Here is a 71,937-nt window from a genome sequence, read left to right on the forward strand (position 1 = left end):
TCAAACCTGCATTTGAAATGTTGTCTATCATAGCAGTGTACTATTGCAACATGGCATTTGGGTCTTCTAACTAAAATAAGAAAATAGAAACATAAATAGTGCCATCATTGCCAGGCCTGGCCCACATCTGGTTGGCATACACTTCGCCATGACACCAGTCAGTCAGAAGTGCCAGCTTGATGCCAGATCCGGGCCAGACCTGTTTTCTATGACCCTGGGCCACATAATCCAAACCAAAATCAAGCCAGATATGGCATGCCATCACATAGACAGTGCCATCTACACCAGGCCTGGCCCATATCTGGATGACATACGCCTTATCATGCCAGAAGTCAGCCAGCAGTGCCGGCTTGATACCAGACCCGGGCCAGACCAGCTTGCTATGTGGGCTATTGATTTTTGAGAAAATTAAAGGATTTTAAGTGCGCCTTATAGTGCGGAAAATACAGTATGTCAGGTAAAGGAAAAAAAGTCTTAATAACTACATGAGAAAGATGTAGCTATATTTGTAAGTAAAGTTCAATTAGTGAGAAATCATCTATATTGTTAAAGTCTGTTTCATGGCACAGTGTTGTTTAAATGACATTCATGAACTGCAGGACTGAGGAGAAGAGTTGTGTTAAATAACCCATTTCATTTAAAGAAAGAAATATTCAATCCAAACATCATCTTGCAGAACTATAATGACTCATCGCAATGCAATGTACTCATTTTGGTGTGAACATCCACATTTTTACCCAAGACTTCCAAATTCTGGGTTTCGAAAAAACAAAACAAAAGAAACAAGTACTTGAAAATTCAGCAGCTCTTGATGATTTTTTTGATTGTGGACAGAGGTCTTTTCCATAGACTCACATGTATTTGTGTGCATACACATGCGTATTTATATGTCCACATACAACAGGGGAGGAATGTAAGTTTTGTTTTTTATATAAAAATCTCTGTATTTGTAATCTTTGAACATTGTCGTAAGCAATTATGAAAAGTAAGTCTTGTAACTTACTTTCATTTACATCAAAGCTTCTTGTAAAACTTATCAACCTCCAGAAATGATCTGCTTTCACGTCACATTCTCGTTTTATGCTCTCTGTTCCAGCTCTCTCATTACAGACATGCACTCAGTACAATAAAAAAAGAAGGTGCTTGTAAAACTTGCTGACCCTCTCTGCTTGTATATGTCAGCCATCAGCACAGTGATGTGCACTGATGAAGAGGAACATATAGGATGGAGTCCACAGAGACCATTTGCAGGGATAAACTGGACTTAACTTCGATTGATACGAGATGTGGGTTTGTGTGCGTGCTGCCTGCCTGCCTCTGGTGCCCTAAGGGATAAAAGTGTGTGTGTGTGTGTGTGTGTGTGTGTGTGTGTGTGTGTGTGTGTGTGTGTGTGTGTGTGTGTGTGTGTGTCCGTCCCAGGGTTTGAGCACAAATGTTTAGGAGAGACAAACACATTAAAGCAGATTTAAAGCTGTCTAAGATGTGCCACAGGCAAAAGGGAGGAAAGGAAAGAAAATTAATTAAAAAAAAAAAAAAAATATATATATATATATATATATATATATATATATATATATATATAAAAATAAATAAAAAACAGACTTCGCTTTTCATATTCTTTGAAGTAATGCCATGTGTCAAACGAGAGCAGAGCAAAAACACAGCCATTAAAAATTACAGACAAACCAGACAAAGGCTATCAATCTCAGGATAAACAATGACCAGATACCATCAAGATTTCATGATAAGAGGGATGATATACTTACACATATACGTCATGTTTGAAAAAAAAACAAACAAAAACAAACCGTTATCAGTGCTGCAGTGTTTTTAAAGTAAAACCACAGTTCACATAAATCCTGCTCCTACCTTCTCCATTCCGATTTTATCAGTTGTCTCCTTGTGAGATGTATTCTGTCTGTTCACAGAAGATGTGAGAGTCTGCTAGTCTGTGGACACCACTGGTGTCGTGACCACAACCAACAGCCAACCAAACTTGATTTATCACTCAAGTGAAAAAGACACTTTCAAAATACTTTTTTCACACCAGTCAAAACAGGGATTGTAAAGAATATACATGGCATTAAACCTTAATTTTTTGCCACTTTATGTAAGAAATGTATAATATAATACAGTGTTTCCCAGCCACTGTGCCACATCACATAGGTGTGCCACGAGCAATGATCAGGTGTGCCGTGGAAGATTATCTCAACATAGAATATTCTCATATAAATCATGGATAATAGATGTAGCGTTGGCCTCTCTTCAAAGATAAAGGCCAAAGAGCAGGAATATGTAGCAGACAGTAAACAAGTAAAAAAAAAAAAAAGGTTAAAATGACAGAAATCTTGGGTCTTTATCAATATCTATCATCAAATCTAGCTCTAGAGGAGCTGTGTGTGTCTGGCTGTGTGCTCACGTTTGAAGTGAGGTCTACAATTGCAGTGGAAGCTCTGCTGATAACCTCCATTTATTGGCCAAAGAAATATACAACATGCTAGTTGTGTAATTTCAGTTAAAACGACATCAGCACTTACAACATCATCAACGGCTATATCAGTTACAGATTATCATTCCATAGAAAAAGATGAGCATGACATTTGTGAAATTCCATGATGGCCTAGTTCTGTGTAATTACTGCAACTTTATCCAGTCACAGATCTTAAGACGATAATCCAGTTTGCAGAGACAGGCAGCAAGCTGAGGCCGGTGCTGGATGGGGCCTGATTTCACTGTTGATATACTGAACCACACACACTCTCTGATCCCTGGATGTTGTAAAAGTAGGGAACAATTAACTCACCGTAAGGCAGGAGGCTGAAGATGATTTAATGTTGATCTAACACTATTCTTCTCTGTTGTTTCAATGCTTATCTGTGATCTTATGTCTGTGGACTTGTTGGTACAAGTCACTGGGAAAGAAAAGACAGATCCGACTGTGGAGAAGTCAAGTATTAAAATTTGTACAAATATGCAAAAACTGGCTGGAGTCCCCTGTCATAAAAAATATTCTGCAGTAACTGAAGAAAGAAAGAAAGTGAAAAAGGAGAAAGGCTGTGGCTGTAAATACCCATAAATGCTCAGTAGTGAGCAGTCAAGTTTTTGGACCTATGTGGAAAAATGCATGCCTTCAGAATCTAGACCGGCAGATGCTTAATGGAGTACACTGGATGCAGAGTCATTTTGGACACAACCTAAGAGTCTACAACAGTGTTGGCAGCTCTTTTAGGTTACTAAAAGAGAGTGATGACTTGAGGAAGAAATCCAATACTTCGATATCTTTTAAAATTGATTAAAAAAAAAAAAAAAAAAAAAAAAAAAAAAAAAAATCCATCCATCCATCTTCCTCCGCTTTATCCGAGGCCGGATCACGGGGCCTCCCTCTCCCCAGCCACCTCCTCCAGCTACACTTAATAATCAAAAATCAAAAATCAGTGACAACATGCTGAGCTATTCAGTTCAGGGCTCTGTACTATGAAGTAAATTCAACACACCCAGGTTATGTTTTTGTTGTCTGGATTCACCCCAACTGTGGCTACCACACAAAGCTGCTTGTCATCCCGCTAAGTTAACCCAGGGGATGTCTCCCTTTATAACATCCACAAACCTCCTTTGAGTTCATGCTTTTTTCCTGTCTGGCAGCTCCATCTTCAACATGCTTTGTTCAGTATTCATATGTCCAAACCATCTCAGCCTCACCTCTCTATGGCTGTGCCCCAATTCAGGGTCTGCACGCTTGAAGTACGCGTAGTAGGCGTACTACGCAAGGTGCGTATTATTCGTACAGGAAGTGCGGAAGTGAGAGGCTTGTGAAATGGGACGGTCTAGCCTTCGTCGCGCTGTTCAGGTTGCCTAGCAACCATGATACTAACCGCGAGAAACGTTTCATACAGCTTTGTGTGACAGAAATGAAGGAGAAAAAAATGTTTTGTTGGTCATTCATTTTTGTCATGACATCACTTTGATTAGTTGAGTATCTGAGGCTGAGACCACGGGACTGTAAAACATGATAGTTGGGCTTCATTTCTGTACTGAAGAGTCATTTCAAGATAATTTAGTAAATAACAATTAGCTAATGTTGTTCATGAGACAAAAAATCTCACTGTGGTAATGTAAATATAATATGGCCAATTTTTTAAATCTATCTCCATGTCCTGTGTGGATTTCATTGCATGTTTTTAACAGTTTCTGAGTTAACTGCAAACTGTGAACCAGTAAGATCACAAAACACACCTTTCTGATCACTGATCTCTTACTCCTCCCTCCATTACTCTTTAAAAACACTGGAAACACAGTAAAAATGATTATCACATTCAAGTGTTTGTTGGTAAAGTCAGTGGGTGCCACAGAAACTGCAAATTGCTGTTATAGCTACATTATATTGTAGGTAAACTGGTAAAACACTGAACTGTCACTCAGCCTGATGTCTGCTTTGATGACGTAATTTATATGAATTTAATTTAATTTAATTTAATATCTGATGTCAATAATGAATGAGAACCATAACATACAGCACACAATGTAATTACCATACAGCCTGGTAGGTGGCACAGGCTTAGTCAGTACCTTTGAACCGGTGTTTTTCTCTTCAGGACCACATGTTGAGTTTTATATGTTTTTGTTGTTGTTTTATCATAGTCCATGGAAGGTGTTTTACTAATGGTGTCCTATCTGTACAGACTGTACTGATCCTGCTGTGTCTCCAAAGAAAAACTGGTATCTTAAACTCATAGGCAAATTCATGTCAGCTGCTGGCTACACTCTTCACGGCACACATAATGAAGATCTGGGAATATCGAGTGGAAAATCAGTGTCTGAGTGTGTTTAGAGATCATGTGGATATTGCTTTACTGTTTGGGCTTTAATCTCTGTGCTTTGGTTCTTTCCTCCCCACAGTTACTTTGGATTTCTTCCTTTGGTTTTCTTCCATGCGCTTCTTGAGTTCAGCTCAGAGCTATCAGAGCACTCCTCCTATGATGGTGGAATAATAAACAGCTCTAACGGCAGCCTGGCTGTCTGGCTCTCCTCTCTTAAGCTGTTGTGACACATCAGTCAGATTTCCAACATGTAGGGTGTTTGGAAAAGCAAAGCAGCTAATTGCCATCACTGTTCTCACTGACAGAACCTGACTCGTACAGTTTATGTTCAGACTTAACTCTGTGCCCTGCCAGTTTCTCTGGTGAGGTCAGGGTGCATGGAATCTCAGCACGCAGGGAAACCCCCCCCCAAAAAAACAAAAACAAAACAAAACAAAAAAAAAAAAACCCCAACATGCAGCAGCCTGGAGAGCATGAGCTCATGCTTGCAGCGCCTGGCCTGGCTGACAATGGGGTACTATCAGCCAGCAGGTATGGATGCTTCCAGTTTTCATGTTGAAACATCACGGTTGCGCAAGAGAGAGTGAAATATGATTTGTATGACATGCCTCAAAACCTATGTTTAAGTTAGATCATAAAATGGGGATGTGTCACTGGATAGCTATGCAGTCAGTGTTATGAACATGTAGGAAGAAAATAGCTAGGATCAGCTCACAGGGGAACTCTTGGTTTTGTTTTTAGGAAAACTTTTTTAGATCTGTATAGTTAAAAAAAAAAAAAAAAAAAAAAACACACACACACACACAATGTTGTAACTGGGCAGCGATAAGAACTGACGACTTAATGGGAAGCAAAATGGGACGTGATTAAAAGAGAATCGGTCATCTTAATCACATTTGGCACTTTGTATTTTTAACTTCTCCATCTGTTTGTGTTTGCATGGAAACTGGAGGGGAAGAACTGTAAATGAGAGCGACCTTCAGTGATTAGTGTGTGACACTGTTTATGTTATCTGATCCCCATCTGCAACCTACTACATGAGTTTTAAATGTCTTCATTGTGTGCCATACCTGTGTAACACTTGCTTCCAGCTCTAGGGCCAAGAAGGTGTAGGGTAGGTCAGGGTTTCATGGAGCTGGGAAAAGTTTTGAGTCAGATGATAGAAAGAACCATGGTTACCACAGTCTGCTTTGTAAAGTGTTGTGTTTGTTGTGGTGTGTGGTCAGCACAGCAACAGGTTGGTACTCATTTTGGCCGTCATCCTTTGAAAGCTGAACTCCGAGCCTCACAGTTCCTTCTCTCTGGGGAGACATTCAATCTTTTTCATGCTTGGATGAAATTAGCATACATCTCCTCAAGAAGAAAATATATGTGCCCACAACTCTCGAGTAAGACACATTTTGCTAGTATTATGCCATATTCCTTGTACGTTTAAAAAAAAAAGAAAAGAAAAGCTTAAGGACAAAAGACAAAGCACAGACAAAATTGGATGACTCATTTCAATTTGACCTCTTGGGTTACCTTGTGCTGCTAGAGGTGTGCTCTGGTTGTGCCGGCTGGTGGCCTTCCTGGACTTTGGGTCCGTTTGATCTCCTTTTGTTTAATATGTGCATTGAAGGACAATATCCCTAACCAAAAAAAATTATTCCAGGATTCCTCAGTGTCATGGGAGGCCAAGGTAATGCTATCCAGAGTATCTGGTTAGATATAGTACCATATTTCTTAGAGCTGACTACAATAACCTAAGTTTTATCTGAATTTAGAAGCAGGAAGTTAGAGGTCATTCAGGTCTTTAAGACATTCCTGCTTTTTGGTGTGTCTCTTCTGGCTTCAAAAGAGAGAGAAAAAAAAAAAAGAAAAAGCTGGGTATCATCTGCATAACAGTGAGATTGTATGCTATCCCTTCTAATGATACTGCCTAGGGACCATTTATACCATTTGTTCTAACTGACAACATAATAATATAAAATAATTTTTAAGAAGCTAGATTAAGTTTCTGAACCATTTATGTTGAAGTGTTCACTGGGATTGTAATGCAAGGCCCTTAACATCATTATCTGACACAGGGATACTGCTTTAGCCTTGAGAATCTGCTTTAGGATGCATATAGGGTGGTGGATGGTAATCAAACAAGCTCCAACTCAAAGTGTAGTTTGACTCAAATCTGGTGCAGTTTCAGTTAAATTTCCCAAAGTCGGACCTATACTTTTAAAAGTTAAATTAAAGGTGTACTGCAGCCGTTACAATGTGAAGCCAAAGGTCTTGGCCAAGAGTCAGTTTGCAACAACTTGTGAGTCAGAATAAGTTGAAAACTGAAGCCACAGTACCAAAGGCTGCAGATACCCACTTGGTCTGGTTTTATAGGTCATCCAGTCCCCAAGTACTTGAAAAGCATTGTTGTTTTTTACCCCCCCCCCCCAAAAAAAAAGAAACCCAAAACAAAACATGAACATGTAGGAACAGTAGAAGTAATGAAATAATGAGTGAACCACACAATTCTCCATAGGCTGTGGCACTTGATGTTGTTCTTGAGGAAACTGAACCATTAATGTAAATGTACAGTTCATCATGCACTGTAATTAAGAGAAAACTACTGAATAGGATTAAAGAAAAACTAGTTTGAAGGTATTTTGTATGAAAACATAATTGCAGTTACACTAACATCCCCATTACTTCATTATTCATTGTGTGTCACCATCATCTCAAAATAAGTAGCTGTTTATAGATAAAATTTAATTTGTCCTCAGTTTAATGTTAAACTAACTACTATACTCATGAATTCAAGAATGGCAGATGTCATGGTTTTTAATGGGTCTAGTCAAAGGTATTTCCTGTCCAGCTGAAAACCTACCGTATCTCAGGTCTCCTCTAAAAAGTGGAATAATAAAAAATAAAAATTACTTCATCGCTTATCCAAGAGTAAGTCCTGTATTTGTATGTGAACAGCCAAGCTGAGACATGAGGATATCTACAACATAAAGTTTCCAGGACTTACTCTGTGTGGAAACCTCCTTAAACCCAGCATTTCTATGATTAGGTTATCAAAGAAGCTTTGTCAGCTGGAAAACTGACGCTCTAAAAAAGCCTCTTCGAGACAGGTTTGAAAGATGGTGTTCCCTTTTCCAAACTGCATCTCTCCACATGCTTTACACTAGAATTTAGAGGCAGGCTTCCGCAGCTGATTTTACGCGTAGGTGGTATTCAGTGCAGACCCATTCAGACAGATGAGTTAAAGACCTGAAGGCACAGAGGATCAGAGGGGAAAAAAAATACTTTGTGGTAATGCAGCAACCAAACTGTAAACCCAGCTGAAACTGGGATTAGGCTTAGTTTTAGTTTGTATTAGAGCGGTGTGTGTGCGCGCGCACGCTTGCGCGCAGTTCCACAATGCATAAAAGGTCAGGATGATGGATTCCCAGACTGAAACAGCAGGAAGGGACATAATATTCTGTCTGCATATGTGCGTCTGACATACGCATGGTGTAAAGACAACACACTCCTGAATTTATTGGCTCTCTGGGGCCCTGATAAAACTCATCATGAATTAGCTCATTTGTAGACGACAGAGCAGAGTGTGTGTACTGTGTGTATGTGCGCATTTTGGGGGTGAAAATTGGCGAGTAGGAGTATTCTTTTGCAACACTTGTGTTTTGGTTAATTAGAAACAACGCAAGTCTTGTCATGAAACAGTAAATCAGTGTTTTCTGCCACTGACATGTTTGTTCAGGATTTCTTCACTTCCTCTCATGTTTGTCATTACTCTGCTCTTTCCTGTTTATCTTGTGTATGGGCTTTTGGCTTGTAAAGCTGAAAAATCCCCCCCAAAAAAGCTATGAAAGCTGCATTTGTTATCACTGCATATACAATCCTTTGCATGCCCAGGGAAACGTAATAAATGTAAGCTCTCTGCATGTGGATGTCTAATCAGTCTTCCTACTTACATTTCTTTTCCCCCATCAGAAACCATACAGCACCAGAAGACTTTGACGACGTTCCACTGCGTCCATTTCACACTTTTCCTCTTCAAAGCATGAAATAGACATGCTTTTGTCATGAGCTGTGTGCAGGCAGTAATGGTGGATCCAATGTGCAGACAGCTGGCGGCAAGGAAGACAGAACACACAGCATAGGATGAAGGAGATCACAACACAGACCAAAGAAAACACAGGGCTTAAATACACAGAGGGAGCAATCAGGGAATAGGAGACAGGAGGGAAACACAGCTGGGACAAATCAGGGCTAACGAGACAAGGGAAGCAAAATCAGATACATTATCGTGAGACACGGACTTTCAAAGTAAAACAGGAAACACAGAGACATAGACTTGATAAGGGAATACAGCTGACAGGGGAGAGAGAGCAACTATGGATCACAGAGACAGAAAGCAGAAGACAGAACTCTAAGAAACCAAAAGACTAGAAATGATAAATAATGGCAAAATCAAAGTTCAATAATAATGATTGAACTTTGTGATTTCCCATAAAATAGCAAAGAACAGTAAGCCATTCTCTGAGAAGGAATTTATCAAAGAGTGTTTGGTGGACTCTGTAAGTGCTTATATGCCCTGTGAAAAAAAAGCATTTCAGAGTGTGTGAAGCATAACAAAACAGATCGAGGACACTGTGGGAAATCTAGAGCTTCAGCTGTGAAACAACACTTTCCAGAGAAGAGCCACGATGTCTCTGATACAGTGAAGTTAATCATCTTTGTACATAGGATAGAGTTTGAGATTACGGACAAGTTGGCAGGTGTGTGCTCAGTGAAAGGGACTAGGATGAAGAGTGATTTATTTAAAGGTAGCTGCATGATTTCGATAGGCTGGGGGATTAATGTGACAAACTGGCAGATGTTACATGGTTACATGGCTGTCCAAATCTAACAAGGAAAACTGTTGGACTTTTGAAGCAGATGTAAGATGAACTGAAATAAACCTAAAAAGGAAACCCACAAAACACTGGACATCAAATAGACTTGCAGATCATATCTACATTGGATCCATCGGTCTGTGATCAATTCTGGACATCCCAACGATTTCCACAATTTGGACGTCCAACCCAACTTGGAGGTCAATATGATGTTCAACATTTGAACTCTGGACTGGGTCATTTTTGGGGGGGATGTCATGTGGACGTCTATGACAGGTGCGTGAAATTTATATGATTAAAAAATGTAATATTTTTTAATTTACAAATATCATGTTATCAACATGATATATATACCGATTATTTATAAACAAACATTGTTTTTGTTTATACATAATAGGCAATAGGCGTATATATCAACTTTATTGATTTATTATCAGAATCAGAGGGACATTATTAATCCCAGAGGGAAACTGAGTTGTCATAGTAACAAATATACAACAAACATCAAGCACACCTATAAAATGAAGTCTAGAAACAGAGATATTGATGAATAAATATTAATATAAAAATAGTGATATAGGTATAAATATAAATATACATCTAAATATAAAAGGACACAAATATGTGTGCAAATATATGTCATGGCATACACAGGTAACAGGGTGCAGTGTGGTGTGATTCATTCTGTTTCGCATATGTGGACCTGACCCAACTGGATGAATTAAAGAGTCTGAACGTCCCCTCAGACAGCGAAGCTGAAGGAACCCTTTGCTGAAACTGCTCTTCGGATTGCCCGGTATGTTATGGAGGGGATGGGAGTCATTGTCCATGATTGCCAGCAGTCTTGCTGCAAGCAGGGTGGCGAGCTTCATGCCAACAACAGACTCAGCCTTCCTGATGAGTTTGTTCAGTCTGTTTGCATCCTTTGCTTTGATGCCTGCCAGGGGCGATTCTAAGATCAGAGCTTTGGGGGTGCTGAGCACCCAGAGAGCTGCCCATCCAGGCAAGGTAAACTTTACTCATCACAATGAGACTTCTTCCCCGTCTCTGTCAGTCCCTGCATCCCTAAATACCTCCAGTTGTCCCGAGTTCTCTCTGACTGCCTCCTTGGTGCATTTAAACCCCTGTTCCTCCCTGTCCTCATCGTCTGTTGTCTTCATCTCCATTATCAGTCATCATAATTTTACCATCTCTGTGCAAGTCTGCAAATTTCTTTATTAAATCATAAGTTTCTTAAATTCATCAAGTCTCTCTGTGCCTGGGTCCTCGTCACAAAACATGACATCACTGTTTTGTACATTTTAACACAATTTAATCCCCACATTTTTGAAAGAAAAGCAAAACACTTTTTTTGAAAAGTCTGTAACAAAACCATCAAATCTGAAAAAAGGTTATTTAAGTGCTGCTAAAGACTACTACTGCAAAAGAAGAATGGATTGGAATAGAGCAGGGCGACATGACCAAAAATATTTAGTGAGTAAAAAGTAAACTGAGTGCATTTTTTGGACAGAGATTCACTTTTAATATGTATGTATAATAAAATACAGATAGATAAAAAATAAGCTCCAAAAATAGAAGAGTCCTTGAAATGTATAATTGTACAAAGTATTAATAAAGAAATTATAAAAATTAAGACACCGTGGTCTATGGTACAATGTATACAATGTATGAAAAGATCTTTACTGCAGATACTCCTATGGCTTTGCAGATTTTTTCTTTTATTTTAACCTATGTCGCCTCACCTTGAAGTTGGCAAATCTGTCTATCACATTTTGGTGGTCAAGTCTCTCAAGCATCTCTTTCTCAACTGACATCACAGCCAGGTGCTGGAGTCTGCTATGACCCATGGTCCTTCTCAGCCAGGTATGGAGCTGACACAAAACACTAAAACACCTCTCACAGCTACAGCTGCAAACTGGGATTGTTAGGGCAACCTGAATAACAGTTTTCAGCCTGGGGAAGATCTGATTATCCAGAAGATTGTACAATGTTAACATATCTGGAATGGCACCAGCCTCACTCTTGAGCTTCAAAAAGTTTTTGGCAACCGTGACTTCCTCTAAATGAAGTTCAATATGGTAATGCAGTGCCAGGGCTGACAACCCAGTTTGTTTTGCAGATTCTGTACAGCAGCTTTAATATAGGGAGAACACAAATTCCAGATTTTATGAGTAAAATTTGTTTTTTTTTTCTTTGTCAGTTTAACAGTTTCTGTTTTGCCTGTTAGTATTCCCTGTCTGTTTTCTTACCTGGTTCTTCCTGACCTCGTACTTTCTCCTCTTTCCTCTCTCCCTCTTTGGACTGACAATCATACACAAATAGATTGTATTCAATTAGATTCAAAAATTACATTAATATGAAAAAAATACTATTAATATCACTAATAAAAAAGTCCTCACTCGGTGTACTTTCAACCAAAAGGCAAATAACCAAACCACATGTACATCTAATAAAAGATATAAATATTGAAACACTGATCCAACATTATCCTTTATTGATGGATCATTTGATCTTACACTTTTACCTGAATGTGGCTCCTTTTTTTGAAAAAACTTCCTTATATCCATTATGAGCCTGGCTGTCTGTCTGTACACACACACACACACACACACACACACACACAAACACACAAGGAGTTATAAGGTTAATGGGCATCCCGTCAGTTAGCTAGTTAGTACCTTGGGTTTAAATTTGGCACATGCACATATGACAAAACAACCAGCTTCTCTGTTTCCACTTCAAACAGGACAGTGGTAACAACAGCAGGTTACAGACAATTTTAAGTTTCAGACATTAAATAGGCTGTATAAATTTCAATGGAGAAACAGGACGGTCAAATGTCGCTGATTTTACTACTGAGTAGGACAGATTGTAGGGTAGCAAACATAGTCGGAAAACACGTTTTCAACACAGCAGGTTACCTGGGTGTAATGTTTTACAGCTAAAACGAAACATGGTCGGACTCCTACCTAACTATATAGAGAGTAACTGAAGGTTAAATGCAGCTAACATGCCCTGTTTTAAGCCTGCACTCCCCTGTGTCTCAGCCGCAATCGCTCTGGCAGAAAGGGCGCTAAAGCCAGAGTAGAGTTGAGCTGGAAAAGACCATGTTTTTGGGGTTTTTTTGTTTTTGGTTTTTTTTGGGAGGGGGGTGTTGAGACGTAAAATATTACATCTCAACCAAGTACTGTATGGGTTTTATATTTTTAGTAGTGTGTCACACAAAAAAGCAAATATTGTCAAAAAAAGTAAGAAAACATGCCTTTGATTCAATATCGGCTAAAAACAAAATGGGCTAAGCAGGCAGGTGTGAGCCTGGTTGCTGTAGTGACTGCACCCAATGGCTCCATACACGCACACACACACAGACATGCACCTCACTTCTGCTGCTTAAAATGAACAGAAACGTCAGCCTGAAACAAATCGAATTGAAATGAAAAGTACAAGTCATATTGACAAAATTCTTTCACCGTGAGCGGCAGCAATATCTAGTCTACTGAATTCTCAGTTTTCATGCCTGTGGAGTTTATTATATGGACGTGGTGACAGTGTAAAGACAGCCTGCTCTTCTGATTTTCAAACGAACCTTCTGAGCCATTTTAACATTAGAGTCTATGGAAGAGTTGGAGGGAGGAGGCTGTGCATTGGTGACATTTATGACAGAACCATAACACCTATTACAATAATAAACACATTGGATGAAAGAGGACGGCGATGGCTACGTTTTGAGGGTAAAATCATACCTGTAGAGCAAACGCTGCGGACACAGCAGCAGTTTTAAGAAAAGATTTTAAGATTAATTCCCCCCCCTCCTCTCACTCTAACAGCTGAGCTGTCTCACTCTAGCGCCAACATTCCGTCCCATACACACCCATTATAAACTCTGAAACGGCTGAAAAAAAGGATGAAACTTAAACTGGAACTGAAGAAAAAGTATAATAGATATTGAAAAGATAAATACAAGTTGAATAGTTGAATGTCTTGTCTGCGTTTTAAAGTTTGAATGGTGGCTCTACGTCAATGTATGTGGAAGTAGTTAGAGTTGAAAGAGGAGTGAGTTGAAGGAGAATTTGAAGGGTCTCCCCATTGAAATACATGGGAAATTTTTGTTGAATAAAGTTGAATAAATTTAAAAATATAAACGTTAAAAATGAGAAAAATACAAGCAGTCATGTCCAAAAGAAGAGGAATCTAATGGTGTTTGAATGCTTTTACAGCATTCACACTAATTAAGAACAGAAGAGCAAAAAGGACACTTACCATAAGAGTCAAGACAAACAGCATTAATGTTTTTCTTCTTCAAAGCCATTTGTGACATCACAGAATTAGCTTTGAAGATAGCTGTAGGGGGCGGAGTCAGGTTTCAAGAAAACCCTTAAATACACCCCATGTAGACAGAAACTGTAAGCACTACACTAGCTTTTTAGTTTGAGTTTCCATTTGGAACCCACATTACCTAGTTGAGTAGATAACTAGTTGCACTTGATAACTTTGCGCAAACAATATAAATACAAATTAAATACATTCATTTAAAAAAGGCTGCCACACTAGAATTACAGCATAAACAACTTGAAAAATTAAGAAAAAAAAAAACGCCTCATAGCTGAGAACAAGGAACAGCAGAAGACAATATCAGTTAAGGTGTGTAAACAACAAATGGATGATATTTCGAGGCTTAAACAGGAAGCCCATCTCTCAGAAATAAACCAACTAAGAAAACATATGGCTCAATGTGAGATGAAGGCCGCAGGATCAGAGAAATATGAGAAAAAAATCCTGGACCTTCAAAAGAGATGCAAAGACCTGGAAAGGAAACATGCCACTGAAAAAAAGAGACGGGAGCAGAAAGAAAAAGATGTGGAATTTCTGTCTCGTCTTCAAGGAAAAGTCAATAGACTGAGCAAAGAAAATGAGGCCCTGAAGCAAGAATTAAAGCAGGTGACCACTGAAAAAAACCTAAAAGTAAAAGAACTGAAGGAAAAAGAAGAACAGATAAGAAATGAGCTTAGAGTCCAGGACCAGCTCAAAGAAGAGAGGGTCAACTTTGAAAAAACGACATCAGAATATCTTGTAGAGGCTAGCACGCTGTTTCAATGTAGAGACAGACTTAAAACAGTGGAGGCACAAGAAGAGAAATTAAAAGCTGAAATTAAAACATGGCAAAAAAAAGCAGAGGATTTTGAAGAGCAAAAGGACAGGGTCATTATGGAGAAAAACGCATTGATAATGAAAAAAAATGAACTGTCAGATTTGCTTTTGGGAAAGAACTTGGACAATAAAAAACTAGTAAAAGAGTTAAAAGAAAAACGAGAGGAAATAGAAAGTCAGACAAAGGAAGCCTCAAAGCAGCTTTCTAACATGCAACACCTGGAGAAAGTCCTGCAGATGAAAAATGAACAAATAGCCAAACTTGAAAGTGAGTGGCGGGAATCCTTCAAGAAAATGACATCCCAAGATCATGAGATTGTCAGTCTGAGAAATGCTCTGAAAGAAACAGAACACAGACTAAAAATACAGATGACGCACGATGAGTTTTGGAATGAAAAACTTAATAAGGAGTTATCTGAGGCTAAGACCGTGATCAGTCAATTTAAGGACACCATAGAGTCACTGACAAAAGACGCAGAACAAAAGAATAGTGAACGAGAAATGATTCAAGCAGAGCTATCCAAGTATCAGACCAGGTATTTTGCTGTGAAAAATAAACTGGAGCTCATCAAACAAAAGCAGGCAGAAGCGCAGACGGCACAGGCCAAACAACTTGCTTGTGTCAACAAGGAGCGCAACGTAGTTAAGAAAAGGCTGGTCCAGATTTTGGCAGACAAAGAAAAGGTGGACAAAGAGCTCACACACTACAAAGAAATTGTGTTTCAGCAGCAACAAAACATAAAAGAGCTGGAAACTGAAATTCAAATGAGTTCAATTCAAAGACAAACAATTGAAGGACAAAAACAGGAAATTAACCGTCTGACGGAGCAGGTAAAGGACCTGCGTGAGGAGAATTCCTTAAAGGTTGCCATTGAGCTGGACAAATACGCTGCAAAAACGCAGGAAAAAATCTTCTCGCAGTGGCAAACAAACAGACTTAACGCTAAAAGAGAAATACACATGTCCAGTCACACATTAGTATTTGAACAGCACCGCCGGGACCGCCTGTTATGCAAATATAAACAGCTGGTCACAGAAAAGGACAAAGAAATTAAAGAACTACGGTCAACGCTGAATCAGGAGGCTGCACTTCAAAACAAAGATGCCATACAGAAACTCCACAGATGTGAGTGGGAAAATCGCGACCTCAAAAAGCAGTTAGTAACAACACAGCGAATCCTTTCTGTATATGAGGCTAAGAACAGCAGCCTTGTAGAAGAAAATAAACAACTGACACTTGAGGTGAGCGCAAAGCACGCCCCGCTACCTCAGATTTCCACCAAGGCCAAGTCAAACTCTGTGGCGAAATCATATGAGCAGTCTGAGGTTGGGCACTCAACCAGATTCATCTCCAGCATTCCTCAAAAGACAGAAAAAAAGGTTTATTTCCTCCCTCCTCTCGTAGGCAAAACGTCGGCATTGCAGAATGTAAGCAGTAGACCCTCCAGATTAACCAACACACTCCCATAATTAAGTAACAGACCCCATCAGCCGGGTCATCATGTGACAGGTTGAAGGACTACTGCATATAAAACTGTTCAGTTAATACTAATTCATATCAGTTGATATAAGGACAAAATAAGGTAAATATGGTAAGAAAATGGTTAAGAGTTTATTTTTTTCACGTTATATTAATGGATTTCATATTATTTAAGAGAACTGCAATCTATAAATCTCTGATCCGCTAGTAAGCTTTTTCTGGGATCGATTAGTAGTGTCTCTATTCTCCACTAGGGGGCTTTCGCGCGTTCTCCTCACTGCAATAAACGACTGCATGACAGACTCAAGTTATAATCACTCTCGTGATCCTTTTCCCCCTGTTTTCAGGGGTGTAACATTTGGAGGCACCGCTGGGATAGCTGCTTAGATGTCCGGTGTCCACAATCTGCACATTGCAGTCCAAGCCAGCTAAATCCCCCCACTACAACCCAGGCAGACTGCAGTGAGGAAAGTGTTGCTGTCGAGGCGAACTGGTAGCTGTGTTTTAGCGCATGTTTCCTGAGGACAGCCAGAGATCATCAGAGGCTGCAAAAACAACTCAGCTCAGCGTCACCTGTACATGCAAAATTTTTCCTGCCTACAGCCACAATGTCTTCGGTGGAAGAGCTGCAAGAAGAGGTTGTGCGTGAAATGCACACTCTGTCCAAAGATCAACTAGTGTCAATCTGCGAGTTCCTTGGCATTGCAGAGAAAATAGATGTTAGCAGAAAAACACAACTGTCACTGCTAACACACATCCAAATACACATTGAGAGAGAAGATATAACAGTACTTGAGGATGAAGGAATGTCAGAACTGTTGTTGCTTAATGATAAGATTGCTGAAGTAATGAAAGAGACGATTATTGAGACTGAACCAAATGCAAATGAAGGGGGTGATTCAGGGCACAGAGAGCAACCAAACACTGCAACCACACTGGTAACAGAGACAGCTAATGCAGTTAACACAGCGGTTATTTCTCACTCCCAAGGTAATCGTTTTGTCCCTAACTCATCTGTGTCAAGTACCCCCCAACGATCAAGCCCTTACTGGCAGAAAGATTTCAAAATATCAGGCCAGATTGGCGAACCAGGTCAAAAAGATAAACTGACATTTTCCAGTCTTGCTCACCAGATCGAAAATGGACTGAGCAGAGGCTACTCAGAGCTTGACATTGTAGATGCTGTCATCAGAGCTATCTTGCCAGGTCTACAACTACGCAGCTATTTGGAGGGAAAAGCTCAACTCACCCTTCCGACTCTACGCCACATACTGCACTCCCATTTCCAGGAGAAGAGCGCCACCGAACTGTATAAACAACTTGCCTCTGAGGTACAGACCCCAAAAGAGACTGCTCAAAGCTTCCTGATGAGAGTTTTAGATCTAAAGCAGAAAGTCTTATTTGCTTCCCAAGAATCCGAGTCAGGACTCAAATTCGACCCAGCTTTAGTCCAGCGTATGTGTTTGCACACCGTACTCACAGGCTTCCAGAGTGACAGTGTCAGGATAGATATGCAGCCACTCCTGTTAGACTCTAAAACACCTGATGAACTCCTGTTAGAGAGGTTAAATATGGCTTGTGCCAATGAGGCAGAAAGGAAAAACAAGAAGAGATGTTTAGCATCACAGACTGCTACAAGTGTGAGTGCAGTCAGATGATGTGTCACCGGCTAAGAACCCTGTGAAAGAAGTTAAAGCTAAGATACCACCCGAGCTTTTAACTGAGTTAACGGAGCTTAAGACGGGTGTAGCCTCCCTGAAAGGTCTCAGTGCAGAGATAGCTCAGATTAAAGAGACTCTACAGCAGCCGGTGCCTGGTCCTCAGTCATATGCCCCACCACCAGTTATGCAGTATGATAGGGACCAGCAGTATTATAGCTTCCAGGGCCCCCGTCAAAGACCACCACCCCCTCAGTATCCTGTACAGCACTACACAGGTAGTCCAGCCCGCCGTGAGAGGAGGTGCCACATCTGCCAGCAGAATGGAGTCAACGAGCGCTGCACCCACTGCTACCTCTGTGGGAGTAGAGAACACTTTCAGGCTGGATGTAGAAGCAGAGGTATGAGACCATATCAAGAGAAACATTTAAACCAGCAATGGTTACCACCGAGGGACGAGTGTTAACCATGCCCATCATCCACAAGTCCCAACATTGCTCCAACTGTAAACAAGAAAAGTCAGGCATGAGACAGTGTTCAGCATGTAAAAATCCACTTTATTGTTCAAGAACATGCCAGAAACAACACTGGAGACAACATAAGAGACAATGCACTGGCTTAAAGACTAACAAAGACAATGAGACTGTTCAGGTAACACTGCCGTCAGCTCATGTAAACACCCCTCACAAAGTCACATCTCTGGTGTGCAGGCAATGTCTGGTTGAGTGTTTCCTGGACGGCAACAGACTTCAAGCTCTATGGGACTCAGGCTCACAGGTATCAATCATCGATGAGAAGTGGAAAAAGGACTATCTGCCACACACAGAGCTGAGAGATATAGCAGATATTATGGACACATCTGAACTCACCCTGACCGCAGCAAATGGGACCAACATGCCATATCTTGGGTGGGTTGAGACAACCTTCCAACTTGTTTCCGGAACTGAACAAACTGAGAAATTGACCATCCCCATGTTGGTAATGAAAGGTTTTCAGCTCACATGCCCTATTATAGGCTACAATGTAATTGAATACATTGTGAATAAGACTGACCAAGCTAAACTGTACAGCACAGTGAGAAAAGCATTTCCCAGCCTCAAAAGACACAAGGTGAAAGCTTTTATACAGGCTGTTAGTGCAGATGCAGTTGACGAGTACAAAGTGATGACAAAGAAAGACTGTATTACTGTACCTAAAAAAAGCCACATGCATGTTGAGGGTCGTATAGCAGCAGGGCCATTTAAACAAGACATGGTCATGATATTTGAGCCAGACTTAAACCCCCAGTGGCCAGACAATGACACTTTGGTTAAAGTTAAGAAGGGTACTTTACCCGTCATAACACTAGGTGTCTCTAACCCAACTGACCATGAAATTGTCATTCCAGGCCGTACATTAGTTGGCTCGGTTCAGACTATTACAGCTGTTTTACCTGCCCAGGTGTTTGAAAAAGCCACATCTGTAGCTACTGTTAACCAGACAAATACACAAGCCCAGTGTAGCGCTAGTGAAGAGTGGGACCCACCTGTAGATCTTAGCCACCTGGGTGAAGAGCAGAGAGTTTTAGCGAAACAGATGCTCAGAGAGGAATGCCAGTCTTTCTCTAAAACAGACAATGATATAGGCTGTATTGAAAAACTGAAAATGACCATATCACTCAAAGACAACGAACCAGTCAAACACACATACCTGTCTGTGCCACGGCCGCTCTACCAAGAGATGAAAAGTTACCTGCATGATTTGATAGCACAAGGCTGGGTCAGGAAGTCAGACTCGTCATACTCCTCACCAGTCGTATGTGTTAGAAAAAAAGATGGTACTCTAAGACTGTGCATAGACTACAGAGACCTGAATCGGAAAACCCATCCTGATCGCCAGCCCATCCCACGCGTCCAGGATATTGTGGACAGTTTGGGTGGAAACTCCTGGTTTTCGCTTCTAGATCAGGGGAAAGCGTACCACCGGGGGTTCATGTCAGAAGAAAGTCGTCCACTCACTGCTTTTGTGACCCCCTGGGGATTATATGAGTGGATTCGCATCCCCTTTGGACTTATGAATGCCCCTGCAGCATTTCAGCGCTGTATAGAAGTGCCTGGATGGACTGCGCAAAAACATCTGCATCCCCTATCTGGATGACACATTACTTTACAGCAAAACGTTCAAAGATCACTTGGAGGACGTGAGAAAAGTGCTCCAGAGATTGAGAGGCTTTGGTATAAAGCTTAAGCCAAGTAAGTGTGACATGTTTAAGTCTGAGGTGCGCTATTTGGGCAGAATAGTGTCTGCAGAGGGCAGTAAAGTGGATCCTGCAGACTTTGAAGCAGTCAAAGCACTCAAAGGTATAAAACCACAAAATGTTGGTCAGCTCAGAAAAATGTTAGGCCTTCTCTCCTACTACAGACAATACATAAAAGACTTCTCCAGAAAAGCAGGTTGTTTGTATGAACTGTTAAAAGCTGACAAAACCACAGAGAACTCAGACACCACAAAAGGGCCAAGGGCAAGACCAAAGAGAGCCAGTCAAGTTGTGCCCTCCTCAAAACAAATCATGTGGACTGGCCAGCATCAAAGTGCGCTTGAAGAACTAATAGACTGTTTGCTCCACCCACCAGTGCTGGGGTTCCCAGATTTCACACAGCCTTTCATCGTACACACAGACGCCTCACACAAAGGGCTAGGCGCAGTGTTATACCAGAGACAAGATGGTAAGCTGCGAGTTATTGCTTATGGCTCCCGTACTCTAACAGTGGCTGAAAAAACTACCACTTCCATGCAGGAAAACTAGAATTTTTAGCACTGAAGTAGGCTATCACTGACAAATTCAGAGAGTATTTGTACTATGCCCCAACATTTACTGTCTATAGCAACAACAACCCGCTAACGTACATTCTGTCAACAGCCAAACTGAATGCCACCACATCAAGATGGGTTGCTGAGCTCGCTGATTTTCACATTAAGTACAAACCAGGGAAGGAAAACAGTGATGCAGATGCTTTATCAAGAATGCCACTTGATGTAGAAACCTTAATGAGAGACTGCTCTGAGGAAGTGCCACCAGACACTATCGCAGCTGCTATCCAGGCCATTGAGGTAAATGGCCTGCATTTGTATAGCGCTTTTCTAGTCCTTAAGGACCCCAAAGCGCTTTACACTACATTCAGTCATTCACCCATTGGCGATGGCAAGCTACATTGTAGCCACAGCTACCCTGGGGCGCACTGACAGAGGCGAGGCTGCCGGACACAGGCGCCACCGGGCCCTCTGACCACCACCAGTAGGCAAATATGGGGTTAGTATCTTGCCCAAGGATATTTGGCATGCAGCCAGGAGGCAGCCTGGGATCGAACCACCGACCTTCTGATTAGTGGCTGACCTGCTCTGCCACCTGAGCTACAGCCACCCACAGGTACAGAAAGACACACCTGCCGCATGGACACTCTCAGCTGCAGCAATGTCAGTCACAGCAGAAGGTGAGCCAGCAGAAGCAACATTCACACCCATACCAAAAGAACAGCTTAATGAAGCACAAAAGTCTGATCCTGTTATAAGCCCTGTATTACAGTGTAAACAGACACATTCAAAACCACTGCCCAAAGAGCTAAGAACATTTGACCCTAAGACAAAATGCTTGTTCAGAGAGTGGGGCAAGTTAAGACTAGATAACAATGGCATCTTGTACAGACTGACCTCTGCCCGGAAACAGCTAGTCCTGCCAGATCAGTTCAAAAAGACTGTACTTGAAGAGCTGCACAATAATATGGGCCATCAAGGTGTTGATTGCACAGTGTCTTTGATACGTGAACGCTTCTTTTGGCCACACATGCAGGCAGACATCGAGCATTATGTGACCAACGTTTGTTCCTGTGTAAAGCAGAAAAAGCCCAGCCATGAAACAAGAGCTCCTTTAACAAACATTGTAACTACGCAGCCCTTTGAGCTGGTGTGTATAGACTTTCTCCATCTTGAAAAATTCAAAGGCGGTTATGAATATATTCTAGTGATAACTGACCACTTCACACGTTTTGCCCAAGCCTATGCCACCACCTCAAAGTCAGGCAAAACTGCTGCAAACCTGATATTCAATGACTATGCCCTAAAGTTTGGCTTCCCCTGTCGCATTCACCATGACCAAGGAGGTGAATTTGAAAATCAGCTATTCAGTCAGCTCAAGAAACTGTGTGGCATGGCCGGTTCTAGGACAACACCCTATCACCCAATGGGGAACGGTCAAGTTGAACGTATGAACAGGACATTGTTGCAAATGCTTAGAACGCTAACTGCAACACAAAAGTCAAACTGGAAGGAATCTATCAACAAGCTAATGTATGCATATAACTGCACACATTGTGAAGTCACTGGCTACTCCCCATTTTACCTACTGTTTGGACGGTCACCCAGGCTACCAGTAGATATGCTCTTTGGACTGTACTCAGAAACAGATTTTAGTGACCACAGAGACTATGTTGAAAAATGGAGAAAGGGCATGGAACAAGCATACTCTATAGCAAATGAGAATGCAAAGAAAGCTGCTGAAAAGGGCAAAAGACACTACAACACAAAAGTAAGGAGTTCTGTGTTACAACCTGGCGAGAGAGTTCTGGTCAAAAACCTGACACCTAGAGGAGGCCCAGGGAAACTGAGTGACAATTCGGAGGACACTGTTCACACAGTAGTCAGACAAATGGGGCCTGACCTCCCTATCTATGAGGTAAGACCGGAGAGAGGCAGAGGGCGCTCTAGAGTGCTTCACAGAAACTTACTTATGTCATGTGACCACTTACCTTTTGAAAAAGTGCCTGAAAAAGATAATCGTACAAGACATGAACAGAAAAAGACTGATAAACCCGTCGCTGTTGTGCCAGACTGTAATGATGAGGGCAGTGTTGATGAATACTGCTGTCATTACGCACCACCTCAACCTGCGTCCCGGCCATCAGAACAAGAACTTCTCACAGCAACGTCTCAGCCCGCAGCTTCAGTCCCTGCTCTTGCACCAACACCACAGCCTCTTGCTGGAGAACATCTGGAGGCGCCTGACCCAGCTGTCGTGGAGACAACTTGTGAGGAGGGAGAGCCCACTGCAGGTGACATACCTGCCCCTCCTCCACCTGTTGTACTCGAGAGACTTGAGGAGGAGACACCTCAGCGGCCACAGTGAGAGAGACACCCGCCAAGACGGATGACGTATGACCAACTGGGCACCCCATCTTGCTACAGTGTTCAGCCAGCACCACAACTGCTTCCTGTGTCCAAAACAGAAAGAACAATTTTAAACAATACTTCCCTTTCATACATTGAAAGAAATAATCCCTTTTTAGACTGGTCAACAAACATAAATGGACTTTTTTAAAAATTAAAACTCAATCACTAAGGGATATGGTTAAAAACAATACTAAATATACACTGAGGCAATTACATCTCTAACCCAGGAGGGCCTGTATTTCCCTTAACACCAAAAATAGTAGACAACAATAAATAATAACATCTGTTTGCTGTGAGGAAGTGACATGAACACATTCCATCTGTGTCACTACCTCACCCCCAACCAGTCGCGGCAGATGACTGCCCCTTTCTGAGCCTGGTTCTGCTGGAGGTCTCTGCCTGTTAACAGGCAGTTTTTCCTCCCCACTGTCGCCAAGTGCTTGCTCATAGGGAGTCTTCGGATTGTTGGGGTTTCTGTAATATTGTAGGGTCTTTACCTTACAATATAAAGTGCCTTGAAGCAGCTTCTTGTGTACTGGCACTATGCAAATAAAAAAATATTGGACTGAACTGATTTTCCTTTTGTTTATTAAGTCTGAGTGGTTGTATTTTAGCACTTTTGATCTACTTCTATACATTGTATTCATTCCTTGAAACGAAGTAATAATTCTAAACTTTCCACTGTGATTCTAAAACCTTAGCAGAGAGCAGAGGCAGGAAGTACCAAAGTAAAAATACTTAGTTGCTGTATTTAAGTTAATTTTCAGGTATCTGTATTTTCAGAATCAGAATACTTTACTCAGAATACAAAATATTTTTATACTTACAGTATTCTTAAATATAGTAAAGTAAAGTATAAAATATTCTTGTGTCCGAAGCTGGGGGTGGGGGGTAATCTAACGATCCTGATTTAAAAAATGTAGTGAGTAGAAAGTACAGGCACTCAGAAGTAAAAGTAAAAAGTGGGCACAAGATAGTAGTGAAGTAAAGTACAGATAACTGTAAATTCTACTTCAGTTACAAAATATTTCTACTTTGTTACTTTCCATCTCTGATACCAACAATAAATCATATTTCAATGCAAAATGTGGTTTAGAGACTATTTTTTGTCATGTCACCCACAGAAGCCCTTAATCCAGCTCCCTTACTTAAACCAGGGCCAGGAAGGAAACATATCCGTGTTTCTCTGCCATGCAGCACGATAAAAAGTAGAAGTTTAAAAATGATACACTTGCGCAGCTTCCACTGTATCTATGCAGGTCGCCTGTTTCTACCTACTGTGGCGGTGACGTGTCTCCGCCTACTGTGGAGCTCCACAGAGGCTGCGTCCGGACCCTTCTTATCACCGTCACCACAGCACAGGAACTCAGAAGTTTGTTTGTTTTAAAAAATATCATTAATGAACAATAGCAAAACAAACAGACAAGTAAGTTGCAGTTTTCATCAAATAAAATCATGTGTAAAAAAAGTTATAAACTACCAGAAAGCAGGAATTTGTCTCAAATTAAATTTAAATGGTCAGGTAATGCAACTAAAGTAAGGGCCTTCCTATCACTTGCAAGCTTTAGTAATTTACTCAAGAATGGAGATTTATTAAGCAATCAGTTTTCCACTGTTTGGTTTTAAAATATCTACATTTGTGGATACAGTATTCCCTGACAACAACAGAGTTGTAATAACAGTCCAGACAAATATTCCATACTTGACTGCTTTATTGAATCCCGGTGGACTGTAACTAGCTCCACCTATGATTTCATTAAGACTGGAGTAATTAAAAATAAATATAAAGCAGAAGATCCAATACAATACAATACAATAGTAAGCCAGAACATCTTACTATTCGTCACTGATTGAAGAAAATAAGAACAACCCCAGGTTTCTCTTCAGCACTGTAGCCAGACTGACAAATAGGTTGCACCAAGAGCAATTGTACAGACGATCTCAGTGTTCTACTGGGAGTACACACGCTAAGGAGATCAATAAGGTAGCTTGGTGCGATGTTATTTATGATTTTATAAGTAAGCAGTAGGATTTTGAAATCAGTGCGGAACTTAACAATGTCTTCTTTATCCATCCATCTTGAAGGCACTGGGATGTTTTGTTCTCTTAGCAGTGCATTTGATTTGCCATTTCTCACAGAACACATCATGCAGCAGATTACCAACATTTTTGTCCTTAAAGTGAGCTACAGCCCAGGTTGGATTTCTATCTATCTGTGTACACAGAAACAGGGCTGGACTGGGAAAAAATAGTCCTGGCATTTCTGGGCACCCCACTATAATCAGTCAAAACAGGGCTTCAAAATCTTCAAATCATGCCAAACACACACACCATCCTCCCCTGTGATGCTAGTTTGTTGGCTGTGAAAAGGTCCTTAAAGTAAGTTATTCCACTTCTGTGTCACTCCAAAACACACCATACTGGACAGAAGGTTTAGACACAGTGGGGCTGAGAGGGGAGAAGTAACAGAGATTAAAGTATTTCCTAAACAGGACCCATATTTTCAGTGAGTGTTTCACTACAGGGATGGATATGAGTGCATTTTTCTTTTAGGATCAAGTCTGTTTGTTCGCCACTGCGAGAAGATTTCTTTCCTGCGTTTGTGTAGCGTATTTGTGCAGCTCAAACTTTAAGGAACTCTCCTCACACAGGTCCTTTACCTGCTCCGTCAGACGGTCAATGTCCTGTTTCTAGTTTTGTTGGCATTTCAGAAAAGAAGTCACCCTTCAGTTAAAACGTATGTGTGTGTGTGTGTGTCTGAGTGTGAGAGAGAGAGAAAAAGACAGAAGTAAAAGAAGTAAAAGTGAGAGAGATGCACAGTAAGAGCGCCACACTCCTCCCGTCAGCTGGACTGGATTACTTCATACCAACTGGTTTGGAGTGTGGACAGAGATCCTCCCAAACAAATTAGTCTGTCTTAAAAACCAAAATATGGTCTGATAATTTTCCATATTACTTCTCCACAGTGAGGAGGAGTTCCTCTTTTTAAAGTAGACACAGAGTTTTTAGCTGTAAGGTAATGATCTTAGTCCGTACTGTCCTGAAAGCATCGCTGAGGTACGTAAGCTGGATCTAGTCATGATTTTAAATGTTTCCTGTGTTATTTAAAATATTAACTTGGCTTTTGGAATATCCAGCCCTGTGACTGTGAGTGCTATTGGGAGGTGAGATGATTTCGTAGCTTTGATTTCTCTCTTCTGTGTTTTAATGAACTTCAGTTGCTCCTGGAGGACTTGAAAGAAAAGCTGTATAATACAACCTTTGGTTTTTTGTTTTTGTTTTGTTTTTAGCTGTGGCTGATTTTTTTTGCTTTCTGCCATCCACCTTCTGGAAGGTTCCAGTTTTATTTAAGAAAAACAATGATTCCTATCAAGGTTGATTGTGACGTCACAGCAAAAACCTTCAAGAAATGTTGCACTGTTTACTGTATTTGTAGGCTCTCATGGTATTGTTAGTGTGATTAAATACTATATATAAATGTGTAGTTTTGATTGAACCATGTGGATTCAACAAGTGCCTCTGACACACCGATTTACATTTACTGTACTGTACTATGCTGCTTAACTTTGATACATGTATCGTAACATTGACTTGATTACTTAAAACATGGCAAAATGTTTGTGCCCCGTTGGAGATCTTTTTGAAATGTACATATTTTGCTTTGGTCTGTAGAAACATTTCCTGATCTGGATTATCAGCTGTAGAGGTGTCTCCCCCTTCTCTTAAATTTAAAGAAACTAAATGGCATTTGACTTGTGATGCTCAAAACACCAGTAAAAAAAAGAATATTTACTACATACATGGCGAACTCCCAACTCTTGAGCCACGATCGCCACGATCATGATGATGATAAAAGGGAATTACTTAACAAAGAAAAGCCCATCGTGCAGTTTTCCAACACAACAATGGTCCAAAACACACATATAAAGCTTCTGTTGCATTTCTGAGGAAGAACAGGGTGAAGGTGATTGAATGGCCAAGTATGTCTCCTGATCTGAACCCAATCGAACACCTGTGGGAAATTCTGAAGCGACAAGTTGAGCATCACTCTCCATCCAGCATCCACTCTCTAAAAGAGGTTATTCTTGAAGAATCGAAAAAAATAATGTTGCCATATGTCGCCAACTTGTTCACTCCATGCCTAGAAGACTTGGTGCTGTCCTTGAAAATCACGGTGGTAATACAAAATACTAGATGTAGTAGTTTTCTGTTGTGGGGTGTATTCATTTTTGCTTCAACCAATTTGAGTAAAACTGAAGATTTTGTGATCTAAGTTATATTATTAACCTCAATTTCATGTTATGGAGTTAAACAAGTGTTCAATAAAAATTTTGGAAAGTGTTCTTTTGTTCATTGAGCTACTGATTAAATTTCTACTTTTTAAAGGGGGTGTACTCATTTATGCTGAGCACTGTATGTCTGTACGTGGGAGATGTGTGGTTTGCTTCGTAACCAAGCTTTTTTAGCCTTAGCTGCCAAGTTCAAACTGACTTGACTCATTCAAATCTAGTAACCCTCACAAAGATGAGGCCTGAAAGACTCATTTGCAAGCAGAATATGAAACCATTGGTTGATGTTACAGTTCATGCATTAAATTAAAAAATGAAACAAAAAAAAAACCTTTATGGATTTTTCAAATAAAAAATATTTATGTGTGGTTTTTTTTTAATGCAGTCAAAATAAGAGATTAGGCTATATCTTTCTTTTTACTGTTAGTCTGTTAAGTACAGAGGACCAGGAGAGTCATGCGCATTAAAATATACATTAGTTATTAATGTCATTTACAAAATAATTTAATTCCTTTAATTTATTTTATTTATCCCTTTATATGTTTAAATTATAAAATTCATTTCTTGATCATTCAATGTACAGTAAGAAGATACTTCTGCCCTTAGCTGAATGTCTCTATCCGGCTTATGCAGAGAGCTAAACATTAAATGGCTTTAATGAACACTCAGGAGACTGTGTCGCATTCTTCAGAGCTTTACTGATTTGCGCCATTTGTAAATACTTTTGTTCTTTTTAAAAAAAGATTATGACTTTTCAAGAGCAACCGATGCAGTAATTGTTAGAGACAGAGAAATGGACCTTCCCTGATGAGTGCTGGGAGAAAAACTCCGGCGCTTCCCCATTAACACACTAGATGGCAGACCTATACATTGATCCCATTACTTACAGAACAAATGACCTGACCCGTCATATAACAAACTTAAAACATACCCATGGGACAGAATAATAATTTATAAATAAATACTTCAAAATTAACTATTAATCTATTCATAAATACTTCAAATGAAATGGGTTTTAAGAAAAGGGGATTAAACTCAATAACAATGTGATTTCAAAAAACAAAATAAAATGATTCAAAAGTCTAATATTAATAGAGATTTATTTCCAAAATGGCAATTCCAGTCTTCTGTTTTAAATGTATTTCTACTTTCTGCCATCCACCTTCTGGAAGGTTCCAGTTTTATATAAGAAAAACAATGAATCGTAACATTGACTTGATTACTTAAAACATGGCAAAATGTTTGTGCCCCGTTGGAGATGTTTTTGAAATATACATATTTTGCTTTGGTCTGCATTTAGCATTTTTGTGATTACTTTGATCTTTGGAAAAAAAAATCAACATAAACTAGCCATGTGGTCAGATGTAAGGAGCTATCTGATTGGTTGGACAGGCTGGGCTGTCTGGACTTTTCTATGCTAAGGAGACCGTTTTAAGAAGAGTGTGTTCTTGTATAAAAAGCTAAAGGGATTAATCATCCATGTGTCTGGTGTCATTATACAGGAGCATATGTTTGTTTTTTATGAAAACTGCTGATCTCAGACCTGCCTGCATATCTGCAGTCAGCTGCATCAAGAACATGATATTTTCTCTGACAGCTTTAAACCCAATGTAAGAGTTCTCTCTGACTGTCTCCTTGGTGCATTTAAACCCCTGTTCCTCCGTGTCCTTGTCATCTGTTGTCTTCATCTCCATTATCAGTCATCATAATTTTACCATCTCTGTGCAAATCTGCAAATTTCTTTATTAAATCATATGATTCTTAAATTCATCAAGTCTCTCTGTGCCTGGGTCCTCGTCACAAAACATGACATCACTGTTTTTTACATTTTAACACAATTTAATCCCCACATTTGTGAAAGAAAAGCAAAACACGTTTTTTGAAAAGTCTGTAACAAAACCATCAAATCTGAAAAAAGTTTATTTAAGTGCTGCTAAAGACTACTACTGCAAAAGAAGAATGGATTGGAATAGAGCAGGGCGACATGACCAAAAATATTTAGTGAGTAGTGAGTAAAAAGTATACTGAGTGCATTTTTTGGACAGAGATTCACTTTTAATATGTATGTATAATAAAATACAGATACATAAAAAATACACTCCAAAAATAGAAGAGTCCTTGAAATGTATAATTGTACAAAGTATTAATAAAGAAATTATAAAAATTAAGACACCGTGGTCTATGGTACAATGTATGAAAAGATCTTTACTGCAGATACTCCTATGGCTTTGCAGATTTTTTCTTTTATTTTAACCTATGTCGCCTCACCTTGAAGTTGGCAAATCTGTCTATCACATTTTGGTGGTCAAGTCTCTCAAGCATCTCTTTCTCAACTGACATCACAGCCAGGTGCTGGAGTCTGCTATGACCCATGGTCCTTCTCAGCCAGGTATGGAGCTGACACGAGACACTAAAACACCTCTCACAGCTACAGCTGCAAACGGGGTTTGTTAGGGCAACCTGAATAACAGTTTTCAGTCTGGGGAAGATCTGATTATCCAGAAGATTGTACAATGTTAACATATCTGGAATGGCACCAGCCTCACTCTTGAGCTTCAAAAAGTTTTTGGCAACTGTGACTTCCTCTAAATGAAGTTCAATATGGTTATGCAGTGCCAGGGCTGACAACCCAGTTTGTTTTGCAGATTCTGTACAGCAGCTTTAATATAGGGAGAACACAAATTCCAGATTTTATGAGTAAAATTTGTTTTTTTTTTCTTTGTCAGTTTAACAGTTTCTGTTTTGCCTGTTAGTATTCCCTGTCTGTTTTCTTACCTGGTTCTTCCTGACCTCATACTTTCTCCTCTTTCCTCTCTCCCTCTTTGGACTGACAATCATACACAAATAGATTGTATTCAATTAGATTAAAAAATTACATTAATATGAAAAAAATACTATTAATATCACTAATAAAAAAGTCCTCACTCGGTGTACTTTCAACCAAAAGGCAAATAACCAAACCACATGTACATCTAATAACAGATATAAATATTGAAACACTGATCCAACATTATCCTTTATTGATGGATCATTTGATCTTACACTTTTACCTGAATGTGGCTCCTTTTTTTGAAAAAACTTCCTAATATCCATTATGAGCCTGGCTGTCTCTCTGTACACACACACACACACACACACACACACACGTACACACACACGTACACACACACACACACACAGTTATAAGGTTAATGGACATCCCGTCAGTTAGCTAGTTAGTACCTTGGGTTTAGATTTGGCACATGCACATATGACAAAACAACCAGCTTCTCTGTTTCCACTTCAAACAGGACAGTGGTAACAACAGCAGGTTACAGACAATTTTAAGTTTCAGACGTTAAATAGGCTGTATAAATTTCAATGGAGAAACAGGACGGTCAAATGTCGCTGATTTTACTACTGAGTAGGACAGATTGTAGGGCAGCAAACATAGTCAGAAAACACGTTTTCAACACAGCAGGTTACCTGGGTGTAATGTTTTACAGCTAAAACGAAACATGGTCGGACTCCTACCTAACTATATAGAGAGTAACTGAAGGTTAAATGCAGCTAACATGCCCTGTTTTAAGCCTGCACTCCCCTGTGTCACAGCCACAATCGCTCTGGCAGAAAGGGCGCTAAAGCCAGAGTAGAGTTGAGCTGGAAAAGACCATGTTTTTGGGGTTTTTTTGTTTTTTGTTTTTTGTTTTTTTTTTTGGAGGGGGGGGGTTGAGTTGTAAAATATTACGTCTCAACCAAGTACTGTATGGGTTTTATATTTTTAGTAGTGTGTCACACAAAAAAGCAAATATTGTCAAAAAAAGTAAAAAAACATGCCTTTGATTCAATATCGGCTAAAAACAAAATGGGCTAAGCAGGCAGGTGTGAGCCTGGTTGCTGTAGTGACTGCACCCAATGGCTCCATACACACACACACACACAGACATGCACCTCACTTCTGCTGCTTAAAATGAACAGAAACGTCAGCCTGAAACAAATCGAATTGAAATGAAAAGTACAAGTCATATTGACAAAATTCTTTCACCGTGAGCGGCAGCAATGTCTAGTCTACTGAATTCTCAGTTTTCATGCCTGTGGAGTTTATTATATAGACGTGGTGACAGTGTAAAGACAGCCTGCTCTTCTGATTTTCAAACGAACCTTCTGAGCCATTTTAACATTAGAATCTATGGAAGAGTTGGAGGGAGGAGGCTGTGCATTGGTGACATTTATGACAGAACCATAACACCTATTACAATAATAAACACATTGGATGACAGAAGACAGCGATGGCTACGTTTTGAGGGTAAAATCATACCTGTAGAGCAAACGCTGCGGACACAGCAGCAGTTTTAAGAAAAGATTTTAAGATTAATTCCCCCCCTCCTCTCACTCTAGCAGTTGAGCTGTCTCACTCTAGCGCCAACATTCCGTCCCATACACACCCATTATAAACTCTGAAACGGCTGAAAAAAAGGATGAAACTTAAACTGGAACTGAAGAAAAAGTATAATAGATATTGAAAAGATAAATACAAGTTGAATAGTTGAATGTCTTGTCTGCGTTTTAAAGTTTGAATGGTGGCTCTACGTCAATGTATGTGGAAGTAGTTAGAGTTGAAAGAGGAGTGAGTTGAAGGGTCTCCCCATTGAAATACATGGGAAATTTTTGTTGAATAAAGTTGAATAAATTTAAAAATATAAATGTTAAAAATGAGAAAAATACAAGCAGTCATGTCCAAAAGAAGAGGAATCTAACGGTGTTTGAATGCTTTTATAGCATTCACACTAATTAAGAACAGAAGAGCAAAAAGGACACTTACCATAAGAGTCAAGAAAAACAGCATTAATGTTTTTCTTCTTCAAAGCCATTTGTGACATCACAGAATTGCCTTTGAAGACAGCTGTAGGGGGCGGAGTCAGGTTTCAAGAAAACCCACAAATGCACCCCATGTAGACAGAAACTGTAAGCACTACACTAGCTTTTTAGTTTGAGTTTCCATTTGGAACCCACATTACCTAGTTGAGTAGATAACTAGTTGCACTTGATAACTTTGCGCAAACAATATAAATACAAATTAAATACATTCATTTAAAAAAGGCTGCCACACTAGAATTACAGCATAAACAACTTGAAAAATTAAGAAAAAAAAAACGCCTCATAGCTGAGAACAAGGAACAGCAGAAGACAATATCAGTTAAGGTGTGTAAACAACAAATGGATGATATTTCGAGGCTTAAACAGGAAGCCCGCGCCCATCTCTCAGAAATAGACCAAATAAGAAAATGTATGGCTCAATGTGAGATGAAGGCCGCAGGATCAGAGAAATATGAGAAAAAAATCCTGGACCTTCAAAAGAGATGCAAAGACCTGGAAAGGAAACATGCCACTGAAAAAAAGAGACGGGAGCAGAAAGAAAAAGATGTGGAATTTCTGTCTCGTCTTCAAGGAAAAGTCAATAGACTGAACAAAGAAAATGAGGCCCTGAAGCAAGAATTAAAGCAGGTGACCACTGAAAAAAACCTAAAAGTAAAAGAACTGAAGGAAAAAGAAGAACAGATAAAAAATGAGCTTAGAGTCCAGGACCAGCTCAAAGAAGAGAGGGTCAACTTTGAAAAAACGACATCAGAATATCTTGTAGAGGCTAGCACGCTGTTTCAATGTAGAGACAGACTTAAAACAGTGGAGGCACAAGAAGAGAAATTAAAAGCTGAAATTAAAACATGGCAAAAAAAAGCAGAGGATTTTGAAGAGCAAAAGGACAGGGTCATTATGGAGAAAAACACATTGATAATGAAAAATAATGAACTGTCAGATTTGCATTTGGGAAAGGACTTGGATAATAAAAAACTAGTAAAAGAGTTAAAAGAAAAACGAGAGGAAATAGAAAGGCAGACAAAGGAAGCCTCAAAGCAGCTTTCTAACATGCAACACCTGGAGAAAGTCCTGCAGATGAAAAATGAACAAATAGCCAAACTTGAAAGTGAGTGGCGGGAATCCTTCAAGAAAATAACATCCCAAGATCATGAGATTGTCAGTCTGAGAAATGCTCTGAAAGAAACAGAACACAGACGAAAAATACAGATGACGCACGATGAGTTTTGGAATGAAAAACTTAATAAGGAGTTATCTGAGGCTAAGACCATGATCAGTCAATTTAAGGACACCATAGAGTCACTGACAAAAGACGCAGAACAAAAGAATAGTGAACGAGAAATGATTCAAGCAGACCTATCCAAGTATCAGACCAGGTATTTTGCTGTGAAAAATAAACTGGAGCTCATCAAACAAAAGCAGGCAGAAGCGCAGACGGCACAGGCCAAACAACTTGCCTGTGTTGACAAGGAGCGCAACGTAGTTAAGAAAAGGCTGGTCCAGATTTTGGCAGACAAAGAAAAGGTGGACAAAGAGCTCACACACTACAAAGAAATTGTGTTTCAGCAGCAACAAAACATAAAAGAGCTGAAAACTGAAATTCAAATGAGTTCAATTCAAAGACAAACAATTGAAGGACAAAAACAGGAAATTGACCGTCTGACGGAGCAGATAAAGGACCTGCGTGAGGAGAATTCCTTAAAGGTTGTCATTGAGCTGGACAAATACGCTGCAAAAACGCAGGAAAAAATCTTCTCGCAGTGGCAAACAAACAGACTTAACGCTAAAAGAAAAATACACATGTCCAGTCACACATTAGTATTTGAACAGCACCGCCGGGACCGCCTGTTATGCAAATATAAACAGCTGGTCACAGAAAAGGACAAAGAAATTAAAGAACTACGGTCAACGCTGAATCAGGAGGCTGCACTTCAAAACAAAGATGCCATACAGAAACTCCATAGATGTGAGTGGGAAAATCGCGACCTCAAAAAGCAGTTAGTAACAACACAGCGAATCCTTTCTGTATATGAGGCTAAGAACAGCAGCCTTGTAGAAGAAAATAAACAACTGACACTTGAGGTGAGCGCAAAGCACACCCCGCTACCTCAGATTTCCACCAAGGCCAAGTCAAACTCTATGGCGAAATCATATGAGCAGTCTGAGGTTGGGCGCTCAACCAGATTCATCTCCAGCATTCCTCAAAAGACAGAAAAAAAGGTTTATTTCCTCCCTCCTCTCGTAGGCAAAACGTCGGCATTGCAGAATGTAAGCAGTAGACCCTCCAGATTAACCAACACACCCCCATAATTAAGTAACAGACCCCATCAGCCGGGTCATCATGTGACAGGTTGAAGGACTACTGCATATAAAACTGTTCAGTTAATACTAATTCATATCAGTTGATATAAGGACAAAATAAGGTAAATATGGTAAGAAAATGGTTAAGAGTTTATTTTTTTCACGTTATATTAATGGATTTCATGTTATTTAAGAGAACTGCAATCTATAAATCTGTGATCCGCTAGTAAGCTTTTTCTGGGATCGATTAGTAGTGTCTCTATTCTCCACTAGGGGGCTTTCGCGCGTTCTCCTCACTGCAATAAACGACTGCATGACAGACTCAAGTTATAATCACTCTCGTGATCCTTTTCCCCCTGTTTTCAGGGGTGTAACATTTGGAGGCACCGCTGGGATAGCTGCTTAGATGTCCGGTGTCCACAATCTGCACATTGCAGTCCAAGCCAGCTAAATCCCCCCACTACAACCCAGGCAGACTGCAGTGAGGAAAGTGTTGCTGTCGAGGCGAACTGGTAGCTGTGTTTTAGCGCATGTTTCCTGAGGCCAGCCAGAGATCATCAGAGGCTGCAAAAACAACTCAGCTCAGCGTCACCTGTACATGCAAAATTTTTCCTGCCTACAGCCACAATGTCTTCGGTGGAAGAGCTGCAAGAAGAGGTTGTGCGTGAAATGCACACTCTGTCCAAAGATCAACTAGTGTCAATCTGCGAGTTCCTTGGCATTGCAGAGAAAATAGATGTTAGCAGAAAAACACGACTGTCACTGCTAACACACATCCAAATACACATTGAGAGAGAAGATATAACAGTACTTGAGGATGAAGGAATGTCAGAACTGTTGTTGCTTAATGATAAGATTGCTGAAGTAATGAAAGAGACGATTATTGAGACTGAACCAAATGCAAATGAAGGGGGTGATTCAGGGCACAGAGAGCAACCAAACACTGCAACCACACTGGTAACAGAGACAGCTAATGCAGTTAACACAGCGGTTATTTCTCACTCCCAAGGTAATCGTTTTGTCCCTAACTCATCTGTGTCAAGTACCCCCCAACGACCAAGCCCTTACTGGCAGAAAGATTTCAAAATATCAGGCCAGATTGGCGAACCAGGTCAAAAAGATAAACTGACATTTTCCAGTCTTGCTCACCAGATCGAAAATGGACTGAGCAGAGGCTACTCAGAGCTTGACATTGTAGATGCTGTCATCAGAGCTATCTTGCCAGGTCTACAACTACGCAGCTATTTGGAGGGAAAAGCTCAACTCACCCTTCCGACTCTACGCCGCATACTGCGCTCCCATTTCCAGGAGAAGAGCGCCACCGAACTGTATAAACAACTTGCCTCTGAGGTACAGACCCCAAAAGAGACTGCTCAAAGCTTCCTGATGAGAGTTTTAGATCTAAAGCAGAAAGTCTTATTTGCTTCCCAAGAATCCGAGTCAGGACTCAAATACGGCCCAGCTTTAGTCCAGCGTATGTGTTTGCACACCGTACTCACAGGCTTCCAGAGTGACAGTGTCAGGATAGATATGCAGCCACTCCTGTTAGACTCTAAGACACCTGATGAACTCCTGTTAGAGAGGTTAAATATGGTTTGTGCCAATGAGGCAGAAAGGAAAAACAAGAAGAGATGTTTAGCATCACAGACTGCTACAAGTGTGAGTGCAGTGCAGTCAGATGATGTGTCACCGGCTAAGAACCCTGTGAAAGAAGTTAAAGCTAAGATACCACCCGAGCTTTTAACTGAGTTAGCGGAGCTTAAGACGGGTGTAGCCTCCCTGAAAGGTCTCAGTGCAGAGATAGCTCAGATTAAAGAGACTCTACAGCAGCCGGTGCCTGGTCCTCAGTCATATGCCCCACCACCAGTTATGCAGTATGATAGGGACCAGCAGTATTATAGCTTCCAGGGCCCCCGTCAAAGACCACCACCCCCTCAGTATCCTGTACAGCACTACACAGGTAGTCCAGCCCGCCGTGAGAGGAGGTGCCACATCTGCCAGCAGAATGGAGTCAACGAGCGCTGCACCCACTGCTACCTCTGTGGGAGTAGAGAACACTTTCAGGCTGGATGTAGAAGCAGAGGTATGAGACCATATAAAGAGAGACATTTAAACCAGCAATGGTTACCACCGAGGGACGAGTGTTAACCATGCCCATCATCCACAAGTCCCAACATTGCTCCAACTGTAAACAAGAAAAGTCAGGCATGAGACAGTGTTCAGCATGTAAAAATCCACTTTATTGTTCAAGAACATGCCAGAAACAACACTGGAGACAACATAAGAGACAATGCACTGGCTTAAAGACTAACAAAGACAATGAGACTGTTCAGGTACCACTGCCGTCAGCTCATGTAAACACCCCTCACAAAGTCACATCTCTGGTGGGCAGGCAATGTCTGGTTGAGTGTTTCCTGGACGGCAACAGACTTCAAGCTCTATGGGACTCAGGCTCACAGGTATCAATCATCGATGAGAAGTGGAAAAAGGACTATCTGCCACACACAGAGCTGAGAGATGTAGCAGATATTATGGACACATCTGAACTCACCCTGACCGCAGCAAATGGGACCAACATGCCATATCTTGGGTGGGTTGAGACAACCTTCCAACTTGTTTCCGGAACTGAACAAACTGAGAAATTGACCATCCCCATGTTGGTAATGAAAGGTTTTCAGCTCACATGCCCTATTATAGGCTACAATGTAATTGAATAAATTGTGAATAAGACTGACCAAGCTAAACTGTACAGCACAGTGAGAAAAGCATTTCCCAGCCTCAAAAGACACAAGGTGAAAGCTTTTATACAGGCTGTTAGTGCAGATGCAGTTGACGAGTACAAAGTGATGACAAAGAAAGACTGTATTACTGTACCTAAAAAAAGCCACATGCATGTTGAGGGTCGTATAGCAGCAGGGCCATTTAAACAAGACATGGTCATGATATTTGAGCCAGACTTAAACCCCCAGTGGCCAGACAATGACACTTTGGTTAAAGTTAAGAAGGGTACTTTACCCGTCATAACACTAGGTGTCTCTAACCCAACTGACCATGAAATTGTCATTCCAGGCCGTACATTAGTTGGCTCGGTTCAGACTATTACAGCTGTTTTACCTGCCCAGGTGTTTGAAAAAGCCACATCTGTAGCTACTGTTAACCAGACAAATACACAAGCCCAGTGTAGCGCTAGTGAAGAGTGGGACCCACCTGTAGATCTTAGCCACCTGGGTGAAGAGCAGAGAGTTTTAGCGAAACAGATGCTCAGAGAGGAATGCCAGTCTTTCTCTAAAACAGACAATGATATAGGCTGTATTGAAAAACTGAAAATGACCATATCACTCAAAGACAACGAACCAGTCAAACGCACATACCTGTCTGTGCCACGGCCGCTCTACCAAGAGATGAAAAGTTACCTGCATGATTTGATAGCACAAGGCTGGGTCAGGAAGTCAGACTCGTCATACTCCTCACCAGTCGTATGTGTTAGAAAAAAAGATGGTACTCTAAGACTGTGCATAGACTACAGAGACCTGAATCAGAAAACCCATCCTGATCGCCAGCCCATCCCACGCGTCCAGGATATTGTGGACAGTTTGGGTGGAAACTCCTGGTTTTCGCTTCTAGATCAGGGGAAAGCGTACCACCAGGGGTACATGTCAGAAGAAAGTCGTCCACTCACTGCTTTTGTGACCCCCTGGGGATTATATGAGTGGATTCGCATCCCCTTTGGACTTATGAATGCCCCTGCAGCATTTCAGCGCTGTATAGAAGAGTGCCTGGATGGACTGCGCAAAAACATCTGCATCCCCTATCTGGATGACACATTACTTTACAGCAAAACGTTCAAAGATCACTTGGAGGACGTGAGAAAAGTGCTCCAGAGATTGAGAGGCTTTGGTATAAAGCTTAAGCCAAGTAAGTGTGACATGTTTAAGTCTGAGGTGCGCTATTTGGGCAGAATAGTGTCTGCAGAGGGCAGTAAAGTGGATCCTGCAGACTTTGAAGCACTCAAAGCACTCAAAGGTATAAAACCACAAAATGTTGGTCAGCTCAGAAAAATGTTAGGCCTTCTCTCCTACTACAGACAATACATAAAAGACTTCTCCAGAAAAGCAGGTTGTTTGTATGAACTGTTAAAAGCTGACAAAACCACAGAGAACTCAGACACCACAAAAGGGCCAAGGGCAAGACCAAAGAGAGCCAGTCAAGTTGTGCCCTCCTCAAAACAAATCGTGTGGACTGGCCAGCATCAAAGTGCGCTTGAAGAACTAATAGACTGTTTGCTCCACCCACCAGTGCTGGGGTTCCCAGATTTCACACAGCCGTTCATCGTACACACAGACGCCTCACACAAAGGGCTAGGCGCAGTGTTATACCAGAGACAAGATGGTAAGCTGCGAGTTATTGCTTATGGCTCCCGTACTCTAACAGTGGCTGAAAAAAACTACCACTTCCATGCAGGAAAACTAGAATTTTTAGCACTGAAGTAGGCTATCACTGACAAATTCAGAGACTATTTGTACTATGCCCCAACATTTACTGTCTATAGCAACAACAACCCGCTAACGTACATTCTGTCAACAGCCAAACTGAATGCCACCACATCAAGATGGGTTGCTGAGCTCGCTGATTTTCACTTAACCATTAAGTACAAACCAGGGAAGGAAAACAGTGATGCAGATGCTTTATCAAGAATGCCACTTGATGTCGAAACCTTAATGAGAGACTGCCACCAGACACTATCGCAGCTGCTATCCAGGCCATTGAGGTAAATGGCCTGCATTTGTATAGCGCTTTTCTAGTCCTTAAGGACCCCAAAGCGCTTTACACTACATTCAGTCATTCACCCATTCACACACGCATTCACACACTGGCGATGGCAAGCTACATTATAGCCACAGCTACCCTGGGGCGCACTGACAGAGGTGAGGCTGCCGGACACAGGCGCCACCGGGCCCTCTGACCACCACCAGTAGGCAAATATGGGGTTAGTATCTTGCCCAAGGATATTTGGCATGCAGCCAGGAGGCATCGAACCACCGAACTTCTGATTAGTGGCTGACCTGCTCTGCCACCTGAGCTACAGCCACCCACAGGTACAGAAAGACACACCTGCCGCATGGACACTCTCAGCTGCAGCAATGTCAGTCACAGCAGAAGGTGAGCCAGCAGAAGCAACATTCACACCCATACCAAAAGAACAGCTTAATGAAGCACAAAAGTCTGATCCTGTTATAAGCCCTGTATTATAGTGTAAACAGACACATTCAAAACCACTGCCCAAAGAGCTAAGAACATTTGACCCTAAGACAAAATGCTTGTTCAGAGAGTGGGGCAAGTTAAGACTAGATAACAATGGCATCTTGTACAGACTGACTTCTGCCCGGAAACAGCTAGTCCTGCCAGATCAGTTCAAAAAGACTGTACTTGAAGAGCTGCACAATAATATGGGCCATCAAGGTGTTGATCGCACAGTGTCTTTGATACGTGAACGCTTCTTTTGGCCACACATGCAGGCAGACATCGAGCATTATGTGACCAACGTTTGTTCCTGTGTAAAGCAGAAAAAGCCCAGCCATGAAACAAGAGCTCCTTTAACAAACATTGTAACTACGCAGCCCTTTGAGCTGGTGTGTATAGACTTTCTCCATCTTGAAAAATTCAAAGGCGGTTATGAATATATTCTAGTGATAACTGACCACTTCACACGTTTTGCCCAAGCCTATGCCACCACCTCAAAGTCAGGCAAAACTGCTGCAAACCTGATATTCAATGACTATGCCCTAAAGTTTGGCTTCCCCTGTCGCATTCACCATGACCAAGGAGGTGAATTTGAAAATCAGCTATTCAGTCAGCTCAAGAAACTGTGTGGCATGGCCGGTTCTAGGACAACACCCTATCACCCAATGGGGAACGGTCAAGTTGAATGTATGAACAGGACATTGTTGCAAATGCTTAGAACGCTAACTGCAACACAAAAGTCAAACTGGAAGGAATCTATCAACAAGCTAATGTATGCATATAACTGCACACATTGTGAAGTCACTGGCTACTCCCCATTTTACCTACTGTTTGGACGGTCACCCAGGCTACCAGTAGATATGCTCTTTGGACTGTACTCAGAAACAGATTTTAGTGACCACAGAGACTATGTTGAAAAATGGAGAAAGGGCATGGAACAAGCATACTCTATAGCAAATGAGAATGCAAAGAAAGCTGCTGAAAAGGGCAAAAGACACTACGACACAAAAGTAAGGAGTTCTGTGTTACAACCTGGCGAGAGAGTTCTGGTCAAAAACCTGACACCTAGAGGAGGCCCAGGGAAACTGAGAGACAATTCGGAGGACACTGTTCACACAGTAGTCAGACAAATGGGGCCTGACCTCCCTATCTATGAGGTAAGACCGGAGAGAGGCAGAGGGCGCTCTAGAGTGCTTCACAGAAACTTACTTTTGTCATGTGACCACTTACCTTTTGAAAAAGTGCCTGAAAAAGATAATCGTACAAGACATGAACAGAAAAAGACTGATAAACCCGTCGCTGTTGTGCCAGACTGTAATGATGAGGGCAGTGTTGATGAATACTGCTGTCATTACGCACCACCTCAACCTGCGTCCCAGCCATCAGAACAAGAACTTCTCACAGCAACGTCTCAGCCCGCAGCTTCAGTCCCTGCTCTTGCACCAACACCAGAGCCTCTTGCTGGAGAACATCTGGAGGCGCCTGACCCAGCTGTCGTGGAGACAACTTGTGAGGAGGCAGAGCCCACTGCAGGTGACATACCTGCCCCTCCTCCACCTGTTGTACTCGAGAGACTTGAGGAGGAGACACCTCAGCGGCCACAGCGAGAGAGACACCCGCCAAGACGGATGACGTATGACCAACTGGGCACCCCATCTTGCTACAGTGTTCAGCCAGCACCACAACTGCTTCCTGTGTCCAAAACAGAAAGAACAATTTTAAACAATAATTCCCTTTCATACATTGAAAGAAATAATCCCTTTTTAGACTGGTCGACAAACATAAACGGACTTTTTTAAAAATTAAAACTCAATCACTAAGGGATATGGTTAAAAACAATACTAAAAATACACTGAGGCAATTACATCTCTAACCCAGGAGGACCTGTATTTCCCTTAACACCAAAAATAGTAGACAACAATAAATAATAACATCTGTTTGCTGTGAGGAAGTGACATGAACACATTCCATCTGTGTCACTACCTCACCCCCAACCAGTCGCGGCAGATGACTGCCCCTTTCTGAGCCTGGTTCTGCTGGAGGTCTCTGCCTGTTAACAGGCAGTTTTTCCTCCCCACTGTCGCCAAGTGCTTGCTCATAGGGGGTCTTCGGATTGTTGGGGTTTCTGTAATATTGTAGGGTCTTTACCTTACAATATAAAGTGCCTTGAAGCAGCTTCTTGTGAACTGGCACTATGCAAATAAAAAATTATTGGACTGAACTGATTTTCCTTTTGTTTATTAAGTCTGAGTGGTTGTATTTTAGCACTTTTGATCTACTTCTATACATTGTATTCATTCCTTGAAACGAAGTAATAATTCTAAACTTTCCACTGTGATTCTAAAACCTTAGCAGAGAGCAGAGGCAGGAAGTACCAAAGTAAAACCTTTAACAAACATTGTAACTACGCAGCCCTTTGAGCTGGTGTGTATAGACTTTCTCCATCTTGAAAAATTCAAAGGCGGTTATGAATATATTCTAGTGATAACTGACCACTTCACACGTTTTGCCCAAGCCTATGCCACCACCTCAAAGTCAGGCAAAACTGCTGCAAACCTGATATTCAATGACTATGCCCTAAAGTTTGGCTTCCCCTGTCGCATTCACCATGACCAAGGAGGTGAATTTGAAAATCAGCTATTCAGTCAGCTCAAGAAACTGTGTGGCATGGCCGGTTCTAGGACAACACCCTATCACCCAATGGGGAACGGTCAAGTTGAACGTATGAACAGGACATTGTTGCAAATGCTTAGAACGCTAACTGCAACACAAAAGTCAAACTGGAAGGAATCTATCAACAAGCTAATGTATGCATATAACTGCACATCAGTGCATCAGAATACTTTACTCAGAATACAAAATATTTTTATACTTACAGTATTCTTAAATATAGTATACAAGTATAAAGTAAAGTAAAGTATAAAATATTCTTGTGTCCGAAGCTCGGGGTGGGGGGGTAATCTAACGATCCTGATTTAAAAAATGTAGTGAGTAGAAAGTACAGGCACTCAGAAGTAAAAGTAAAAAGTGGGCACAAGATAGTAGTGAAGTAAAGTACAGATAACTGTAAATTCTACTTCAGTTACAAAATATTTCTACTTTGTTACTTTCCATCTCTGATACCAACAATAAATCATATTTCAATGCAAAATGTGGTTTAGAGACTATTTTTTGTCATGTCACCCACAGAAGCCCTTAATCCAGCTCCCTTACTTAAACCAGGGCCAGGAAGGAAACATATCCGTGTTTCTCTGCCATGCAGCACGATAAAAAGTAGAAGTTTAAAAATGATACACTTGCGCAGCTTCCACTGTATCTATGCAGGTCGCCTGTTTCTACCTACTGTGGCGGTGACGTGTCTCCGCCTACTGTGGAGCTCCACAGAGGCTGCGTCCGGACCCTTCTTATCACCGTCACCACAGCACAGGAACTCAGAAGTTTGTTTGTTTTAAAAAATATCATTAATGAACAATAGCAAAACAAACAGACAAGTAAGTTGCAGTTTTCATCAAATAAAATCATGTGTAAAAAAAGTTATAAACTACCAGAAAGCAGGAATTTGTCTCAAATTAAATTTAAATGGTCAGGTAATGCAACTAAAGTAAGGGCCTTCCTATCACTTGCAAGCTTTAAAAATTTACTCAAGAATGGAGATTTATTAAGCAATCAGTTTTCCACTGTTTGGTTTTAAAATATCTACATTTGTGGATACAGTATTCCCTGACAACAACAGAGTTGTAATAACAGTCCAGACAAATATCCCATACTTGACTGCTTTATTGAATCCCGGTGGACTGTAACTAGCTCCACCTATGATTTCATTACGACTGGAGTAATTAAAAATAAATATAAAGCAGAAGATCCAGACTTTCAATTAGTGATGGGATTTCCAGCTCTTTTTAGAGAACCGGCTCTTTCGGCTCCGAACCGGCTCTTCAGGTTGTTTTGTTGCTTTAATTAATTTATTATTAACAATAATATCAAATTATGCACAAAAGGAATTACTAATGTAAAAAAAGTGGTTTTATTTATATATGTTTATATATGAATATATGCGGTGGCCCCTAGAGACAAAGCACGTACAATCTCTAAAACATATACAAACTCCAAAAAGCACGTACACACTCCAAAACACATTTCTAGCGTTAACTTAACTTCCAAAACAGAGCTACCTAGATCACTTAAATTACACAATTGAAAGCATATGTGTATTGTTTGTGTAATTATAGACAAGTACTCATATATATTCAAATATTTTTTTTAGAAAAAAGTTCATTTACCTGTTACTACCACACACCAAATCCGATTGTTGATACTTCCTGGCTTGTGTAACCACTAGGTAACAAAAGCTCAACACTGCGCCCAGCATTCTGGAACACTTCTGTTGTCTTTTGTATGTGCTTCGGAGTTTGTATGTGCTTCTGAGTTTTTTAGTGTTTTGGAGTTTGTACTAGTGATGGGATTTCTGGCTCTTTTTAGAGATCCGGCTCTTTCGGTTCGGCTCACTAAAAAGAGCCCGCTCTTTCGGCTCCGAACCGGCTCTTCAGGTTGTTTTGTTGCTTTAATTAATTTATTATTAAGAACAATATAACATTATGCACAAAAGGAATTACTAATGTAAAAAAAGTGGTTTTATTTATATATGTTTATATATAAATATATGCGGTGGCCCCTAGAGACAAAACACATACAAACTCCAAAACACATTTCTAGCATGAACTGAACTTCCAAAACAGAGCTACTAGATCACTTAAATTACACAATTGAAAACATGTGTGTATTGTTTGTGTATTTATACACAGGCACTCATATATATTCAAATAATTTAAAAAGAATGTTCATTTACCTGTTACTACCACACACCAAATCCGGTCGTTGGTACTTGCTGGCTTGTGTAGCCACTAGGCAACAAAACCTCAACACTGCACCTAGCATCCTGGAGCACTTCTGTTGTCTTTTGTACGTGTGGGATAAGGTGAATCTCACTTTTGTTATTGGGCTGCTAACATAAGATGTCCAGTGTTCTGTTTCTACCACACTCGGAGTGGCTGTCCTGACTCGGTGACTATCGAACTATATAGCAACAACAGTATGTCTTTACCCGCTGCACTTTGCTCTCTACTTTCATTCTCTTTATTCAACTCATATCCATCCCTGTAGTGAAACACTCACTGAAAATATGGGTCCTGTTTAGGAAATACTTTAATCTCTGTTACTTCTCCCCTCTCAGCCCCATTGTGTCTAAACTTTCTGTCCAGTATGGTGTGTTTTGGAGTGACACAGAAGTGGAATAACTTACTTTAAGGACCTTTTCACAGCCAACAAACTAGCATCACAGGGGAGGATGGTGTGTGTGTTTGGCATGATTTGAAGATTTTGAAGCCCTGTTTTGACTGATTATAGTGGGGTGCCCAGAAATGCCAGGACTATTTTTTCCCAGTCCAGCCCTGTTTCTGTGTACACAGATAGATAGAAATCCAACCTGGGCTGTAGCTCACTTTAAGGACAAAAATGTTGGTAATCTGCTGCATGATGTGTTCTGTGAGAAATGGCAAATCAAACGCACTGCTAAGAGAACAAAACATCCCAGTGCCTTCAAGATGGATGGATAAAGAAGACATTGTTAAGTTCCGCACTGATTTCAAAATCCTACTGCTTACTTATAAAATCATAAATAACATCGCACCAAGCTACCTTATTGATCTCCTTAGCGTGTGTACTCCTGGATTAAGGGCTTTTGTGGGTGTCATGACAAAAAATAGTCTCTAAACCACATTTTGCATTGAAATATGATTTATTGTTGGTATCAGAGATGGAAAGTAACAAAGTAGAAATATTTTGTAACTGAAGTAGAATTTACAGTTATCTGTACTTTACTTCACTACTATCTTGTGCCCACTTTTTACTTTTACTTCTGAGTGCCTGTACTTTCTACTCACTATATTTTTTACATCAGGATCGTTAGATTACCCCCCACCCCCAGCTTCGGACACAAGAATATTTTATACTTTACTTTACTTTACTTTATACGTGTATACTATATTTAAGTATACTGTAAGTATAAAAATATTTTGTATTCTGTGTAAAGTATTCTGATTCTGAAAATACAGATACCTGAAAATTAACTTAAATACAGCAACTAAGTATTTTTACTTTGGTACTTCCTGCCTCTGCTCTCTGCTAAGGTTTTAGAATCACAGTGGAAAGTTTAGAATTATTACTTCGTTTCAAGGAATGAATACAATGTATAGAAGTAGATCAAAAGTGCTAAAATACAACCACTCAGACTTAATAAACAAAAGGAAAATCAGTTCAGTCCAATAATTTTTTATTTGCATAGTGCCAGTTCACAAGAAGCTGCTTCAAGGCACTTTATATTGTAAGGTAAAGACCCTACAATATTACAGAAACCCCAACAATCCGAAGACCCCCTATGAGCAAGCACTTGGCGACAGTGGGGAGGAAAAACTGCCTGTTAACAGGCAGAGACCTCCGGCAGAACCAGGCTCAGAAAGGGGCAGTCATCTGCCGCGACTGGTTGGGGGTGAGGTAGTGACACAGATGGAATGTGTTCATGTCACTTCCTCACAGCAAACAGATGTTATTATTTATTGTTGTCTACTATTTTTGGTGTTAAGGGAAATACAGGTCCTCCTGGGTTAGAGATGTAATTGCCTCAGTGTATTTTTAGTATTGCTTTTAACCATATCCCCTAGTGATTGAGTTTTAATTTTTAAAAAAGTCCATTTATGTTTGTTGACCAGTCTAAAAACTGATTATTTCTTTCAATGTATGAAAGGGAATTATAGTTTAAAATTGTTATTTCTGGTGTGGGAACAGGGCAGCAGGTTTCTTACTGGTGTGAATGTTACACCCCTGAAAACAGGGGGAAAAGAATCACGAGAGTGATTATAACTTGCGTCTCTCATGCAGTCGTTTATTGCAGTGAGGAGAACGCGCGAAAGCCCCCTAGTGGAGAATAGAGACACTACTAATCGATCCCAGATAAGGCTTACTAGCGGATCAGGGATGTATAGATTGCAGTTCTCTTAAATAACATGAAAGCCATTAATATAATGTGAAAAATAATAAACTCTTAACCATTTTCTTACCATATTTACCTTATTTTGTACTTATATCAACTGATATGAATTAGTATTAACTGAACAGTTTTATATGCAGTAGTCCTTCAACCTGTCACACTGTCCCCCACTCAAAGAATGTCGTCCCGACATTATACCAACAAGATGCTTTTCAGTCTATATTCTCTTGTAGTCAGGACATCAACAGTAGAGTGAACCAATGTCTTCAATTCTGTGGGTTTAACACCTGTTTCACCACAGTCCATCACTGGTGACTGAAGACAAAGTCTATAACCAGTCCATATGTGAGTCTATTGTCTATGGTTATAATCCACAGATGGGGATCATGTCTTTTTCTTGATGATAGTCTGTAAGTACAGTTCTCAAATCATCAGTGAAAAAGTGTTAACCTACATTTGCTGGATTCCATACAAACCAATGGGCTGGGTGCAGTATGACTGCACAGCTGGAAACCATGGAACCAGGCCCGGGTACACAGGAAACAGTTGCGGTGCTGGCTGAACACTGTAGCAAGATGGGGTGCCCAGTTGGTCATACGTCATCCGTCTTGGCGGGTGTCTCTCTCGCTGTGGCCGCTGAGGTGTCTCCTCCTCAAGTCTCTCGAGTACAACAGGTGGAGGAGGGGCAGGTATGTCACCTGCAGTGGGCTCTGCCTCCTCACAAGTTGTCTCCACGACAGCTGGGTCAGGCGCCTCCAGATGGTCTCCAGCAAGAGGCTCTGGTGTTGGTGCAAGAGCAGGGACTGAAGCTGCGGGCTGAGACGTTGCTGTGAGAAGTTCTTGTTCTGATGGCTGGGACGCAGGTTGAGGTGGTGCGTGATGACAGCGGTATTCATCAACACTGCCCTCATCATCAGAGTCTGGCACAACAGCGATGGGTTTATCAGTCTTTTTCTGTTCATGTCTTGTACGATTATTTTTTTCAGGCACTTTTTCAAAATGTAAGTGGTCACATGACAAAAGTAAGTTTCTGTGAAGCACTCTAGAGCGCCCTCTGCCTCTCTCCGGTCTTGCCTCATAGATAGGGAGGTCAGGCCCCATTTGTCTGACTACTGTGTGAACAGTGTCCTCCGAATAGTCTCTCAGTTTCCCTGGGCCTCCTCTAGGTGTCAGGTTTTTGACCAGAACTCTCTCGCCAGGTTGTAACACAGAACTCCTTACTTTTGTGTCGTAGTGTCTTTTGCCCTTTTCAGCAGCTTTCTTTGCATTCTCATTTGCTATAGAGTATGCTTGTTCCATGCCCTTTCTCCATTTTTCAACATAGTCTCTGTGGTCACTAAAATCTGTTTCTGAGTACAGTCCAAAGAGCATATCTACTGGTAGCCTGGGTGACCGTCCAAACAGTAGGTAAAATGGGGAGTAGCCAGTGACTTCACAATGTGTGCAGTTATATGCATACATTAGCTTGTTGATAGATTCCTTCCAGTTTGACTTTTGTGTTGCAGTTAGCGTTCTAAGCATTTGCAACAATGTCCTGTTCATACGTTCAACTTGACCGTTCCCCATTGGGTGATAGGGTGTTGTCCTAGAACCGGCCATGCCCCACAGTTTCTTGAGCTGACTGAATAGCTGATTTTCAAATTCACCTCCTTGGTCATGGTGAATGCGACAGGGGAAGCTAAACTTTATTGCATAGTCATTGAATATCAGGTTTGCAGCAGTTTTGCCTGACTTTGAGGTGGTGGCATAGGCTTGGGCAAAACGTGTGAAGTGGTCAGTTATCACTAGATTATATTCATAACCGCCTTTGAATTTTTCAAGATGGAGAAAGTCTATACACACCAGCTCAAAGGGCTGCGTAGTTACAGTGTTTGTTAAAGGAGCTCTTGTTTCATGGCTGGGCTTTTTCTGCTTTACACAGGAACAAACGTTGGTCACATAATGCTCGACGTCTGCCTGCATGTGTGGCCAAAAGAAGCGTTCACGTATCAAAGACACTGTGCGATCAACACCTTGATGGCCCATATTATTGTGCAGCTCTTCAAGTACAGTCTTTTTGAACTGATCTGGCAGGAATAGCTGTTTCCAGGCAGAAGTCAGTCTGTACAAGATGCCATTGTTATCTAGTCTTAACTTGCCCCACTCTCTGAACAAGCATTTTGTCTTAGGGTCAAATGTTCTTAGCTCTTTGGGCAGTGGTTTTGAATGTGTCTGTTTACACTATAATACAGGGCTTATAACAGGATCAGACTTTTGTGCTTCATTGAGCTGTTCTTTTGGTATGGGTGTGAATGTTGCTTCTGCTGGCTCACCTTCTGCTGTGACTGACATTGCTGCAGCTGAGAGTGTCCATGCGGCAGGTGTGTCTTTCTGTACCTGTGGGTGGCTGTAGCTCAGGTGGCAGAGCAGGTCAGCCACTAATCAGAAGTTCGGTGGTTCGATCCCAGGCTGCCTCCTGGCTGCATGCCAAATATCCTTGGGCAAGATACTAACCCCATATTTGCCTACTGGTGGTGGTCAGAGGGCCCGGTGGCGCCTGTGTCCGGCAGCCTCGCCTCTGTCAGTGCGCCCCAGGGTAGCTGTGGCTACAATGTAGCTTGCCATCGCCAGTGTGTGAATGCGTGTGTGAATGGGTGAATGACTGAATGTAGTGTAAAGCGCTTTGGGGTCCTTAAGGACTAGAAAAGTGCTATACAAATGCAGGCCATTTACCTCAATGGCCTGGATAGCAGCTGCGATAGTGTCTGGTGGCACTTCCTCAGAGCAGTCTCTCATTAAGGTTTCGACATCAAGTGGCATTCTTGATAAAGCATCTGCATCACTGTTTTCCTTCCCTGGTTTGTACTTAATGGTTAAGTGAAAATCAGCGAGCTCAGCAACCCATCTTGATGTGGTGGCATTCAGTTTGGCTGTTGACAGAATGTACGTTAGCGGGTTGTTGTCGCTATAGACAGTAAATGTTGGGGCATAGTACAAATAGTCTCTGAATTTGTCAGTGATAGCCCACTTCAATGCTAAAAATTCTAGTTTTCCTGCATGGAAGTGGTAGTTTTTTCAGCCACTGTTAGAGTACGGGAGCCATAAGCAATAACTCGCAGCTTACCATCTTGTCTCTGGTATAACACTGCGCCTAGCCCTTTGTGTGAGGCGTCTGTGTGTACGATGAACGGCTGTGTGAAATCTGGGAACCCCAGCACTGGTGGGTGGAGCAAACAGTCTATTAGTTCTTCAAGCGCACTTTGATGTTGGCCAGTCCACACAATTTGTTTTGAGGAGGGCACAACTTGACTGGCTCTCTTTGGTCTTGCCCTTGGCCCTTTTGTGGTGTCTGAGTTCTCTGTGGTTTTGTCAGCTTTTAACAGTTCATACAAACAACCTGCTTTTCTGGAGAAGTCTTTTATGTATTGTCTGTAGTAGGAGAGAAGGCCTAACATTTTTCTGAGCTGACCAACATTTTGTGGTTTTATACCTTTGAGTGCTTTGACTGCTTCAAAGTCTGCAGGATCCACTTTACTGCCCTCTGCAGACACTATTCTGCCCAAATAGCGCACCTCAGACTTAAACATGTCACACTTACTTGGCTTAAGCTTTATACCAAAGCCTCTCAATCTCTGGAGCACTTTTCTCACGTCCTCCAAGTGATCTTTGAACGTTTTGCTGTAAAGTAATGTGTCATCCAGATAGGGGATGCAGATGTTGTTGCGCAGTCCATCCAGGCACTCTTCTATACAGCGCTGAAATGCTGCAGGGGCATTCATAAGTCCAAAGGGGATGCGAATCCACTCATATAATCCCCAGGGGGTCACAAAAGCAGTGAGTGGACGACTTTCTTCTGACATGAACCCCCGGTGGTACGCTTTCCCCTGATCTAGAAGCGAAAACCAGGAGTTTCCACCCAAACTGTCCACAATATCCTGGACGCGTGGGATGGGCTGGCGATCAGGATGGGTTTTCTGATTCAGGTCTCTGTAGTCTATGCACAGTCTTAGAGTACCATCTTTTTTTCTAACACATACGACTGGTGAGGAGTATGACGAGTCTGACTTCCTGACCCAGCCTTGTGCTATCAAATCATGCAGGTAACTTTTCATCTCTTGGTAGAGCGGCCGTGGCACAGACAGGTATGTGCGTTTGACTGGTTCGTTGTCTTTGAGTGATATGGTCATTTTCAGTTTTTCAATACAGCCTATATCATTGTCTGTTTTAGAGAAAGACTGGCATTCCTCTCTGAGCATCTGTTTCGCTAAAACTCTCTGCTCTTCACCCAGGTGGCTAAGATCTACAGGTGGGTCCCACTCTTCACTAGCGCTACACTGGCCTTGTGTATTTGTCTGGTTAACAGTAGCTACAGATGTGGCTTTTTCAAACACCTGGGCAGGGAAAACAGCTGTAATAGTCTGAACCGAGCCAACTAATGTACGGCCTGGAATGACAATTTCATGGTCAGTTGGGTTAGAGACACCTAGTGTTATGACGGGTAAAGTACCCTTCTTAACTTTAACCAAAGTGTCATTGTCTGGCCACTGGGGGTTTAAGTCTGGCTCAAATATCATGACCATGTCTTGTTTAAATGGCCCTGCTGCTATACGACCCTCAACATGCATGTGGCTTTTTTTAGGTACAGTAACACAGTCTTTCTTTGTCATCACTTTGTACTCGTCAACTGCATCTGCACTAACAGCCTGTATAAAAGCTTTCACCTTGTGTCTTTTGAGGCTGGGAAATGCTTTTCTCACTGTGCTGTACAGTTTAGCTTGGTCAGTCTTATTCACAATGTATTCAATTACATTGTAGCCTATAATAGGGCATGTGAGCTGAAAACCTTTCATTACCAACATGGGGATGGTCAATTTCTCAGTTTGTTCAGTTCCGGAAACAAGTTGGAAGGTTGTCTCAACCCACCCAAGATATGGCATGTTGGTCCCATTTGCTGCGGTCAGGGTGAGTTCAGATGTGTCCATAATATCTGCTACATCTCTCAGTGTTGTTTCTGGCATGTTCTTGAACAATAAAGTGGGTTTTTACATGCTGAACACTGTCTCATGCCTGACTTTTCTTGTTTACAGTTGGAGCAATGTTGGGACTTGTGGATGATGGGCATGGTTAACACTCGTCCCTCGGTGGTAACCATTGCTGGTTTAAATGTTTCTCTTTATATTGTCTCATACCTCTGCTTCTACATCCAGCCTGAAAGTGTTCTCTACTCCCACAGAGGTAGCAGTGGGTGCAGCGCTCGTTGACTCCATTCTGCTGGCAGATGTGGCACCTCCTCTCACGGCGGGCTGGACTACCTGTGTAGTGCTGTACAGGATACTGAGGGGGTGGTGGTCTTTGACGGGGGCCCTGGAAGCTATAATACTGCTGGTCCCTATAATACTGCATAACTGGTGGTGGGGCATATGACTGAGGACCAGGCACCGGCTGCTGTAGAGTCTCTTTAATCTGAGCTATCTCTGCACTGAGACCTTTCAGGGAGGCTACACCCGTCTTAAGCTCCGCTAACTCAGTTAAAAGCTCGGGTGGTATCTTAGCTTTAACTTCTTTCACAGGGTTCTTAGCCGGTGACACATCATCTGACTGCACTGCACTCACACTTGTAGCAGTCTGTGATGCTAAACATCTCTTCTTGTTTTTCCTTTCTGCCTCATTGGCACAAACCATATTTAACCTCTCTAACAGGAGTTCATCAGGTGTCTTAGAGTCTAACAGGAGTGGCTGCATATCTATCCTGACACTGTCACTCTGGAAGCCTGTGAGTACGGTGTGCAAACACATACGCTGGACTAAAGCTGGGCCGTATTTGAGTCCTGACTCGGATTCTTGGGAAGCAAATAAGACTTTCTGCTTTAGATCTAAAACTCTCATCAGGAAGCTTTGAGCAGTCTCTTTTGGGGTCTGTACCTCAGAGGCAAGTTGTTTATACAGTTCGGTGGCGCTCTTCTCCTGGAAATGGGAGCGAAGTATGTGGCGTAGAGTCGGAAGGGTGAGTTGAGCTTTTCCCTCCAAATAGCTGCGTAGTTGTAGACCTGGCAAGATAGCTCTGATGACAGCATCTACAATGTCAAGCTCTGAGTAGCCTCTGCTCAGTCCATTTTCGATCTGGTGAGCAAGACTGGAAAATGTCAGTTTATCTTTTTGACCTGGTTCGCCAATCTGGCCTGATATTTTGAAATCTTTCTGCCAGTAAGGGCTTGGTCGTTGGGGGGTACTTGACACAGATGAGTTAGGGACAAAACGATTACCTTGGGAGTGAGAAATAACCGCTGTGTTAACTGCATTAGCTGTCTCTGTTACCAGTGTGGTTGCAGTGTTTGGTTGCTCTCTGTGCCCTGAATCACCCCCTTCATTTGCATTTGGTTCAGTCTCAATAATCGTCTCTTTCATTACTTCAGCAATCTTATCATTAAGCAACAACAGTTCTGACATTCCTTCATCCTCAAGTACTGTTATATCTTCTCTCTCAATGTGTATTTGGATGTGTGTTAGCAGTGACAGTCGTGTTTTTCTGCTAACATCTATTTTCTCTGCAATGCCAAGGAACTCGCAGATTGACACTAGTTGATCTTTGGACAGAGTGTGCATTTCACGCACAACCTCTTCTTGCAGCTCTTCCACCGAAGACATTGTGGCTGTAGGCAGGAAAAATTTTGCATGTACAGGTGACGCTGAGCTGAGTTGTTTTTGCAGCCTCTGATGATCTCTGGCTGGCCTCAGGAAACATGCGCTAAAACACAGCTACCAGTTCGCCTCGACAGCAACACTTTCCTCACTGCAGTCTGCCTGGGTTGTAGTAGGGGGGATTTAGCTGGCTTGGACTGCAATGTGCAGATTGTGGACACCGGACATCTAAGCAGCTATCCCAGCGGTGCCTCCAAATGTTACACCCCTGAAAACAGGGGGAAAAGGATCACGAGAGTGATTATAACTTGCGTCTCTCATGCAGTCGTTTATTGCAGTGAGGAGAACGCGCGAAAGCCCCCTAGTGGAGAATAGAGACACTACTAATCGATCCCAGAAAAAGCTTACTAGCGGATCAGAGATGTATAGATTGCAGTTCTCTTAAATAACATGAAATCCATTAATATAACGTGAAAAAAATAAACTCTTAACCATTTTCTTACCATTTTTACCTTATTTTGTCCTTATATCAACTGATATGAATTAGTATTAACTGAACAGTTTTATATGCAGTAGTCCTTCAACCTGTCACATGATGACCCGGCTGATGGGGTCTGTTACTTAATTATGGGGGTGTGTTGGTTAATCTGTAGAGTCTACTGCTTACATTCTGCAATGCCGACGTTTTGCCTACGAGAGGAGGGAGGAAATAAACCTTTTTTTCTGTCTTTTGAGGAATGCTGGAGATGAATCTGGTTGAGTGCCCAACCTCAGACTGCTGATATGATTTCGCCATAGAATTTGACTTGGCCTTGGTGGAAATCTGAGGTAGCGGGGTGTGCTTTGCGCTCACCTCAAGTGTCAGTTGTTTATTTTCTTCTACAAGGCTGCTGTTCTTAGCCTCATATACAGAAAGGATTCGTTGTGTTGTTACTAACTGCTTTTTGAGGTCGCGATTTTCCCTCTCACATCTGTGGAGTTTCTGTATGGCATCTTTGTTTTGAAGTGCAGCCTCCTGATTCAGCGTTGACCGTAGTTCTTTAATTTCTTTGTTCTTTTCTGTGACCAGCTGTTTATATTTGCATAACAGGCGGTCCCGGCGGTGCTGTTCAAATACTAATGTGTGACTGGACATGTGTATTTCTCTTTTAGCGTTAAGTCTGTTTGTTTGCCACTGCGAGAAGATTTTTTCCTGCGTTTTTGCAGCGTATTTGTTCAGCTCAATGGCAACCTTTAAGGAATTCTCCTCACGCAGGTCCTTTACCTGCTCTGTCAGACGGTCAATTTCCTGTTTTTGTCCTTCAATCGTTTGTCTTTGAATTGAACTCATTTGAATTTCAGTTTCCAGCTCTTTTATGTTTTGTTGCTGCTGAAACACAATTTCTTTGTAGTGTGTGAGCTCTTTGTCCACCTTTTCTTTGTCTGCCAAAATCTGGACCAGCCTTTTCTTAACTACGTTGCGCTCCTTGTCAACACAGGCAAGTTGTTTGGCCTGTGCCGTCTGCGCTTCTGCCTGCTTTTGTTTGTTGAGCTCCAGTTTATTTTTCACAGCAAAATACCTGGTCTGATACTTGGATAGCTCTGCTTGAATCATTTCTCGTTCACTATTCTTTTGTTCTGTGTCTTTTGTCAGTGACTCTATGGTGTCCTTAAATTGACGGATCACGGTCTTAGCCTCAGATAACTCCTTATTAAGTTTTTCATTCCAAAACTCATCGTGCGTCATCTGTATTTTTCGTCTGTGTTCTGTTTCTTTCAGAGCATTTCTCAGACTGACAATCTCATGATCTTGGGATGTCATTTTCTTGAAGGATTCCCACCACTCACTTTCAAGTTTGGCTATTTGTTCATTTTTCATCTGCAGGACTTTCTCCAGGTGTTGCATGTTAGAAAGCTGCTTTGAGGCTTCCTTTGTCTGACTTTCTATTTCCTCTCGTTTTTCTTTTAACTGTTTTACTAGTTTTTTATTATCCAAGTCCTTTCCCAAAAGCAAATCTGACAGTTCATTTTTTTTCATTATCAATGCGTTTTTCTCCATAATGACCCTGTCCTTTTGCTCTTCAAAATCCTCTGCTTTTTTTTGCCATGTTTTAATTTCAGCTTTTAATTTCTCTTCTTGTGCCTCCACTGTTTTAAGTCTGTCTCTACATTGAAACAGCGTGCTAGCCTCTACAAGATATTCTGATGTCGTTTTTTCAAAGTTGGCCCTCTCTTCTTTGAGCTGGTCCTGGACTCTAAGCTCATTTTTTATCTGTTCTTCTTTTTCCTTCAGTTCTTTTACTTTTTGGTTTTTTTCAGTGGTCACCTGCTTTAATTCTTGCTTCAGGGCCTCATTTTCTTTGCTCAGTCTATTGACTTTTCCTTGAAGACGAGACAGAAATTCCACATCTTTTTCTTTCTGCTCCCGTCTCTTTTTTTCAGTGGCATGTTGCCTTTCCAGGTCTTTGCATCTCTTTTGAAGGTCCAGGATTTTTTTCTCATATTTCTCTGATCCTGCGGCCTTCATCTCACATTGAGCCATACGTTTTCTTATTTGGTCTATTTCTGAGAGATGGGTGCGGGCTTCCTGTTTAAGCCTCGAAATATCATCCATTTGTTGTTTACACACCTTAACTGATATTGTCTTCTGCTGTTCCTTGTTCTCAGCTATGAGGCGTTTTTTTTTCTTAATTTTTCAAGTTGTTTATGCTGTAATTCTAGTGTGGCAGCTATTTTTAAATGAATGTATTTAATTTGTATTTATATTGTTTGCGCAAAGTTATCAAGTGCAACTAGTTATCTACTCAACTAGGTAATGTGGGTTCCAAATGGAAACTCAAACTAAAAAGCTAGTGTAGTGCTTACAGTTTCTGTCTACATGGGGTGCATTTGTGGGTTTTCTTGAAACCTGACTCCGCCCCCTACAGCTGTCTTCAAAGGCAATTCTGTGATGTCACAAATGGCTTTGAAGAAGAAAAACATTAATGCTATTTGTCTTGACTCTTATGGTAAGTGTCCTTTTTGCTCTTCTGTTCTTAATTAGTGTGAATGCTATAAAAGCATTCAAACACCGTTAGATTCCTCTTCTTTTGGACATGACTGCTTGTATTTTTCTCATTTTTAACATTTATATTTTTAAATTTATTTAACTTTATTCAACAAAAATTTCCCATGTATTTCAATGGGGAGACCCTTCAAATTCTCCTTCAACTCACTCCTCTTTCAACTCTAACTACTTCCACATACATTGACGTAGAGCCACCATTCAAACTTTAAAACGCAGACAAGACATTCAACTATTCAACTTGTATTTATCTTTTCAATATCTATTATACTTTTTCTTCAGTTCCAGTTTAAGTTTCATCCTTTTTTTCAGCCGTTTCAGAGTTTATAATGGGTGTGTATGGGACGGAATGTTGGCGCTAGAGTGAGACAGCTCAACTGCTAGAGTGAGAGGAGGGGGGGAAATTAATCTTAAAATCTTTTCTTAAAACTGCTGCTGTGTCCGCAGCGTTTGCTCTACAGGTATGATTTTACCCTCAAAACGTAGCCATCGCCGTCCTCTTTCATCCAATGTGTTTATTATTGTAATAGGTGTTATGGTTCTGTCATAAATGTCACCAATGCACAGCCTCCTCCCTCCAACTCTTCCATAGATTCTAATGTTAAAATGGCTCAGAAGGTTCGTTTGAAAATCAGAAGAGCAAGCTGTCTTTACACTGTCACCATGTCCATATAATAAACTGCACAGGCATGAAAACTGAGAATTCAGTAGACTAGATATTGCTGCCGCTCACGGTGAAAGAATTTTGTCAATATGACTTGTACTTTTCATTTCAATTCGATTTGTTTCAGGCTGACGTTTCTGTTCATTTTAAGCAGCAGAAGTGAGGTGCATGTCTGCGTGTGTGTGCGTGTATGGAGCCATTGGGTGCAGTCACTACAGCAACCAGGCTCACACCTGCCTGCTTAGCCCATTTTGTTTTTAGCCGATATTGAATCAAAGGCATGTTTTCTTACTTTTTTTGACAATATTTGCTTTTTTGTGTGACACACTACTAAAAATATAAAACCCATACAGTACTTGGTTGAAATGTAATATTTTACGTCTCAACCCCCCCCTCCAAAAAAAAAACAAAAAACCCCAAAAATATGGTCTTTTCCAGCTCGCCTCTACTCTGGCTTTAGCGCCCTTTTTGCCAGAGCAATGGTGGCCGAGACACAAGGGAGTGCAGGCTTAAAACAGGGCATGTTAGCTGCATTTAACCTTCACTTACTCTCTATATAGTTAGGTAGGAGTCCGACCATGTTTCGCTTTAGCTGTAAAACATTACACCCAGGTAACCTGCTGTGTTGAAAACGTGTTTTCCGACTATGTTTGCTGCCCTACAATCTGTCCTACTCAGTAGTAAAATCAGCGACATTTGACCGTCCTGTTTCTCCATTGAAATTTATACAGCCTATTTAACGTCTGAAACTTAAAATTGTCTGTAACCTGCTGTTGTTACCACTGTCCTGTTTGAAGTGGAAACAGAGAAGCTGGTTGTTTTGTCATATGTGCATGTGCCAAATCTAAACCCAAGGTACTAACTAGCTAACTGACGGGATGTCCATTAACCTTATAACTCTGTGTGTGTGTGTGTGTGTGTACGTGTGTGTGTACGTGTGTGTGTGTGTTTGTGTGTGTGTGTGTGTGTGTGTGTGTACAGAGAGACAGCCAGGCTCATAATGGATATTAGGAAGTTTTTTCAAAAAAAGGAGCCACATTCAGGTAAAAGTGTAAGATCAAATGATCCATCAATAAAGGATAATGTTGGATCAGTGTTTCAATATTTATATCTTTTATTAGATGTACATGTGGTTTGGTTATTTGCCTTTTGGTTGAAAGTACACCGAGTGAGGACTTTTTTATTAGTGATATTAATAGTATTTTTTTCATATTAATGTCATTTTTGAATCTATTTGAATACAATCTATTTGTGTATGATTGTCAGTCCAAAGAGGGAGAGAGGAAAGAGGAGAAAGTATGAGGTCAGGAAGAACCAGGTAAGAAAACAGACAGGGAATACTAACAGGCAAAACAGAAACTGTTAAACTGACAAAGAAAAAAAAAACAAATTTTACTCATAAAATCTGGAATTTGTGTTCTCCCTATATTAAAGCTGCTGTACAGAATCTGCAAAACAAACTGGGTTGTCAGCCCTGGCACTGCATTACCATATTGAACCTCATTTAGAGGAAGTCACAGTTGCCAAAAACTTTTTGAAGCTCAAGAGTGAGGCTGGTGCCATTCCAGATATGTTAACATTGTACAATCTTCTGGATAATCAGATCTTCCCCAGACTGAAAACTGTTATTCAGGTTGCCCTAACAATCCCAGTTTGCAGCTGTAGCTGTGAGAGGTGTTTTAGTGTCTTGTGTCAGCTCCATACCTGGCTGAGAAGGACCATGGGTCATAGCAGACTCCAGCACCTGGCTGTGATGTCAGTTGAGAAAGAGATGCTTGAGAGACTTGACCACCAAAATGTGATAGACAGATTGGCCAACTTCAAGGTGAGGTGACATAGGTTAAAATAAAAGAAAAAATCTGCAAAGCCATAGGAGTGTCTGCAGTAAAGATCTTTTCATACATTGTATACATTGTACCATAGACCATGGTGTCTTAATTTTTATAATTTCTTTATTAATACTTTGTACAATTATACATTTCAAGGACTCTTCTATTTTTGGAGTGTATTTTTTATGTATCTGTATTTTATTATACATACATATTAAAAGTGAATCTCTGTCCAAAAAATGCACTCAGTTTACTTTTTACTCACTACTCACTAAATATTTTTGGTCATGTCGCCCTGCTCTATTCCAATCCATTCTTCTTTTGCAGTAGTAGTCTTTAGCAGCACTTAAATAAACTTTTTTCAGATTTGATGGTTTTGTTACAGACTTTTCAAAAAAAGTGTTTTGCTCTTTTTTCACAAATGTGGGGATTAAATTGTGTTAAAATGTAAAAAACAGTGATGTCATGTTTTGTGACGAGGACCCAGGCACAGAGAGACTTGATGAATTTAAGAATCATATGATTTAATAAAGAAATTTGCAGATTTGCACAGAGATGGTAAAATTATGATGACTGATAACGGAGATGAAGACAACAGATGACAAGGAAAAGGACGAACAGGGGTTTAAATGCACCAAGGAGACAGTCAGCGAGAACTCTTACATTGGGTTTAAAGCTGTCAGAGAAAATATCATGTTCTTGATGCAGCTGACTGCAGATATGCAGGCAGGTCTGAGATCAGCAGTTTTCATAAAAAACAAACATATGCTCCTGTATAATGACACCAGACACATGGATGATTAATCCCTTTAGCTTTTTGTCAAGAAAGCATATGCCCTATATACAAGAACACACTCTTCTTAAAAAGGTCTCCTTAGCATAGAAAAGTCCAGACAGCCCAGCCTGTCCAACCAATCAGATAGCTCCTTACATCTGACCACATGGCTAGTTTATGTTGATTTTTTTTTCCAAAGACCAAAGTAATCACAAAAATGCTAAATGCAGACCAAAACAAAATATGTATATTTCAAAAAGATCTCCAACGGGGCACAAACATTTTGCCATGTTTTAAGTAATCAAGTCAATGTTGCCATTTTGGAAATAAATCTCTATTAATATTAGACTTTTGAATCATTTCATTTGAAGTATTTATGAATAGATTAATAGTTAATTTTGAAGTATTTATTTATAAATTATTATTCTGTCCTATGGGTATGTTTTAAGTTTGTTATATGACGGGTCAGGTCATTTGTTCTGTAAGTGATGGGATCAATGTATAGGTCTGCCATCTAGTGTGTTAATGGGGAAGCGCCAGAGTTTTTCTCCCAGCACTCGTCAGGGAAGGTCCATTTCTCTGTCTCTAACAATTACTGCATCGGTTGCTCTTGAAAAGTCATAATCTTTTTTTAAAAAGAACGAAAGTATTTACAAATGGCGCAAATCAGTAAAGCTCTGAAGAATGCGACACAGTCTCCTGAGTGTTCTTTAAAGCCATTTAATGTTTAGCTCTCTGCATAAGCCGGATAGAGACATTCAGCTAAGGGCAGAAGTATCTTCTTACTGTACATTGAATGATCAAGAAATGAATTTTATAATTTAAACATATAAAGGGATAAATAAAATAAATTAAAAGAATTAAATTATTTTGTAAATGACATTAATAACTAATGTATATTTTAATGTGCATGACTCTCCTGGTCCTCTGTACTTAACAGACTAACAGTGAAAAGAAAGATATAGCCTAATCTCTTATTTTGACCGTATTAAAAAAACCCACAAATAAATATTTTTTATTTGAAAAATCCATAAAGTTTTTTTTTTTTTCATTTTTTAATTTAATGCATGAACTGTAACATCAACCAATGGTTTCATATTCTGCTTGCAAATGAGTCTTTCAGGCCTCATCTTTGTGAGGGTTACTAGATTTGAATGAGTCAAGTCAGTCTGAACTTGGCAGCTAAGGCTAGAAAGTTTGGTTAGGAAGCAAACTACACATCTCCCACGTACAGACATACAGTGCTCAGCATAAATGAGTACACCCCCTTTAAAAAGTAGAAATTTAATCAGTAGCTCAATGAACAAAAGAACACTTTCCAAAATTTTTATTGAACACTTGTTTAACTCCATAACATGAAATTGAGGTTAATAATATAACTTAGATCACAAAATCTTCAGTTTTACTCAAATTGGTTGAAGCAGAAATGAATACACCCCACAACAGAAAACTACTACATCTAGTATTTTGTATTACCACCGTGATTTTCAAGGACAGCACCAAGTCTTCTAGGCAGCAACATCTCTGCCAGGGACAGGAAGAGACTGAACAGGCTGATCCGAAGGGCCAGCTCTGTTCTTGGATGCCCTCTGGACCTAGTGGAGGTGGTGAATAGGGCTGCTCAATTAATTGAATTTTAATCTAAAATGACTGAGCCGATTATTAGCACCTCCCTCGCCCTCGTGCTTTACTCTCGCGCTGCTCCGTAGGGCAAATTGAGCGCACCTCTCTGCGTTTCATTAATGTTTACATTTTTCATTTATTTTTTATATTGCAAACATTTGCACTGTTATCAGTATTTCCACACTATTTTATATGATTTTTTTGACAATCTTTAAAGCCATTATTCAATACAGTGTTATTGTTAAATAAATATCATCAAATAATCGAGATCTCAATTTCAGTGAAAATAATCGTGATTATGATTTTTGCCATAATCGAGCAGCCCTAGTGGTGAGTGACAGGAGAATGGTGGCTAAGCTGTCATCCCCGTTGGACAACATCTCCCACCCCATGCAGGAGACTCGGACAGCACTGAGCAGCTCCTTCAGTGGCTGCGGCACCCACGATGTGGGACGGAGAGATTTCGCAGGTCTTTCCTCCCCACTGCTGTCAGACTCTACAACCAAGACTTTAACTGATCAAACACACACAAATCCACACATGTGCAATAAGACTGCTATAAGTGCAATTCTTTTTTCTGACAAAGTTGTACTTTTGTATTTTCTTACTCAGTTGTATGTAGCATCTGTATTCTATTTTATTCTATTGTATATAGTATTTTATTTTATTCCATTCCAGTGTCTTCTAATTTCTGCTACATAACTTTGCACTTTTGCTGTAACGAAACAAATTTCCCACCTGTGCGACTAATAAAGGTCATCTTACATTATCTTATGTTTCTCTTCAGCACTGTAGCCAGGCTGACAAAAAGTCAGAGCACTGTTGAGCCAACTATTCCTTTAGCGTTAACTAGTAATGAATTCTTGAACTTCTTCACAAATAAAATTTTAATCATTAGAGAAAAAATTACCCATAATCATCTTACAGATGTAATATTATCTACAGCTACTTTCAGTGCCATTGATATTCATTTAGACTCTTTTTCTCCAATCGATCTTTCTGAGTTAACTTCAATAATTACTTCCTCCAAACCATCAATGTGTCTTTTAGACCCCATTCCTACAAAACTGCTCAAAGAAGTCCTGCAACTATTTAATGCTTCAATCTTAAATCTGATTAACCTATCTCTAATAATCGGCTACCACAGGCCTTCAAGCTGGCTGTAGTTAAACCTTTACTTAAAAACCCATCTCTACACCCAGCAGTCTTAGCTAATTATAGGCTGTTACGCGCTGGCTCTGCAAGGCAACAGGGGATGTAATATAAATGAGCATAGAGGCTGGAGGGTCAGATTAAAACTCAGGGTTTATTACCATAACTGAAAACCGATAGTGAAACGACTCACTAGGCAATGAAGCAATGTAAACAAACAAAAAAAACAACACAAGAACACTAATAGAACACTAATCATCTCGCAGGTAGCAACTCAAAAACAGAGGTTCAAAAGGCAGCACTACAAAGGCAGCGACAGGAGGGACAGTCTACACAGTCTGTTCACATCAACAAGTCCCCCACGAATGAAGAATCCTCAGCCTTTTATACTCCCAGGTAAACGCAGGCAGCCGCATCATAGCTCCGCTGTGTTCCAGGATCCTGCAGCAGCCAATGGTGTGTGTGGACTGGCATACTCCAATCTGCATGCAGTTGGGCAGGCATAGGTCCCTGGCCAGCCAATCACCTGCGAGTCCTGGCACGCTTGAATTTCCATACAGGAAAGCGGGCCCACATTAGGCCAGGGGCCGTAACATAGGCCAATCTCCATCCTTCCTTTCATATCAAAAATTCTTGAAAGTCAAACAGCTTACAGATCATCTGCAGAGGAATGGCTTATTTGAAGAGTTTCAGCCAGGTTTCGGAGCTCATCACAGCACAGAAACAGCTTTAGTGAATCTTCTATTGGCCTCTGACAGTGGACTCATCTCTGTGCTTGTCCTGCTAGACCTGATTAGAACATGCTGTAGGAATTACAGGTACTGTGCTGCAGAGGTTTGTATCATATCTATCTAATAGACTCCAATTTATTCATCTAAATGGAGAGTCCTCTTCACACACTAAGGTCAATTGTGGAGTTCCACAGGGTTCAGTGCTAGGACCAATTCTGTTTACATTATACATGTTCCCTTAGGCAGTATCATCAGAATACATAGTATGCATTTTGACACCCAGCTCCATCTATCCATGAAGCCAGATAACACACACCAATTAGTTAAACTGCAGGAATGTCTTAAAGACATAAAGACCTGGATGGCCGCTAACTTTCTGCTTCTTAATTCAGACCGTATTTCTCCTATATTGGCTTCCCTTCATTGGCTCCTTGTTAAAGAATATAGAGAATAGAGAACAGAATATAATTCAAAATCCTGCTCCTCACATACAAGCTCTTAAATAATCAGGCCCCATCTTATCTTAATGACCTTGTAGTACCATATCACCCCATTAGAGCACTTCGCTCTCGCACTGCAGGCTTACTTGTTGTTCCTAGAGTATTTAAAAGTAGAATGGGAGGCAAAGCCTTCAGTTTTCAGGCCCCTCTTGTATGGAACCAGCTTCCAGTTTGGATTCAGGAGACAGACTCTCTACTTTTAAGATTAGGCTTAAAACTTTCCTTTTTGCTGAAGCATATAGTTAGGGCTGAACCAGGTGATCCTGAATCCTCCCTTAGTTATGCTGCAATAGGCATAGGCTGCTGGGGGATTCCCATGATGCATTGAGTTTTTTATTTCCAGTCACCTTTCTCGCTCACTATGTGTTAATAGACCTCTCTGCATTGAATTGTAATTGTTATTAATCTCTGTCTCTCTTCCACAGCATGTCTTCTATCCTGTCTTCCTTCTCTCACCCCAACCGGTCACAGCAGATGGCCGCCCCTCCCTGAGCCTGGTTCTGCCAGAGGTTTCTTCCTGTTAAAAGGGAGTTTTTCCTTCTCACTGTCGCCAAAGTGCTTGCTCATAGGGGGTCATATGATTGTTGGGTTTTTCTCTGTATGTATTATTGTAGGGTCTACCTTACAATAAAAAGTGAGGCATGGTAAATGGTAAATGGCTTGTATTTGTGTAGCGCTTTACTAGTCCCTAAGGACCCCAAAGCGCTTTACACATCCAGTCATCCACCCATTCACACACACATTCACACACTGGTGATGGTAAGCTACATTGTAGCCACAGCCACCCTGGGGCACACTGACAGAGGCGACTGTTGTTGTGATTTGGCGCTATATAAATAAAATTGAATTGAATAACATTAGCTATGGTTCGTACTTGCTGTGTGGTCGGTTGTAATGTTAGATTGCACGATCGGCAAGAGAATAAACTTTCAATCTTTTCATTGTTTTCCCACCTGGAAAAAAGGCATCCATCCTGTACAGCAGCTGTGAGACGAGCTGATATCGAGTTCTCTACCATCCCCAGATATCTGTTGGTGTGTTCGAGACATTTTCATTCGGGTAAGTTCTAAAAAGTTCATATTACTCTTTATAGTCTATTAGTTTTATTTTCGATGCACTCTGAGGTCATAGCAAATTAGAACAAACACCCTAGTGAGTGATTTTGCAGAACTATGTTCTATTTATAGAGTTGATAATTATTTGGCATTATTGCAGGCAAACCAGCCTATGAAATTGACGATACAAATCCTGACTGGGTTCCAACGCTACACATGGGGCACTCCAAAATCCCTGCCTCAAACATACCACCATGCCAATCATATTACTTCTTCCATTTGAGGGTGAAGAGATGACCCTTCTGGATAAGATAGTGAAGCTTTGCTGCGTTTTGGTGAACATGTGCCCCATTGTGGTTGTACAACCTGTGAAAAATTAAACGTGCTTTTGTTAAATACTCTTAAAAGTCTTGTGCTGTATATATAGTGAGATTTTTTTCAAAACATTTTGTCATTTGTCACTATACATGACATTGATTCTACACTGTAACTGTTGTGATTCTCTGTAAAGTGGTTTTAATTTTTAAAAAAGGCAAACATTTATTTGTTTTTTTTAACTTTTGAACAGTAGTACTTAGTAAGTACATATTGAGTAAATACAAATTATTTGCATGGCAATGCACTTCTGGCATAAATCTAGACCCCCTATATAAAAAATGATGGGTCATTCCCACAACCTGCAGCTTTACTGTGTTCCAGCAGTGTATACAATAGAGGTGACAACTCCTCCAGAGTAGCAGATGGAATTTTTCTTTTTTGAGGACAGCTTCTTTTGCCTTTACTATGGATGGTCTGTTTATGTTTTGATCGAGAGCCTTTTTTGGGCAGGAGAAGTCCAAAAGGAGAAGTCCATCTAATGGCCAAACTCTGGGTGAGATCTGTGTTCGTGTTGGCTCCTTCCACCCCTTGACAAAATATTTGTACTTTTACTGTAATTTCCTTACATTTTAAAAATGGGTTTATTACTTTGGGTTTAACACATTAGATGGAAGCCTTTATTTACCAGTCTTTAAACAACAAACTTATATCAATCTAACGGAGGTGACCAATGACAATCTTATAGCGTGACCAGTGATTATTACACACACACAAAAATGAAAGCGGCAAAAAGATATTTCCTCTACAATCTGTAGTGCTGTAGGGTTAGAGTGGATTAAGGATCAAAGTGTATAGCAACTTTCGGGAACTGCATTTTTGGGACAGAAGATCAAGGAAGAGGGATAAGAGGAAATAGTGGGATTAAAGAGAATAATGTTTTACAAAACTGCAGGTAATTTTAAATACAATCTTTCAAGTTATATTTAAAGGTAAACACTGCTTAGTGATGCTTGCTAAACCGGAAATGTAAAGTAGACCTTTAGTTGAGTTTTTGCAATCAAATATTAGATCTGTATATGATGTTAAGTAAAGTTGTTGTTTTTTTTTTTTTAAATTTTGAAACATCCTGCAAAACAAACTGACTCTTATTCAGAGGTTCAGTAAATACACTCTAGCGTCAAGTCACAACGACAGTTGCCTCAAGGTGCTTTATATTGTAAGGTAGGCCCTACAATAAATAAATCATTGCTGTAACTTGCTGTACTGTGGCGACTGGTGCACAGCGACCGTGGTGCTCAGGTCATAGTTATGTTACATAAATTATAGCAGAGATATTCTGAATTTACACCGATAATGCTTAGTCTCATTTACTGATTTTCACCTTTGTACCTGTTTAGTGCCTAGCATAAAGTTAGGATAAACAGTATAATGGAAATCAGCCAGGTTAGCTTGTTAAATTTTAGGTTACATTCTGTTAAATTCAGTTTTAGAAATCCACAAAGAGTAGGAAACTTCCGAGGAGTAGCAGCACATGTCAGCTGATTACAGCCTGTACACAGAAAATCTTCTGGAGCTCTCAACAGACGTTATTGTGACTTTCTGATACACACATCCTTTAAAGACCTAATTTTAAAGTAAAGAATGTCTGTACGTTTGCCACATATACCACACACCATTGCCTTAATGCGTTTTATTAACGAATTACGTAGCTAGTCTTGTAGTTAATCTTAAAGCTGAATCATGATAGTTAATCCGATAGCTAAGAGGAAAGGGATCGATAAGGAGTGGGATCACCCTGTAAAATGTCAGAAAAACAAATAAACAAACATCTGTATTCCTAATTAAGTCCTTAAGTCCACTTATTTAATAAATTACATATTTAAAACATTTTGAAAATCTTTTTTTTGAAATTGGAATTCAAAAATGTTTATTAAAATTAGGATTTAGATTTTTTTGCACAATTATTCTTATGGCACAATTCGTTATTAAATCATAACATCCGTTAAATTTGAAATATTTATATTATTTACTCTTCTTATTTTATTAGTTAAACAATAATTGATTTTGTTAATGCCTAAACAAAAATACGAAATTAAAACTGAATTTGTAAATGAAACTGAATCTGATCTATTTTAATTTACTGATGTATAATCTTAATTGCACAGTACATTTTTAAAACGCTTTATTTCGATGCGCGTGACTCTTCCGGTTCTCCATAGTTGAGTGTTGTTATGTAACAGTACTCCGGTGGTTTACCGGCGGCGTCTGATGAGGTTTTATTAGCCGTTGCTATGGTAACCACTTGTTTTGCCTAACTCCTGCATAACGTGCAGGACATTGAAACGTACTCTTCTGCTCTTCTGGTGGTTTTCTGCTGTACCAAAGAAGGTATATATCATAAACGCTAGGCTCCTGTCGTTTGTTAAGTTAACCCGTCGGAAACTGTGATATCAGATTGAAGTTTGAACAGCGGGCAAGTAATTTTGGGGTTAGCATACACTCTGTGTTGTTTCAAATGGAAATTTGCCATGTCGTTTTACTCTTTCACTGGTATGTTTTGAATTGGCCGGGGGGGGGGGGGGGGGGGGGGGGAGCGTAACGGAAGCTGTTATTTTAATTTTGACTGTGTTTCTGTTCATTCACTTTTTAATGGCCGGCTGACTATGAAAATCCATCTGCTAATGCAGAGGGGAGGGAGACAGGACAGAAAACAGGCTGTATGTATTTGCATCATTGTTTAGGACACAGTCTCAGGCTGCATTAACACAAGACTTCTCTTAAGAAGCAGAACACTGGTGGTTCAGGCATGATGAGTGTTAGATTACTCAGGGCTGGCCAAGACTCCTTTTCACAGCAGTGCAGTTGTACAGGGTGATATTAAGTGTTTGGTATTCCAGTAGAGGCGATCAGCTGGTGTTCAGTAGACCCAGCAGAGTGTCATGGGCACTTTTTAAATTTCTCTGTAACAATCAGCAGCCACAGTTCTTTCCACTCCCTTGTTAATGTTCCTCCTTCCTGCTCATACTCACTACCAAGTGGAGAACGATGTCGTTCCCGGACCACAGCTCCCAGCTGGGTGTGAGACCCGATTTGAAAAACATTGAAGTTATGCTGAATCACTCTGAGGTCTTCAGGGCAGAGTGTAAAGGGCTGATCCAGGAGACTGACAAAGCATGGCGGCGCATGCAAAATGATGATCAAAAGAGACTCGGTAAGCAAAAATGAATATTTCACACAGAATGAAAGACTATGGAGGTGAATTGTAATGTTTCTTCCTTTTTTTTAAAAAAAAATTCTGCTGTCCAGATCAGCGGGTCAGAGATATCCAGTTTCTGATAAAAGAATTGCAGCTAAAGCTGGAGGAGGTCATTCTGGAGACTGATGCTCTTATAACTTTACAGAGCAGTGTTGTGAAGGCTCTGGAGGGCACCAAAGAGCCTCTGAGAGTCACTGTTCTCTGTCTGGAGGAGAGGTGAGGCAATATTTTTTACAAGTTTATAATAATAATGGTACCAAAGAGTCCAGGAAATGATTAAAGCATACATTTTAAAGAAGCTAATGTCAGCCCTAATTCCATGTAAAGATGCACCTCCTAGCTAAGGCTAACATTAGGCTCATGATCTGCAGGATGAAACGCTTCCCGGCTGAGAGGGTGGATGATGAAGTGGAAAGAGAGCTGCTGAAGGAGCAGGAGGTTCTCAAAGGAGTGGCTTCCCTCCTGGAGCGTACAGTGGAGCAGATGAGTGAACAGATTCGGTAAGAAAATTGGGCTCAATTTGATTTCGAGGGCATCATAAAAGCACACAAAGGCTTTGGGTTTGCTACCTAGACAACCAAAGTGAAAGTCTGCTGTTTTGTTCCAGACTGAACCGATCTGCCAAGTACCATTTAGAGAAGGATCTGAAGGAGAAATCTGAGGCCCAGCACATTGACAACTCCTGTGTTGTAATGACCACCCATTCCATCGGTAACCTGCAGCTGTCCACAACCAAGAGCACCAGTCTGCCTAGGTGAACCTCTTGTTTAACACAAAAACATGTAGAAACAGTTTTCAGACATGAATTAGTTTTTTCCTACTTGAGGTCTAAAATTATGCTGTGATTAATTTCTTTAAGTTTTCTGCATAAAAGGAAAGTCAAGAAATGTTAAAAAGATAGTTGCGTCATTTGGTTTTTCTTAGCTTGACAGTGACTCCAAAGCAGTGGGAGAACATTTCAGATATCAACATAGCTAAAGCAGAGCACCAGAAGACCAACTCTGAGTCCATGAGGGCCCTGGTGCAGTCTGTCCTGGAGCAGACAGCTGCTGACATGCAGAAGCAGTTCCAGGCAACAACAACTGCCTTCCAGACACATATCCAGGAAATCAAGTCTGCCAAGAGCCAGATGGAAGAGAAACTGCCGGAGGTAGGGCAGGGAGGTTTGTTAGACTGCGTGCTTGTTGTAATATACAAGGAAGCAGATGTAATGCTGTGTTTATCATTCTGCCAGGTATTAAATTAATGACTGGTTTTAAATCATTTTCTGTTCTACTTTAAAGTTAGCACGTGTGTTGTGGTGACCTAAGTCACCACAACACACGTTTTTCATATCCCACATTTTCATATTCTCACGTATTTGCACAAAAGTTGACCTCGCCTGCGTTTGTGGAGGGAGGTGCACACGCAGGTGTATTTGTTTGGCCATATCTGTGAGGATATTCACTCAAATTAAGACTTTGCAGGGCCTCTGACCTGTAAGTTGAACCATGAGTGCCAAGCACCAACTTAATGTTATCCTAACCTAAATTTTACTATCCCCAATAAATTAATCCCCAGGCCTTTATATTTATATAGTTAGGAAGAATGATGGCCTGCCAAAAAGTTCTGACTTTTATAAACGTCACTCTGATGGTCTAAAACTCCTACTGGGTCTTTCATAGATAGCCTCACAAGTTCTTACTTCATTTTGTCTATTTATTGTCTTTGGTTTCCTGTAACACATTACTTACATAGTTTGAACGTGTGGTTTCCAAGAAAGTTGCCTGTGCAATTTGCTGTTCTCTACAACAGTCTGTCCTTGTGTGTGCATACACACTCATGGACTGTGTCCTTATACCTCATATCGTTTCAAAACAGTAACTGTATGATTGACTTCATATGATGTATTCAGGGCCATGCATAGTTTAACTTTAAAGAAATCGGGGTTTCACTCTTTTCAAACTCTCTTCTCTTCAAACTGACCCTGCAGTAAGTGTAAGCATGAAGAAGCATGAAGTCTTTTTTATGTCATTGCATCAGCAAAATGATTATTAATATATAACGGCCCATCCTCTTGTAGAATAAAAGCATGCATACATTGTTGATATTGTTGGCCTCAGATAATTGTGATTACTCCCTGACTTCAAAACTCTGTTTCAGTCAGAGTGTCGCTGAAAGTCATTTGCAGGTACGCTGCTAAACAAACCTCTCACTTTAGTTTTCATTTCCAGGAGAATCAACATGTGCAGAGCAAAATGTGTCTGCATGTAACCAGAGGGCTCTCCTCTAGTCAGAGTGCCAAAAAGATGTGAATCACATCAAACTTTGTCCCCAGTAGATCAAAGATTCAGAGTGCAGAGGAACTGAATTATAGAGTGTACATTAAAAAAAAGACATAGCAACTGTGGTGTCATCATTGGATTTGCATTTTTGAGGCCTCAAGAGTAGTATCTTGCACAGTACCTTAGTATTTTGGTCCCAGAGGTGACCATATTTTGATGAGAGGATAGAGTGCAATGTAAACAGCTAATGCTATCAAAGTGTATTAGCAAGCTAACCTTATGTGTGCAGTGCAAAGATACATATATCTGCTAGTTACAACAGAGGAACAGACTAATGAAATGTTACGGTGTGAACACACCGTTAGAATGTTAACTTCATAGTAGAATTAGTTTGAAATAATTTCACTGCAGATTGTGAATCTTGGCTGCCCCTGGTGTGACACCTGTATTCCCTCTAGATTCTGTCTGAGATAGTCGGCCAGGAGAGGCTCAGAGAGGATCTTCAAGTGGCCATCACGGAGAACGAGCATTCCCTGAATCTGGCAAAGACCCGGCTGGCTATGCGTCTCCAAAGGCCCGGCAAGGAGCAGTGCTACGATCTAGCCCAGGCTCAGCTCCTCACTGAAATCCAGCACCTCACCTCTCACATCAAGAAGTATGGCCTGCAACAAAACAGATGTAAAATGTTTGTGCTGCACAGCTCAAACCTCATGACCATGTGCAGTATTTGGGGATATTACTGCAGGGGACACACATCATTAATGTCTTTTTGTCTCTGTGTTGTCAGACTGCGTGAGGAAACAGCTCAGTCACAGGAGCAGCAGAGGGCGCTAGTGTGCTGCAAGCTGAGGATGGAGGAGGATGTCGATATGAAGGCCAGCTCTCTCTACATTGACGAAGTCATCTGCACTCAGCTCAGGGAGCCTGTCAGGATACATACATTCTGACCATTATATGCACTTCAGATGTATTTCAAAATGCAGTCATATAACATTTTCTTTACAATAACTGTGATCCTGTTTCTCTTTTAAGTAGTTGGTTGGCATCACTTTTCTTTTACAACAAATATTAAAATTGACCTCACATAGAATCTTGTGATTATTTTTATTTGAAAACTATATAATAGCTTTTTTTTGTTTTACAGCAAAGTGTTCCAAGAATGAAGCCCACACACAGGATAATAAAAACTGAATTTATTAGACCTAAAAGCGA

At 40.8% G+C, this 71,937-nt stretch overlaps 5 protein-coding genes across 5 annotated transcripts; 4 read left to right on the top strand and 1 right to left on the bottom strand.

Annotated features, from left to right (window-relative positions):
* The first annotated feature begins 14,202 nt into the window (after positions 1-14,202).
* On the top strand, positions 14,203-16,446 carry LOC148098782 (uncharacterized). The gene has a single exon (XM_087851468.1). The coding sequence runs from the start codon at positions 14,339-14,341 to the stop codon at positions 16,298-16,300; it is 1,962 nt and encodes a 653-aa protein (XP_087707594.1). The 5' UTR covers positions 14,203-14,338; the 3' UTR covers positions 16,301-16,446.
* Positions 16,447-20,811: 4,365 nt separating this feature from the next.
* On the top strand, positions 20,812-23,733 carry LOC148098783 (uncharacterized). Its single transcript, XM_087851469.1, has 2 exons — positions 20,812-21,058; positions 21,375-23,733. The coding sequence occupies exons 1-2, from the start codon at positions 20,972-20,974 to the stop codon at positions 23,124-23,126; spliced, it is 1,839 nt and encodes a 612-aa protein (XP_087707595.1). The 5' UTR covers positions 20,812-20,971; the 3' UTR covers positions 23,127-23,733.
* Positions 23,734-32,385: 8,652 nt separating this feature from the next.
* On the top strand, positions 32,386-34,631 carry LOC148098784 (uncharacterized). The gene has a single exon (XM_087850728.1). It carries the CDS (start codon positions 32,656-32,658, stop codon positions 34,621-34,623), a length of 1,968 nt encoding a protein of 655 aa, XP_087706854.1. The 5' UTR covers positions 32,386-32,655; the 3' UTR covers positions 34,624-34,631.
* A 19,398-nt stretch (positions 34,632-54,029) lies between these two features.
* LOC148098785 (uncharacterized) lies at positions 54,030-56,377 on the bottom strand. The gene has a single exon (XM_087850729.1). It carries the CDS (start codon positions 56,106-56,108, stop codon positions 54,141-54,143), a length of 1,968 nt encoding a protein of 655 aa, XP_087706855.1. The 5' UTR covers positions 56,109-56,377; the 3' UTR covers positions 54,030-54,140.
* An 11,071-nt stretch (positions 56,378-67,448) lies between these two features.
* On the top strand, positions 67,449-71,798 carry LOC102786001 (tektin-1-like). Its single transcript, XM_087851470.1, has 8 exons — positions 67,449-67,593; positions 68,242-68,416; positions 68,512-68,677; positions 68,833-68,961; positions 69,069-69,215; positions 69,386-69,611; positions 71,184-71,380; positions 71,513-71,798. Exons 2-8 carry the CDS (start codon positions 68,251-68,253, stop codon positions 71,670-71,672), a joined length of 1,191 nt encoding a protein of 396 aa, XP_087707596.1. The 5' UTR covers positions 67,449-67,593; positions 68,242-68,250; the 3' UTR covers positions 71,673-71,798.
* Positions 71,799-71,937: the final 139 nt, after the last annotated feature.

This window comes from Neolamprologus brichardi, chromosome 14 (genome assembly GCF_056152115.1).
Source record: "Neolamprologus brichardi isolate AB-2024 chromosome 14, ASM5615211v1, whole genome shotgun sequence".
NCBI lineage: Eukaryota > Metazoa > Chordata > Actinopteri > Cichliformes > Cichlidae > Neolamprologus > Neolamprologus brichardi.

Excerpts from the sequence above, each read along its gene's own strand:
- LOC148098782 (XM_087851468.1), top strand. The coding sequence starts at position 14,339 with ATGGATGATATTTCGAGGCTTAAACAGGAAGCCCATCTCTCAGAAATA.
- LOC148098783 (XM_087851469.1), top strand. The coding sequence starts at position 20,972 with ATGCCACTTGATGTAGAAACCTTAATGAGAGACTGCTCTGAGGAAGTG. Across the intron at positions 21,059-21,374 it reads CTGCTATCCAGGCCATTGAG|GTACAGAAAGACACACCTGC; the intron begins GTAAATGGCCTG and ends AGCCACCCACAG.
- LOC148098784 (XM_087850728.1), top strand. The coding sequence starts at position 32,656 with ATGGATGATATTTCGAGGCTTAAACAGGAAGCCCGCGCCCATCTCTCA.
- LOC148098785 (XM_087850729.1), bottom strand. The coding sequence starts at position 56,108 with ATGGATGATATTTCGAGGCTTAAACAGGAAGCCCGCACCCATCTCTCA.
- LOC102786001 (XM_087851470.1), top strand. The coding sequence starts at position 68,251 with ATGTCGTTCCCGGACCACAGCTCCCAGCTGGGTGTGAGACCCGATTTG. Across the intron at positions 68,417-68,511 it reads TGATGATCAAAAGAGACTCG|ATCAGCGGGTCAGAGATATC; the intron begins GTAAGCAAAAAT and ends TCTGCTGTCCAG. Across the intron at positions 68,678-68,832 it reads GTTCTCTGTCTGGAGGAGAG|GATGAAACGCTTCCCGGCTG; the intron begins GTGAGGCAATAT and ends CATGATCTGCAG.